Raw genomic sequence first — 72,089 nt, forward strand, 5'->3', positions numbered from 1 at the left:
CATATCACTTGTCATAGTACATTTCATAAAGTCCTGTTACATTCCATGGACAGTTCAGTTTGTTAGATCCCCTCAAGCTATCCCCCTAGAGTCCATTGATGCACCGGTAATCAAAGTTACATAAGGTATGTAAAAATACAATTACACCAACATGATGGTGTTCTCCATTTTATCAATATTTTATACTTCTTTTGATACCTAAAGGGGTCCTAAAATTCTAAATCAAATAGCAAAATGATCCATACGTAGCAGGATCATCTTAAAACAATCCCATATGCCAGCTTAGCACCTCACTCCCCAACATCTTAAAATCTTGCACATCATTATTACATTTGAGTCATTTAGCAGATGTTCTTATCCAGAGTGACTAACACGAGCAATTAGGGTTACGTGCCTTGCTCCAAGGGCACATCTGCAGACAATTCACCTAGTCGGCTCAGGGATTCAAACCACGAACCTTATGGTTACTGGCCCAATGCTCTTAACCACTAGGCTACCTGCCTCACTACAAATATTACATAACGCTATACATAATAGAAGAAGTGTTTTTCCTTTGTCATATATAATCAGATATGTGGATTAGGTCATTATGGGGTTAATTTACTTAAATATATTATACAATCAGAGTTTTATCTTTCCTGTTTGTTCAGGTCTTATGTAGTCCTAACCTTTTCTCCCTTTGGCACAACCTGGGGACACGATGCAGTTATATTAGGATGAACTCATAAAGGTGTTGTGACCTTGAATGTCAGGACATACCCTTTTGACTGGATCTGCTCCACTGCTCTGCTAGCTCTTTGCGGAACATCTCCAGCAGAAAGAGGTTCACAAGAGATGAAAAGTTGACAGAAGGGGTCTCCTTCTGAAAAGCCATGTAGATACTAGATATGCTAGGACAAAACCCTAGTTGACAGTATGGCCCCTGATTGGCAGTTGGCGTGAGTTCCTGAGAAGCAAAGTAAAGAAGCCAGCTTTTACCTCAGAAATATCTTTATTACAGGTTCTCTACTCCATTCCTTTGCTTAACGAGTACACATGTAGTGGCATTATGGGATATCACAGAGGCACCAACAGAGAAGAAAACAACACAGAAGACCTCCCACGAGGGAGATAAGGACTAGATGAGGATGAGGAAAAACACAGCAGAAAAAGGGGCGAAGAGGACTTCCAAAGTGGACATTGTACTGACACAGTACAATAGATACTTAAGGTTATTTTAAATATTATATGATCTACCCTTGAGCAGTGTAATCTAATCATGAATTTTATCTCAAATTACTGTGCGTAATAGACTTAATGCCGTATATATAACTGTCAGACAGCTGGCCTGGGACCAGGGAACCAACCAGAAATTCAAAGTACAATGTCGAGGAGGCATTAGGAACTTTCTGCACCTCTTTAATAATTCCGGGTGAGATATCATGCTGACCACATGGTCATCCTAAACACAGACAGTGGTCAACTGTTCAGAAGGAAGAAAACCCTCCAGAAGTCTATTCTGCCCCAGGAAAGCAATGACTTCAGTGTAATCTCTCATTCTTCTGTCAGTGTGCTTGGTAAAGAGAGAGGAAAACATTTGAATTTAACACATCTAAAAAGAAATTGATACCATTCAAATAAATGCACAGGAAAAGGTGAGCGCATCACTTCAGTCACCAACAGTTCTTTGGAGCAGCATGCTGGATGTATAAGCCATGCATAAAACAAGCATTTCCCTTTAATCTGTCAATGTACTCAGATTAGGTTCGAGATACACCATACAACAGCTCTTACAGTCTCCAAAAGAATGCCATTTACTTTCACAACCTGGGGAGGTCTTATCATAACTATTTCGAGTTATGAATGCAATGATAGCTCTGTGAAAATGCATTATGTGTAAATACACATTTGCCTGTATTATTAGACTCCGTGAGTGTTCTAGATTTACCTACCCTCTTAAAGATGATGGATTTAGCTGATGCAAAATGAAGCCAACAGCTAAATATCAGGGTGAGAGAACAAGTGAGCCTTGATAAATAACAGGGTCATATGTCACTCTTTTGACGTTGGAGTTCACATGTGAGGTACTCCAACCCCAAATTACTCCCCCTATAAAGGACACACTGTTCTCTCCACTGGGCCGCACTAATAACCCACTTTCAATCTTTATAATGACTGAGAATGGCTATGAGGATAACACTGCCTTTCTTGGGGAATGGGGACCGTTCCAACAGATGGTGTTCTTTCTCTTATGTTTGAGTATCATCCCTAACGGCTTTACAGGTATGTCTATTGTGTTCATCGGTGATACACCATCCCACCATTGCCTCATACCAGCAAATGCGAACATTACTGGCGAATGGAGAAATCACAGTATTCCTTTGGAGGAGGAAAGCGGGACTATTGTGCTCAGTAAATGCGCCAGATACAAACTCGATGTCATACAGAGTTTTTCAGAAAGAGGTTATGTCCCAGGGATCGATGTCAACGTTTCTGAAATACAACACGAGACCTGTTTGGATGGCTGGGAATACGATCGGGGGACGTACATCTCCACTATTGTGTCCGAGGTATGATGAGATGCGACGGTTAAAACGGGTGGGGTTTTTGTTTTATTTCGGTTGTCCGTCTGGATACGATGTTTTTTTAAAAATGGGAGTCAAACATTGTTGCAGTGAGTGAAACAGTGTTACATTGCTTCCACTCACTTTATAGCTATACTGTGACACATTTTTGTGCGAGTAAAATGTTGTTACAGCGAGTGAAACAGTGTTGCGTTGCTTTCGCTGTAGTTTTGTAGCTATTCCGTGGCAAATGAATGAAGTACTTGGCAAAGTATTAATTTATGCATCACTGCACAGTTGTTAGCATATTCCATCATCAACGTTTGGGAAAGTAGGCTATTCACCATACGGGTACCAACTGCATATTGCGTAGGCTATACGATGAGCTCACGTTCTGAAATGTTTGCCTTCACAAAAGGCTATTGATCTCAGATGAACAGGCATCCTCCATGTGGTCCACAGTAGGCTTAGATGAAGAACGTAATTGTACAACCTACCAATAACCCATAACGACAAATTACTTGTTTTTTAAACTAAATCTATTCACCTGATCTTCCCAAACTTCTCACCTATATGTAATTTTTTACGATTTAGCCTAATGATTGTTCATATTGCCCAACTACTATGTCCACTGTATGTATCATTCATTCATTATCCCTTAATGCGTTCTCTCTCTCTCTCTCTCTCTCTCTCTCTCTCTCTCTCTCTCTCTCTCTCTCTCTCTCTCTCTCTCTCTCTCTCTCTCTCTCTCTCTCTCTCTCTCTCTCTCTCTCTCTCTCTCTCTCTCTCTCTCTTTTGTGTGTGTGTGTGTGTGTGTGTGTGTGTGTGTGTGTGTGTGTGTGTGTGTGTGTGTGTGTGTGTGTGTGTGTGTGTGTGTGTGTGTGTGTGTGTGTGTGTGTGTGTGTGTGTGTGTGTGTGTGTGTGTGTGTGTGTGTGTGTGTGATTGTTTGTATGAGTGTAGTGGGACCTGGTGTGTGCTGATAAGTGGAAGAACCCATTGACTTCTTCTGTGTTCTTCTGTGGTGTCCTCACTGGCTCCTTCCTCTCTGGCCAGCTCTCTGACAGGTAATGGATGGCCTGGGTGAGTCCCAAGTGGCACACTTTTCCCTACATAGTGTGCACTATTTTGACCAGGTCCAATGGGTCTCTGTTCAATAAGAGTACACCATCTAGGGAAAAGGGTGCCATTTGGAACAAACCCTATGTCACATGTTTAGCTTTGCTGTCGTCTTCAGTTTGGACACTTCCTCCCCAATGCTTGGCTATGCGTTTTCTGTTTTTCGTCATTTCCTTAGAGATGAGTTTTAGCAGTAAGCACAGAAAACTGTTACACAGTGTCCCATAAAACATTTTATATCCTTGGAGGATCATTTAGAATTCTTCACCTGATTGAAGATGTTTAGGAATATCCTACTCATAATCTGCATGTGGATGATTTCAACCTAACTTTTATTTCTCTCAGGTTTGGGAGGAAAAATGTTCTCTTTGCCACCATGGGAGTTCAGACTGTGTTCACATTTATCCAGGTCTTCTCTCCAACCTGGGTTGTATTCTGTGCCTTATTCTTTGTTGTCGGGATGGGGCAAATCTCAAATTATGTGGCTGCATTTGTGCTAGGTATCTTTATTTATCTTGATCATTCATTCATGATTTTATCCAATGTCATTATTACACAGTTGTTACTGGTGTTGATGTGCACAATGTTTTCTTTATGCCCGATACACCATTTCACTTCTCATACATTTAGAAATTCTTCTCATCTACAGGAACTGAAATTTTATCTCCATCCAAACGGATAATCTACTCCACTCTTGGAGTTTGTATGTTCTACACCATTGGCTACACGCTCCTTCCAGCAGTGGCCTTCTTCATCAGAGACTGGAGGATGCTGATGCTAGCCCTCACCCTCCCAGGCTTCCTTTATGTCCCTTTTTGGTGGTAGGTGTGTGTAATATACTGTATGCAGGGTATTCAATTCTTCACTAAAGCCCATTCAATTACTTGACTTTGATATAGCATGAGTGCTAGTATGTCTGTGCTATCATCCTAACTCCATGTCACTCATTGTCATGAATATTTATTTTGGCTTGATAGTAACGGCAAGGGAGTTTGCAAGAGCAGAAACAGATCTGGGACCAGGCTAGCTTTGATGTGAACCTGGTTATTTTTTGTGATGTTGCAGGTTCATCCCAGAGTCTCCCAGATGGCTGCTCTCTCAGGGAAGAGTGGAGGAGGCTGAGGCCATACTGAGAGACGCTGCCAGGAGGAACAGAGTCACAGCACCAGAGGTCATCTTCCGGCCTGTACAGGTGATTTCTTCACTCCCAATCCCAGATCAACCTTTAGCTTTTACCGTTATGCACAAACTGCAGCTCTGACAATATTGTGAAGGTAATAACAATAAGGCTATAGCCATGCTCTCTTGATTATGTGGAATTCTTACCATATTGATCACATAGAATCCTCTCATTCACACAAAAGTCATTTTGGTTTTGGACAAGTTGTTTTTTGCATTACTCCAAAGATGTTTGTCTAGCTTCTGTTTCACTGGTATTCTTTTGTGGTTTTTCCCCTTTAGCTTTAATTCTTACAATCTTGAGTTTTTCAGCGTCCTGTGGAGGTAAAAACAAGTAATTAAATGATCAAACAGGACTTCAAACACTAAACTTTACAGGTCACTTCAGAACACTTAAATGTGAACTCACATAAACCGCCACAATGACAGCCTATGGACCTGGTCAAGTTTCAAAACACTCTTATGTCATTGGAATTGTTCCGCTACTTGTTCATTCATCTCTCCATTTGTGTGATTTATTAGCAGCCTATTGATAAGAACAAAAAAATGAAAGAACCCCATGGTGTTTGGAATGTCTGTCTGGCTGTTTACTAATCTCACTATGAACTCAACTAGTCCAGTCAAGGCTTCTCACTATGAACTCAACTAGTACAGTCAAGGCTTCTCATTGTGAACTCAACTAGTACAGTCAAGGCTTCTCATTGTGAACTCAACTAGTACAGTCAAGGCTTCTCATTGTGAACTCAACTAGTACAGTCAAGGCTTCTCATTGTGAACTCAAATAGTCCAGTCAAGGCTTCTCATTGTGAACTCAAATAGTCCAGTCAAGGCTTCTCATTGTGAACTCAAATAGTCCAGTCAAGGCTTCTCATTGTGAACTCAAATAGTCCAGTCAAGGCTTCTCATTGTGAACTCAAATAGTCCAGTCAAGGCTTCTCATTGTGAACTCAAATAGTCCAGTCAAGGCTTCTCATTGTGAACTCAAATAGTCCAGTCAAGGCTTCTCATTGTGAACTCAAATAGTCCAGTCAAGGCTTCTCATTGTGAACTCAAATAGTCCAGTCAAGGCTTCTCATTGTGAACTCAAATAGTCCAGTCAAGGCTTCTCATTGTGAACTCAAATAGTCCAGTCAAGGCTTCTCATTGTGAACTCAACTAGTACAGTCAAGGCTTCTCATTGTGAACTCAAATAGTCCAGTCAAGGCTTCTCATTGTGAACTCAAATAGTACAGTCAAGGCTTCTCATTGTGAACTCAAATAGTCCAGTCAAGGCTTCTCATTGTGAACTCAAATAGTCCAGTCAAGGCTTCTCATTGTGAACTCAAATAGTCCAGTCAAGGCTTCTCATTGTGAACTCAAATAGTCCAGTCAAGGCTTCTCATTGTGAACTCAAATAGTCCAGTCAAGGCTTCTCATTGTGAACTCAAATAGTCCAGTCAAGGCTTCTCATTGTGAACTCAAATAGTCCAGTCAAGGCTTCTCACTATGAACTCAACTAGTCCAGTCAAGGCTTCTCACTATGAACTCAACTAGTCCAGTCAAGGCTTCTCACTATGAACTCGACTAGTCCAGTCAAGGCTTCTCACTGTGAACTCAAATAGTCCAGTCAAAGCTTCTCACTGTGAACTCAAATAGTCCAGTCAAGGCTTCTCACTGTGAACTCAAATAGTCCAGTCAAGGCTTCTCACTGTGAACTTGAATAGTCCAGTCAAGGCTTCTCACTATGAACTCAAATAGTCCAGTCAAGGCTTCTCACTGGGAACTCAAATAGTCCAGTCAAGGCTTCTCACTGTGAACTTGAATAGTCCAGTCAAGGCTTCTCACTATGAACTCAAATAGTCCAGTCAAGGCTTCTCACTGGGAACTCAAATAGTCCAGTCAAGGCTTCTCACTGTGAACTTGAATAGTCCAGTCAAGGCTTCTCACTGTGAACTCAAATAGTCCAGTCAAGGCTTCTCACTGTGAACTCAAATAGTCCAGTCAAGGCTTCTCACTGTGAACTTGAATAGTCCAGTCAAGGCTTCTCAACCTTTTTTTTCTGAGTTTCTAACATTTTCTGGAGGTATCATGCATTGCATTGCAGGCCTCACAGATAGCTAGTACTTTCCTCCAGGGAGTTGTAAGACAAAGTTGTAAGACAAAGGAAAGGAAAGGGGGGATACCTAGTCAATTGCACAACTGAATGCATTCAACTGAAATGTGTCTTCCGCATTTAACCCAACCCCTCTGAATCGGAGAGGTGCAGGGGGCTGCCTTAATCGACATCAACGTCATCGGCGACCGGGGAACAGTGGGTTAACTGCCTTGCTCAGGGGCAGAACGACAGATTTGTACCTTGTCACCTTGGCCTTTATTCTTAGAGCATCTCAGAGTACAGGTACTGATCTAGGATATTTAATGGACACGGGGACCTGATCCTAGATCAGCACTCCTACTCTAAGATTATTAATGAATTACAATCCAGTGTGTTTGACCTGCTGTGGTGTACATGACCTGTAAAATTACCTCCAGGCTAACTTGTGTTATGTGTATTTGCCTAACTTATCTGGGGCGGCAGGGTAGCCAAGTGGTTAGAGCATTGGACTAGTAACTGGAAGGTTGCAAGTTCAAATCCCCGAGCTGACAAGGTACAAATCTGTCTTTCTGCCCCTGAACAGGCAGTTAACCCACTGTTCCTAGGCCATCATTGAAAATAAGAATTTGTTCTTAACTGACTTGCCAAGTTAAATAAAGGTAAATAAAATATCTCCTTCACTTCTCAATGTGCTGTCACATAAATTGTATAACTGTCATTTGAAACTCATGGCTGGGCCTGTAGGTCAACCCATTGCACAAGTTTAATCAAGCATGCCTGTTGTGACAAGTGTGCTTTACTGTACTGCAGTTAGAGCCCAAGGCTGGGAAGTTGGTGGCCCACAACATCTGCGATCTGGTGAGTTCCAGCAACATCCGTTGGGTGTCCATCACGCTGTGGCTGGTCTGGTGAGTCTTGTCCATTCCCCTGACACCCTGCATCGCCAATAACAAACAAACAAAACACATTACACAAAACTGACTTTTTTATCCTCATCTTGGTTTCCAACCTCATACAAGAATTACTCCCACACAGATAATGTTATCTAGGGGTTCCCACACAGATAATGTTATCTAGGGGTTCCCACACAGATTATGTTATCTAGGGGTTCCCACACAGATAATGTTATCTAGGGGTTCCCACACAGATAATGTTATCTAGGGGTTCCCACACAGATTATGTTATCTAGGGGTTCCCACACAGATTATGTTATCTAGGGGTTCCCACACAGATTATGTTATCTAGGGGTTCCCACACAGATAATGTTATCTAGGGGTTCCCACACAGATTATGTTATCTAGGGGTTCCCACACAGATTATGTTATCTAGGGGTTCCCACACAGATTATGTTATCTAGGGGTTCCCACACAGATTATGTTATCTAGGGGTTCCCACACAGATAATGTTATCTAGGGGTTCCCACACAGATTATGTTATCTAGGGGTTCCCACACAGATTATGTTATCTAGGGGTTCCCACACAGATTATGTTATCTAGGGGTTCCCACACAGATTATGTTATCTAGGGGTTCCCACACAGATTATGTTATCTAGGGGTTCCCACACAGATAATGTTATCTAGGGGTTCCCACACAGATAATGTTATCTAGGGGTTCCCACACAGATTATGTTATCTAGGGGTTCCCACACAAATTATGTTATCTAGGGGTTCCCACACAGATTATGTTATCTAGGGGTTCCCACACAGATTATGTTATCTAGGGGTTCCCACACAGATAATGTTATCTAGGGGTTCCCACACAGATAATGTTATCTAGGGGTTCCCACACAGATAATGTTATCTAGGGGTTCCCACACAGATAATGTTATCTGTTATCTAGGGGGGGTTCCCACACAGATTATGTTATCTAGGGGTTCCCACACAGATTATGTTATCTAGGGGTTCCCACACAGATTATGTTATCTAGGGGTTCCCACACAGATTATGTTATCTAGGGGTTCCCACACAGATTATGTTATCTAGGGGTTCCCACACAGATTATGTTATCTAGGGGTTCCCACACACCTAGGGGTCATTTATTTGGTTGATGTTTCGGTCGACTAAATGCCTTTTACAGTCTGACTTCTTGTATGAGGAGCTAAGTAATGGAGCTTGAATTGTTGCTTTCCTTCCCTGCACCGTTATGACAGAGTGTTTCATTCCCACATTTACATTTACATTTAAGTCATTTAGCAGACGCTCTTATTCCCTGCACCGTTATGACAGAGGGTTTCATTCCCTGAACGGTTATGACAGAGGGTTTCATTCCCTGCACCATTATGACAGAGGGTTTCATTCCCTGCACGGTTATGACAGAGGTTTCATTCCCTGCACCGTTATGACAGAGGGTTTCATTCCCTGCACGGTTATGACAGAGGTTTCATTCCCTGCACCGTTATGACAGAGGGTTTCATTCCCTGCACCGTTATGACAGAGGGTTTCATTCCCTGCACGGTTATGACAGAGGTTTCATTCCCTGCACCGTTATGACAGAGGGTTTCATTCCCTGCACCGTTATGACAGAGGGTTTCATTCCCTGCACGGTTATGACAGAGGTTTCATTCCCTGCACGGTTATGACAGAGGTTTCCCTGCACTGTTATGACAGAGGGTTTCATTCCCTGCACGGTTATGACAGTGGGTTTCATTCCCTACACGGTTATGACAGAGGTTTCATTCCCTGCACGGTTATGACAGAGGGTTCCATTCCCTGCACCGTTATGACAGAGGGTTTCATTCCCTGCACCGTTATGACAGAGGGTTCATTCCCTGCACCGTTATGACAGAGGTTTCCATTCCCTGCACGGTTATGACAGAGGTTTCATTCCCTGCACTGTTATGACAGAGGGTTTCATTCCCTGCACGGTTATGACAGAGGGTTTCATTCCCTGCACGGTTATGACAGAGGTTTCATTCCCTGCACGGTTATGACAGAGGGTTCCATTCCCTGCACCGTTATGACAGAGGGTTTCATTCCCTGCACCGTTATGACAGAGGGTTCATTCCCTGCACCGTTATGACAGAGGGTTCCATTCCCTTCACGGTTATGACAGAGGGTTTCATTCCCTGCACGGTTATGACAGAGGGTTTCATTCCCTGAACGATTATGACAGAGGGTTTCATTCCCTGCATGGTTATGACAGAGGGTTTCATTCCCTGCACCGTTATGACAGAGGGTTCCATTCCCTGCACCGTTATGACAGAGGGTTCCATTCCCTGAAAGGTTATGACAGAGGGTTTCATTCCCTCCGTTGAGACATTACTTTGCAGGCTATCTCTGCAGTAGACTGCAACTCCTCCTCCCTCCTCCCCCTAGCAGTTCTATCTTGACGGAAGATGTTATAGTTGGGTATGGAAATCTCTGAATTTTTGGTGGCCTTCCTGAGCCAGGATTCAGACACGGCAAGGACATCAGGGTTAGCAGAGTGTGCTAAAGCAGTGAGTAAAACAAACTTAGGGAGGAGGCTTCTGATGTTGACATGCATGAAACCAAGGCTTTTTCGATCACAGAAGTCAACAAATGAGGGTGCCTGGGGACATGCAGGGCCTGGGTTTACCTCAACATCACCCGCGGAACAGAGAAGGAGTAGTATGAGGGTGCGGCTAAAGGCTATCAAAACTGGTCGCCTAGAGCGTTGGGGACAGAGAATAAGAGGAGCAGGTTTCTGGGCATGGTTGAATATATTCAGGGCATAATGCGCAGACAGGGGTATGGTGGGGTGCGGGTACAGCGGAGGTAAGCCCAGGCACTGGGTGATGATGAGAGAGGTTTTATCTCTGGACATGCTGGTTGTAATGGGTGAGGTCCTCTGTCATTGTGAACTAAAACAATGATAACTAACCTGAGCAACAGTATACAAGGCATATTGACATTTGAGAGAGACATACAGCGAGGCATACAGTAATCACAGGTGTTGAATTGGGAAAGCTAGCTAAAACAGTAGGTGAGACAACAGCTAATCAGCTAGCACAACAACAGCAGGTAAAATGGTGTTGACTAGGCAACGGGGCCGACAGATAAAACAAACAAGCAGAATGGAGTACCGTGATTAATGGATAGTCTAGCGTGCATCAGCTATGTAGCCAAGTGATCAGTGTCCAGGAGGCAGCGGTGGATGGGGCAGGGAAGCTGGACTGGCGAGTGTTATCCAGGTTAAAAAACTAACAATGACGAAATAGCTTGTAGCTAGTTAGCTGGTTAGCTTCTGGAGGTTCTTGAGTGTGTTCTAAAAATTAAAAATAATAGCGATTCCGTATCACATTGGGTGAGGCAGGTTTCCGAAAGGTATAAACAAATTAAAAATCGGAAAGAGATAGAAAGTACATATGGGTCCAGTGAGTGTTTGGGACGCGGCGATGCAGACGGTTAGCAGGCCTGTGCTAACAAGCTAACAGTTAGCAGGCCGGGGTAAACAAGGTAGCAGTTAGCGGACCAGGGTTAAACAAGCTAGCAGTTAGCAGGCCGGAGCAAGGAGATAGCAAGGGCTAGAGAGTTAGCCTTTGGGGGACGTCGCGATGGGGTGAGTCTGTTTATTCCTCTTCATGCGGTGACGTCGATAGACCAGTCGTGGGCCCGGGTAATGTAGCCCAGGAGTATGCTACGGCGGTAAGCACAGGTGCTCTGGCCGGGCTAGCTTCAAGCTAAGTGGGTGGAAACGCTAGCCAGGAGTAATCATCCGGGGTTGCGGTTTAGCTAGATAGCTAGTTGTGAAGATCCAGCTGAAAAATGTTCTGTTTGCGGTGGGAATCCGGGGATAAAAAATAAATAGGTCCGTTATGCTCTGGTTAGCGTCGCGTTGTTCGAACTGGCGAGAGCTTTCTGAGCTAAAGGTTAGCTGATGACCGGTTAGCTGAAGACCGCTAGCATAGCTGGTGGTTAGCTGGCTAGCTTCAGTTGAGGGGTTCCGGTTCCGGAGTAAATATAAATACTTTAGGAAAAAGTAGCTACATTGGGTGAGGCGGGTTGCAGGAGAGTATTTGGAAGCTTAGGTTTAGCAAAATGTTTTTAACCTGTTAAGTCGACCCTCTACTTTTTCGAACATTCTGTTAAAAATCGCGCAACATTTCAGCGCCCTGCTACTCAGGCCAGGAATATAGTATATGCATATGATTAGTATGTGTGGATAGAAAACACTCAGACGTTTATAAAACTGGTTAAATCACGGCTGTGACTATAACAGAACGTGCGTTTCATCGAAAAGTGCAGGAATATCTGATCACTGATAAAGGAAATAAATATCCATCCGCGACTTCAAGGAATTGTTCAAAGTGAATCAAATTAAATGAGGCCGAGGTTGCAGTGCCTACAGCTTCCACACGTTGTCTAGAGTCTTGTCATTTGATTCGCAATTGATTCTTGGTCTAACCGAATCAAGGGAATCGATTCCCTCTGGTCTCCGGCCGGATGTTTTGGTCGAGCTCTCTCCAAGGCATTTTTTTAGAAACAGACACCTATAGAATTGACATCGCCTCCTGATGAATTTTATTGCTTATTAACGTGTACTAATACCTAAAGTTGCATTACAAAAGTATTTCGAAGTGTTTTGTGAAAGTTTATCGTCGACTTTTTGAATTTTAAAAAATGACGTTACGTTATGAAACGCTATTTTTTTCCCGTTTATCACCGTTTATCTTCATAGATCGATATCTAGGCTATATATGGACTGATTTAATCGAAAAAAAGACCCAATAGTGATTATGGGACATCTAGGAGTGCCAACAAAGAAGATGGTCAAAGATAATGAATGTTTTATATTTTATTTGTGCGGTTTGTGTAGCGACGACTATGCTAATTATTTTGTTTACGTCCCCTGCAGGTCTTTTGGGGTGTTACATGCTATCAGATAATAGCTTCTCATGCTTTCGCCGAAAAGCATTTTAAAAATCTGACTTGTTGCCTGGATTCACAACGAGTGTAGCTTTAATTCAATACCCTGCATGTGTATTTTAATGAACGTTTGAGTTTTAACAAATACTATTAGCATTTAGCGTAGCGCATTTGTATTTCCAGAGCTCTAGATGGGACGCCTGCGTGCCAGGTAGGACCAAGAGGTTAAAGATATGTGAAGAAAAGTATGTAAAAACGAAACGATACGAACGAAAAAGAAACGATATATACAAGGGACACGATACGACAGGACGACTTACTGCTACGCCATCTGGGAAAGACAGAGGGTTTCATTCCCTGCACTGTTATGACAGAGGGTTCCATTCCCTGCACCGTTATGACAGAGGGTTTCATTCCCTGCACCATTATGACAGAGGGTTTCATTCCCTGCACCAGCATGGTACAGTAATGTGTGTTGATTGTCACTTCAAAAGGCCATGTCTACAAGCTCTGGTCAAGGGTAGTGCACTGTATAGGGAATTAGGTGGGACGCAAACAATGATTGATGCAACCCTTGTTTGTCTCTTCAGGACCATTCTGTCCATCGGGTACTTTGCCTTGTCACTGAACACGTCCAACCTGGCAGGGAGCTCCTATCTGAACTGTTTCCTGTCCGCTGCCATTGAGGTCCCTGCCTATACCATGGCCTGGCTCATGTTCCGCTGCTGCCCCCGGCGCCTGTGTCTCTTCTCCACTCTGTTTCTGGGTGGGGTGGTGCTGCTCTGCATAAACCTCATACCACCAAGTAAGACTCAAACAAAGATAGAGGTATTCATAAAGGCATTCTGTTATCACATCACCCTTAATAACAGAGAGAAATAGACATGCAGATTAAAATCAGATTGAATCAACAATATTGAGTTTGAAACCGGACAATTAATGACATAGAATGGTGACAAGATTTCAGGTATAGAATAGTATATTACAATAACAAATGCACCCTTCTATAAGAATCTATGACATGACCTTCATTGGCCCTCCATTGCTGTGTCCATGGCAGATCTGAGCTCTGTGTCCACTGCACTAGAGATGCTGGGGAAGTTTGGTGTGACTGCAGCTTTTTCCATCGTGTACGCCTACACGGCTGAGCTCTACCCCACTGTCGTGAGGAACACAGCCATAGGGGCCTGTTCCATGGCCTCCAGAGTGGGGAGCATCTCTGCCCCATACTTCATCTATCTGGGTGGGTAGGACTCAAAGCGAAACTGAAGGAAAGACAGATGTGCACATGGAAGCACTGCAGAGCAGTAATATCACCCCTTTGTCTCTTTGTTATTGTTTAGCCTATCACTGTCATGCGGAAGTTTAGGATGTGAAGTTTAGTACTTTTTACTTTGTATTTTCTCAGAAACTACATGGAAAAATGTGTAATTACATACAGTAACTAGAAATGAACTATGGTGTTGAGTCTTGTGTAATGAACAACAGCGAGTTTAAGAGCAAGTGTACACAATCCCCACCACTTAAACAAATTGATTTTTCCGTACTGCTTGTTACCGTGTAGTTTCTCGATAAATAGGAAAATGAATTGTTACCATATAGTTTCTAAATAAATACAAAACATTTAGTAGTAAAACATATAGTGCTATCCTATCAAATCCTCTCCTCTCTGTCTGTTGGGTGGACACACATTCCCCTCCCTCTCTCCTCTGTCCTCTCTGTCTGTTGGGCAGACACACATTCTCCTCCCTCTCTCCTCTGTCCTCTCTGTCTGTTGGGTAGACACACATTCTCCTCCCTCTCTCCTCTGTCCTCTCTGTCTGTTGGGCAGACACACATTCTCCTCCCTCTCTCCTCTGTCCTCTCTCTCTGTTGGGCAGACACACATTCTCCTCCCTCTCTCCTCTGTCCTCTCTGTCTGTTGGGTAGACACACATTCCTCTCCCTCTCCCTCATTAGTCAGATGTGTGTGATGGCTCTGTCCCCTCTGCCACTTGCTATCCTGCCCAGTCTGTATGAGTTTGGAACCCTTCCGTCCCCCTCTCTCCCTGGCAACTGGGGCTTCCTCTTACCTTCTTACATTTACTCTTTACTGTATCCAGTCCTGGTCAAACTTGTTAAATACAGTCAAACCAGGTGATTTATGCATCCAGACATCAAAGGAGACTGGTGGGGGGAGCTATAGGAGGATGAGCTCATTGTAATGGCTGGAATGCAGTTAATGTAACGGAGTCAAACATGTTGTTTCCATATGTTTGATCTGTTTGATACCGTTATATTTATTCAATTTCAGCCATTACAATGAGCACACCCTCCTATAGCTCCTCCCACCAACCTCCTCTGCCAGACATACAGGCAGAAGCAGAGCATAAAACACTCTTGTCTCTTCACATTTTGTTCATAGCATTGTTTTGAGCTGATCTAATTGAAAACAATGTTTTCCACTCTCTCATGTATTGCTGCTGTCTTTGACACAGGAGGCTGTTCCAAGTCGCTGCCATACATTCTAATGGGGAGTCTTACAGCTCTGTCTGGGTTGCTTAGCCTCCTGCTGCCTGAGAGCCATCGTATGCCTCTTCCAGACACCATCACTCACATGCAGACCTTCCCAGGGTAAGGCCATATAATACCAAGGCTGCTGTATGTGTGATGCTCTCTGCTGGCAGGGTAGTGTAACAGTGCCACAGGGACAACAGGGTCATATTCCTTAGTGCACACCGCAGCAAACCCTTTTGCAATGGAAAACAAGAGTCTTAATTGACAAGTTCAGGATGTTTTGGTCCGTTTTCAGTTTGTTGGTTTTTAGGGACACAACCCAGCTGGTCAAAAAGGCACGGGGCACTGGAGTTATAATACATGAGCTCTACAATTGAACAGGTGGAAACATTTCATGTTTCATATTTAACAGTTTATATTCAAGAAGTTTGAACCCAAAACTTTTTATCAACTTAGCATTTTTATCAACTTAGTTTATCAATAACCAACCATTATTTGAAGCTTTCTTGAAACCAGAATCACACACTTGCAGAGATTATGTTTCTGAGATGATGATAAATGTCTGATATGTCAATGGCCTATTTTTTGCCTATCCCTTTAGATGGAAAAAGAGATCCGTGTATAAACTGAGCCAATCTACAGGAGAGGAAGATGTGTCCGATACTTTGTGACAGCTACTGGACACCTCAGTTGTTCTTTCAACATGTACTTTTTATTACCTACCACATTGTGTAACTAACCAAGATGCTTATAAATAACTTTTTCTATGCATTTTCTATGTATGAAGTATCAGTATTGTTTTGCATATTTTGTACTTAAAGTTGAAGTCGGAAGTTTACATACACCTTAGCCGAATACATTTAAACTCAGTTTTTCCACAATTTCTGACTTTTAATCCTTGTAAAACTTCACTGTTTTAGGTCAGTTAGGATCACCACTTTATTGTAAGAATGTGAAATGTCAGAATAATAGTAACGAGAATAATTTATTTAAGCTTTTACTTCTTTCATCACATTCCCAGTGGGACAGAAGTTTATATACACTCAGTTAGTATTTGGTAGCATTGCCTTTTAAATTGTTTAACTTGGCTCAAACGTTTTGGGTAGCCTTCCACAAGCTTCCCACGATAAGAATTGGATTTTGGCCCATTCCTACTGACAGAGCTGGTGTAACTGAGTCAGGTTTGTAGGCCATCTTGCTCGCACACACTTTTTCAGTTATGCCCACAAATTTTCTATAGGATTGAAGTCAGGGCGTTGTGATGGCTACTCCAATACCTTGACTTTGTTGTCCTTAAGCCATTTTTCCACAACTTTGGAAGTGTGCTTGATGCTGCCACCCCCGTGCTTGACGGTTGGGATGGTGTTCTTCAGCTTGCAAGCCTCCCCCTTTTTCCTCCAAACATAATGATGGTCATTATGGCCAAACAGTTCTATTTTTGTTTCATCAGACTAGAGGACATTTCTCCAAAAAGTACAATCTTTGTCCCCATGTGCATTTGCAAACCGTAGTCTGGCTTTTTTATGGCTGTTTTGGAGCAGTGGCTTCTTCCTTGCTGAGCGGCCTTTCAGGTTATGTTGATATAGGACTCATTTTACTGTGGATATAGATAATTTTGTTACTGTTTCCTCCAGCAACTTCACAAGGTCCTTTGCTCTTGTTCTGGGATTGATTTGCACTTTTTGCACCAAAGTATGTTCATTTCTAGGAGACAGAATGCATCTCCTTCCTGAGTGGTATGACAGCTGCGTGGTCCCATGGTGTTTATACTTGCATACTATTGTTTATACAGATGAGCGAGGTACCTTCAGGCATTTGGAAATTGCTCCCAAGGATGAACCAGACTTGTGGAGGTCTACAATTCTTTTTTGTTCTGAGGTCTTGTCTGATTTATTTTGATTTTTCCATGATGTCAAGCAAAGAGGCACTGAGTTTGAAGGTAGGCCTTGAAATACATCCACAGGTACACCTCCAATTGACTCAAAGTATGTCAATTAGACTATCAGAAGCTTCTAAAACCTTGACATAATTTTCTGGAATTTTCCAAGCTGTTTAAAGGCACAGTCAACTTAGCGTATGTAAACTTCTGACCCACTGGAATTGTGATAGAGTGCATTAATCTATCTGTAAACAATTGTTGTAAAAATGACTTGTGTCATGTATAAAGTAGATGTCCTAACCAACTTGCCAAAACTATAGTTTGTTTACATGAAATATGTGGAGTGGTTGAAAAACAAGTTTTAATGACTCCAACCTAAGTGTCTGTAAACTTCCAACTTCAACTGTACTTTATTTGTACTGGCTGATTTTATAACTGCACATGTTTTATTTTGATATAGACTCTTGCCAGGATTTTATACCTCACAGAGCTAGAGGACAACAACAAATGTCCTAACAAAATAATGAATTCATAGTCAAATGCAGAGAGCTTTCACAGCTTCTCATAAAAATGTTATCAACATAAACATTTATATATTAAGGTTGAACCAACAGATTACATGTAACAAAAATTATATACAAAATGATTATGTGAAATTGAATGAAACAATAATGTATGTTGATGCTAATATGATGTACAATATTCCATTATGTTTCTATATGATAACAATAGCATAATATATTTAATATGCCATATACAATTTTTTAACAGTTTCATTAATTTTAATTAACTTAACCATTATGACACACCCCTCACTATTGTCATTGGTTACACTAATTGCACTGTCTACATAACCTGGTTCAAGTATTCATGACATTACCCTGAGGAAGGCACAGTGATGCCGAAACGTTGGTAAATATCCATTAAATAAAGATTATACGAGGAGTGTGCAACTTATTTTATTTTGATAGTTTATAGTTTATTCACCGTTAGTCAGCACCTCCACACAAACTATTGTTCTGGGTGTGCGCCAGTTCATGTTTTTTTGTTTTTGTTTTTTTATCAACATAAAGACAGCAAATATATATTTGTAATATATAAGTACCAGTCAAAAGGTTGAACACATCTACTCATTCAAGGGTTTTTATTTATTTTCACTATTTTCTACATTGTAGAATAGTGAAAACATCAAAACTATGAAAGAACACATATGAAATCATGTAGTAACCAAAATATGTAGAAAATAGGAAAAATAAAGAATAACCGTTGAATGAGTAGGTGTGTCCAAACATTTGACTAGTACTGTATATATTAGAGTTTGAACAGAGTTTTTGTTCTTACATTGAGAATTGGTGTAAGTGTCTTAAAAAATGTTGTGGTATCCAATTGGTAGTTACAGTCTTGTCCCATCGCTGCAACTCCTGTACGTACTCGGGAGAGACGAAGGTCGAGGCGAAGGTCGAGAGCCGTGCTTCCTCTGAAACACAACCCAGCCAAGCCGCGCTGCTTCTTGATACAATGCCCGCTTAACCCGGAAGCCAGCCACACCAATGTGTCGGAGGAAATACCGTACACCTGGCAATCGTGTCAGCGTGCATTGCGCCCGGCCCGCCACAGGGGTCGCGAGTGCGCGATGGGACAAGAACAGCCCTGCCGGCCAAACCCTCATGAAGATGGGCCAATTGTGCACCACCCCATGGATCTCCCAGTTGTGGCCAGCTGCGACAGAGCCTGGACTTGAACCAGTATCTCTAGTGGCACAGCTAGCACTGTGATGCAGTGTCGGGAGGCCAGGAGTGTTTTCTTGGCTTTTTGATAACCAAATAACAAATTCAAAATTCCATTGGTATCAAAGCCTCTCCTCGAAAGATGTCCTACATTTAATTTAAAATGACTCTTTTTCCTTCATCTAGGTTAAGCAAAGTGTCAAATTGTTTCTATTAACACGCTATGAAGACATTCATATGAAAGCCAACAATAAACACTTGTCTTATACAATATATGGCATGATCAATGCAATACAAAATGTAAGAAAAATTATGTGTATTTACACTGGACAAAACACCAAATAAAAATACACTGTATGGCCAAAAGTATGTGGACACTTGCTCATTCCAAAATCATGGGCATTAATAGGGAGTTGGTCCCCCTTTGCTGGTATAACAGCCTCCACACTTCTGGGGAGGCTTTCCATTAGATGTTGGAACATTGCTGCAGGGCTTCCATTCAGCTACGAGCATTAATGAGGTCGGGCGCTGATGTTGGGCGATTAGGCCATGGTTGCAGTCGGCAGTCCAATTAATCTCAAAGGTGTTTGATGGGGTTGAAGTCAGGTCTCTGTGCAGGCCAGTGAACACCAATCTCAGCAAACCATTTCTGTATGGACCTCACGTTGTGCACAGGGACATTGTCATGCTGAAACAGGAAAGGACCTTCCACAAACTGTTGACACCAAGTTGGAAGCACAGAATTGTCTAGAATGTCATTTTAGCGTTAATATTTCCCTTCACTGGAACTAAGGGGCCTAGCCCAAACCATGAAAAACAGGTCCAGACCATTATTCCTCCTCCACCAAACTTTACAGTTGGCACTATGCATTGGGGTAGGTAGCGTTCTCCTGGCATCCGCCAAACCCAGATTCATCTGTCGGACTGCCAGATGGTGAAGCGTGATTCATCACTCCAGAGAAAGCGTTTCCACTGCGCCAGAGTCCACTGGCGGCGACCTTTACACCACTCCAGCGACGCTTGGCATTAAACATGGTGATCTCAGGCTTGTGTGCAGCTGCTTGGCCATGGAAACCCGTTTCATTAAGCTCCCGACGAACAGTTCTTGTGTGGCTTACCACTTCGCGGCTGAGCCGTTGTTGCTCCTAGACATTTCCACTTCACAATAACAGCACTTACAGTTGAGCAGGGCAGAAATTTGATGAACTGACTTGTTGGAAAGGTGGTATCCTATGACGGTGCCACGTTGAAAGTAATTGAGCACTTCAGTAAGGGCCATTCTACTGCCAATGTTTGTCTATGGAGAGTGCATGGATGTGTGCTCAGTTGTATACACGTGTCAGAAACCGGTGTGGCTGAAATAGCCATATCCACTCATTTGAAACGGTGTCCACATACTTTTAGTGTATTTTCAAAGCAGTTATAAAGTAATTACAATCTAGTGTCATTTGGCTTCATCATTGGGCTGTTCAGGTGGTCTCTCATCCTCTTCAGAGATGGGCACTTTAGCCTGAAGGAAAGATTAACACACTATTAAAGGATTGTTTTCACTCATAATCAACATCAGCGGAGTCATTCAGTGTTTTTAATTACAACTGTTTCATAAATAACCTGTAATAATGCTGAGAAACCAATCAACTAAACTACAGTATGAGGTGATGCGTATTGCTCACCACTTTTGTTTGTGCATCTGCTTAATGGTCTCTGGTAGAGGATGGCCAAAGCTCTCTGGTAAAAGAGGAATGGTCACAGCTGACAGCACAAGAAGACTCCCCAGTAAAATGTATGGCAAATACTTATAATAGGTACCTTCAGAGAGAAAGAAAGAGAGAGAGAACACAATTATTCATCTATTTCAAACATTGCAAGGGACTTGCCATAATATATAGCCAGAAAAGCAGAATATGAATGTGGCTCTTTTAAGCAGCACCGTGTGGTCAATTGTTGCATTGAAAATAAACACTCACTCAAGGTCATGATGTAGGGAGCGATGATACTGCCTACCCGAGAGATCATGGCACAGGAGCCTAGCGCAGTGTTCCTGATCACTGTGGGATACAGCTCTCCAGTGTAGGCATACATCAGTGCAGTACCAATGGCCATGCCAAATTTACCCAACATCTCCAGGGCTATGGATAGGCTAGGTAGACCTGGGCCAGAGAGATACATATGGTATTGTTAATCAAAGCCTAAATCTTTTTTTGAGTGCCTTTTGTTATTTGTGCACTATTGGTGATCTTTGTCATGGTTATGACACTGTATTGTGGGACCAAGAACTGCGAGTCAGGCTAGTTTCTGTATGCATCCCAAATGACACCCTATTCCCTTTATAGGGCACTCCTTTTGACCAGGGCCCTATGGGGAAATAGGGTGCCATTTGGTACACAGTCTTACTTGGCGGTACCAGCTGGATGAAGTAGAGAGCTCCCCCTCCTAGCAGCATGCTAGCGGAGGCAGATATCCTCCTGGGTAGGTAGCGCAAGAAGAGCCAGCTGATGACGTAAGCAGGCACCTCGATGGCAGCAGAGATGAAACAGTTCATGTAGGGGTCTCCATGGAGACGGGATGTGTTCAGGGATATGGCGAAGTAGCCCATACTCAGGGTGAACCTGGATGGCACATTGAAAGCATGGAACACGAAAACAATGCAAATATCAGCCGTCTGAAGTGAGACTTTTCACAATAGGTGAGGACAGCCAGGTAAAGCCACTGTAGGCCTACAGTACATAGTATTGTGGAGAGGCAGAGTGAAGTGGTATGGTCAAGGATGCTTCGTTAACCAGGTTTTGCATAACTTTTTGGATAACATTATTTTGTTTCTTAGTTGCCCCTTCAACCTGATCTTTCGAACTGTTGACACACATTAACATTGTTACTATCTGTTAACCTCGTCAAACATTGACCTGTGTAGTTAAGTGTCCCTCAACATATGCACTTCCACATGCAACCCCCCTTTTGTCAAACATCTGTCCTGGGATGAGCTAGTTGGGTAAAGTAAATACATAATGTTACAATCATGTTACTATCATGTATTCTTGTAAGTTGGTGTACAATTCAGTCTATGACTGCGAGAAACCAAGAACAGCTTCTACTGAAGCACAAGCATTTCGCTACACTCGCATTAACATCTGCTAACCATGTGTATGTGACAAATAAAATATGATTTGATTTGATTTGATTTACTGTTACATCATGCTACCGTGATGTAACCATGGCTACTATGGCTGTGGTCAAAGATATTCACAGACTGAAGATCATGGCAATAGGCCAGTCAGTTAGAAGTGGATCGCTGCAGGTATACCTTCCCTGTAAATAATGCTTTACATATGTCTGAATGGCATGCCATGATCACGAGATAGGGCTCAAAAGAGTAGACTTCGGGAGTGTCCCAGTGTGACCGTGTGAGTTTTAATGGATGCTCACCACACTAGAGCCAATATGAGGGTGATTTTACGAATGTTGCTAGTCTTCAGGAGGTCCAGAGGACTGTGATGTTCCTCTGGTTTAGGTTTCTCTTCACCCTGTAAATCAGTGTTAGTAGCACACATTCATCTGCGTTGCCGAGATGAATTCTATGTTAACTCAGTCAGACTGCATATGCCACAAAATGAATCATTTATTCCATCTCATAGAGATTATGATGTCCGTCAGGTGCACCTGCTTAGTATTTTAATAAGGAGATACCTCTGACTCCTCAAAGATGACCTCTGGTGCTGTGACTCTGTTCCTCCTGGCAGCGTCTCTCAGTATGGCCTCAGCCTCCTCCACTCTTCCCTGAGAGAGCAGCCATCTGGGAGACTCTGGGATGAACCTGTTGCACAATGAATTTAAAGTAAATGTTCAAAACAATACACTAGGTTTCATAAACATGATTAAAATAAGCCAAGAATGAGGAAAGATCATAGTTTAGCGTATTTCAGAAGTATTTTCTCATGTACAGTTTATTTCTCATGTAAAAATGTCTGCATTTTGTGACCGTTTATGAATGAAGACTGTTGCCTGTGACCTTTGGTTGATGTCGAAGGTGTGTTACCCATGACCTACCACCAGAGGGGGATGTATACCAGGCCAGGCACAGACATAACCAGAAGGAGCGACCTCCAGTCCCGGATGAAGAATGCCAGGAGAGGCAGCATCATGTAGCCGAAGGCAAAGAACAGACACACCCCCAGTGTAACGTATAGGACACGCACTGTGGCCGTCAAGATTTCTGTGCCTGAATAAAGCAATAAATAAACAAAGAAATCCAGACTTGAGGCTTTATTACAGTTTTACTATATTTCACCCAAGATTGTAAGAATGGCATCACTTAAACCTGTGATTTGCATGACTCACCCAATACGAACGCTGCCACATAGTTGGATATTTGCCCCAGTCCCACAATGAAGAAGAGGACTGAGAACATTTCCCAGGACTGAGAAAAGACTTGAACAAAGGTAAAGAGTGTCTGGACTGCCATGGTCACAAAAAGGACAGGCTTTCGCCCAAACCTATAAACACACAAGGGACTTAGAGATCAGAAGAGAGGGGACTTTCTTCAGTCAAAGAGTTAGTATTCCAAAGATGTTATTGTGGATTTTATGAAGCTGCAAATAGGTCTAGTCAGTCCATCCATACAGATCAACAAAGATTAGGCTGCACCCCATCCCACTTTATTCCTTTATAGTGCACTATGAACTAGTGCACTATGAACTATAGTGCACTATAAAGGTAAGTGTTCCATTTGGGATGCGTCCTTACTGTTTAGTGATCATCATGAGGTGGAGTACCGGTCAGAGAGCTGTCCAGAGATGAAGGAGCCACACAGCACCCCAAGGAAGTACACAGAGGAAGTGAATGGCTGCTTCCATTTGTCATTGCACACTAAGTCAAACTGAAACACAACAGCATTCAGGGAACAGTGAGAAAAAATCATTGATTGTTATACATATTGGGCGAACAGTCGATGGTGCAAACTTCAGTGCATCAACATACAACAGAAAATTCCCATCAGACAAATCAAGTTCAGAAATGCTGGTTCTACGAAAGGCTTCTATGGAGTGAGGGGGGGGGGGGCAATCCAACTTTATTTTTGTTGTCTGTCTAGGTTTTGTTACTCAGGCTTGCATTTCTCTTTGTCATGTGATGACCTAACTGACTTTGGTCTGTTGAGGAACCTCTTCACACCTCACGCTGATGTTATGGTCACATGGTTTTGAATATAGACAATCATTCTGTGAGTAGAATGAGATACTAGAGTAGTAAAGTCACTCATTTACCTGAGATCATCCTGATTTTTTAAAGCATAATATATTGTATATCAGTAACTTGAGCAGAGCTTTGATACATCCCAATAGAATCGTAGGGGACAATTCCCACTTAGGAATTCACCCCTTTCGGTAACACTTCATTTTAATGGGTCCTTATTACAGTCAAAATCTCTACTCAATGTTGTTGCTAGCACTTGCCTCCAAAAAGTGAACTATCTGGGTTAGCTTGGTTGAATTTACAAAAACAGATCAGATATACAGTAGGTCAATCTCACTGACTGGGGTCTACCATACCGCTGTCATCCCAGATTATAATTTAAATAATCATTTCTAATTCATGTGTACTTTACCCATTATGACAACCTGAACCTCGTTACCATCCAAGTGAGAGGATAAACCCTCAAGTACAACACAGAGTACATGTAATATCTGCATAATTACAATGTAATTACTACATGTTACACAGTATTTAGCAAGTTAAAATGAAGTGTATCTTGAGGGATACTTACTTGTAATTAATGTGTACTTATATAGTACATTACCCACCCTGACAACCTGGCCCTTATTTGAAGGATTCAGGAATCGCCATCCAAGTGGGAGAATAAACACACTAGTACACCACAGAGTACATGTAATACCTGCAAAGGTACAATGTAATTACGAGGTGTTACACAGGATTTTGCTAGTTAAAATGAAGTGTATCTTGAAGTGTACTTACTTGTAATTATTGTGTACCTACAAAGTATGTTACCCATTCTGACAATCTAAATCGCCAACTTCTGAAAGCAATATCCAAGAGAGAAAATATACACACTAATATACCACAGAGTACATAAGAGTACATATCTGTAATATCTGCATAAATACAAAGTTGTCGCTAGTTGTTACAAAGAACCTATATCAATTTCTATATAATTACTTATTACTCGTTACCAAGTGTAAATATCTACAAAGAAATTGTTCAAATCAAACTTTATTTGTCACATGCGCCGAATACAACAAGAGTAGACCTTACCGTGAAATTGTTACTTTCAAACCCTTAACCAACAGTGCAGTTCAAGAAGAGTTAAGAAAATGTTACCAAATAAACAAAAGTGACTAAAAGGTGAAGTGACTATGCACAGATAATAAACAGCGAGTAGCAGCAATGTGCAAAACAAATGTTTTATTTTATTTTACTAGGCAAGTCAGTTAAGAACAAATTCGTATTTTCAATGACGGCCTAGGAACAGTGGGTTAACTGCCTGTTCAGGGGCAGAACGACAGATTTGTACCTTGTCAGCTCGGGGATTCAAACTTACAACTTTTCGGTTACTAGTCCAACGCTCTAACCACTAGGCTACCCTGCCGCCCCACATGTTAATGTCCGGTGGCCACCTGTGTCATGTTTTGTCATTTATTATCATGTCTTGTCCCTGTGCTTCCCATTCTATTCGTTTCCCTCTGCTGGTCTTATTAGGTTCTTTCCCTCTTTCTAGCCCTCTCTCTCCCCCTCCCTCTCTCGCTCTCTCTTCTCTCTATCGTTCCGTTCCTGCTCCCAGCTGTTCCTATTCCCCTAATCATCATTTAGTCTTCCCACACCTGTTCCCGATCCTTTTCCCTGATTAGAGTCCCTATTTCTCTCCTTGTTTCCCGTACCTGCCCTGTCGGATCCTCATTTATAATTCACCGTGCTGTGTCTATGTTTTGCCCTGTCGTGTCGTGTTTCCCTCAGATGCTGCGTGGTGAGCAGGTGTCTGAGTCTGCTAGGTTCAAGTGCCTTCCCGAGGCAACCTGCAGTTCTCGATCAAGTCTCCAGTCTGTTCTCGTCTTTACGTGTAGTATTATGCTTTTTGTTTTGTAAAGTTTATTCTGGATTAAATACTCTGTTTTCGCCAAGTCGCTTTTGGGTCCTCATTCACCAGCATGACAGAAGGATCCGACCATGGAATGGACCCAGCGACTACAGACGCTCGTAACACTGCCGTCGAGATCCAAGGAGCCATGCTCGGCAGACACGAGCAGGAATTGTCTGCTGCTCGCCATGCCGTGGAGAACCTGGCCGCTCAGGTTTCCGACCTCTCTGGACAGTTCCAGAGTCTTCGTCTCGTGCCACCTGTTACTTCCTGGCCTGCCGAGCCTCCAGAACCTAGGGTTAATAACCCACCTTGCTACTCCGGGCAGCCCACTGAGTGCCGCTCCTTTCACCCAGTGTGAGATTGTGTTCTCTCTCCAACCCAACACATACTCTAGAGAGAGAGCTCGGGTTGCTTACGTCATTTCACTCCTTACTGGCCGGGCCCGAGAGTGGGGCACAGCTATCTGGGAGGCAAGGGCTGATTGTTCTAACAATTACCAGAACTTTAAAGAGGAGATGATTCGGGTTTTTGACCGTTCAGTTTTTGGTGGGGAGGCTTCTAGGGTCCTGGCTTCCCTATGCCAAGGTGATCGATCCATAATGGATTACTCTATAGAGTTTCGTACTCTTGCTGCCTCTAGTGACTGGAACGAGCCGGCGCTGCTCGCTCGTTTTCTGGAGGGACTCCACACAGTGGTCAAAGATGAGATTCTCTCTCGGGAGGTTCCTTCCAGTGTGGACTCTTTGATTGCTCTCGCCATCCGCATAGAACGACGGGTAGATCTTCGTCACCAGGCTCGTGGAAGAGAGCTCGCATCAACGGTGTTTCCCTGCTCCGCATCGCAACCATCTCCCTCCTCTGGCTCTGAGACTGAGCCCATGCAGCTGGGAGGGATTCGCATCTCGACTAAGGAGAGGGAACGGAGGATCACCAACCGCCTGTGCCTCTATTGCGGATTTGATGGACATTTTGTTAATTCATGTCCAGTAAGAGGCCAGAGCCCATCAGTAAGCGGAGGGCTACTGGTGAGCGCTACTACTCAGGTCTCTTCATCTAGATCTTGTACTACTATGTCGGTCCATCTACGCTGGACCGGTTCGGGTGCTACATGCAGTGCCTTGATTGACTCTGGGGCTGAGGGTTGTTTCATGGACGAAGCATGGGTTCGGAAACATAACATTCCTTTCAGACAGTTAGACAAGCCTACGCCCATGTTTGCCTTAGATGGTAGTCATCTTCCCAGTATCAAATTTGAGACACTACCTTTAACTCTCACAGTATCTGGTAACCACAGTGAGACTATTTCTTTTTGATTTTTCGTTCACCTTTCACACCTGTTGTTTTGGGTCATCCCTGGCTAGTATGTCATAATCCTTCTATTAATTGGTCTTGTAATTCTATCCTATCCTGGAACGTATCTTGTCATGTGAAGTGCTTAATGTCTGCCATCCCTCCCATTTCTTCTGTCCCCACTTCTCAGGAGGAACCTGGCGATTTGACAGGAGTGCCGGAGGAATATCATGATCTGCGCACGGTCTTCAGTCGGTCCCGAGCCAACTCCCTTCCTCCTCACCGGTCGTATGATTGTAGTATTGATCTCCTTCCGGGGACCACTCCTCCTCGGGGTAGACTATACTCTCTGTCGGCTCCCGAATGTAAGGCTCTCGAGGATTATTTATCTGTGTCTCTTGACGCCGGTACCATAGTGCCTTCTTCCTCTCCGGCCGGGGCGGGGTTCTTTTTGTTAAGAAGAAGGACGGTACTCTGCGCCCCTGCGTGGATTATCGAGGGCTGAATGACATAACGGTTAAGAATCGTTATCCGCTTCCCCTTATGTCATCAGCCTTCGAGATTCTGCAGGGAGCCAGGTGCTTTACTAAGTTGGACCTTCGTAACGCTTACCATCTCGTGCGCATCAGAGAGGGGGACGAGTGGAAAACGGCGTTTAACACTCCGTTAGGGCATTTTGAGTACCGGGTTCTGCCGTTTGGTCTCGCCAATGCGCCAGCTGTTTTTCAGGCATTAGTTAATGATGTTCTGAGAGACATGCTGAACATCTTTGTTTTTGTCTATCTTGACGATATCCTGATTTTTTCACCGTCACTCGAGATTCATGTTCAGCACGTTCGACGTGTTCTACAGCGCCTTTTAGAGAATTGTCTCTACGTAAAGGCTGAGAAGTGTTCTTTTCATGTCTCCTCCGTTACTTTTCTCGGTTCCGTTATTTCCGCTGAAGGCATTCAGATGGATTCCGCTAAGGTCCAAGCTGTCAGTGATTGGCCCGTTCCAAGGTCACGTGTCGAGTTGCAGCGCTTTTTAGGTTTCGCTAATTTCTATCGGCGTTTCATTCGTAATTTCGGTCAAGTTGCTGCCCCTCTCACAGCTCTTACTTCTGTCAAGACGTGTTTTAAGTGGTCCGGTTCCGCCCAGGGAGCTTTTGATCTTCTAAAAGAACGTTTTACGTCCGCTCCTATCCTCGTTACTCCTGACGTCACTAGACAATTCATTGTCGAGGTTGACGCTTCAGAGGTAGGCGTGGGAGCCATTCTATCCCAGCGCTTCCAGTCTGACGATAAGGTTCATCCTTGCGCTTATTTTTCTCATCGCCTGTCGCCATCTGAGCGCAACTATGATGTGGGTAACCGTGAACTGCTCGCCATCCGCTTAGCCCTAGGCGAATGGCGACAGTGGTTGGAGGGGGCGACCGTTCCTTTTGTCGTTTGGACAGACCATAAGAACCTTGAGTACATCCGTTCTGCCAAACGACTTAATGCCCGTCAAGCTCGTTGGGCGTTGTTTTTCGCTCGTTTCGAGTTTGTGATTTCTTACCGTCCGGGTAGCAAGAACACCAAGCCTGATGCCTTATCCCGTCTGTTTAGTTCTTCTGTGGCTTCTACTGATCCCGAGGGGATTCTTCCTTATGGGCGTGTTGTCGGGTTGACAGTCTGGGGAATTGAAAGACAGGTTAAGCAAGCACTCACGCACACTGCGTCGCCGCGTGCTTGTCCTAGTAACCTCCTTTTCGTTCCTGTTTCCACTCGTCTGGCTGTTCTTCAGTGGGCTCACTCTGCCAAGTTAGCTGGTCATCCCGGTGTTCGAGGCACTCTTGCGTCTATTCGCCAGCGATTTTGGTGGCCGACTCAGGAGCGTGACACGCGCCGTTTCGTGGCTGCTTGTTCGGACTGCGCGCAGACTAAGTCGGGTAACTCTCCTCCTGCCGGTCGTCTCAGACCGCTCCCCATTCCTTCTCGACCATGGTCTCACATCGCCCTAGACTTCATTACCGGTCTGCCTTTGTCTGCGGGGAAGACTGTGATTCTTACGGTTGTCGATAGGTTCTCTAAGGCGGCACATTTCATTCCCCTCGCTAAACTTCCTTCCGCTAAGGAGACGGCACAAATCATTATCGAGAATGTGTTCAGAATTCATGGCCTCCCGTTAGACGCCGTTTCAGACAGAGGCCCGCAATTCACGTCACAATTTTGGAGGGAGTTCTGTCGTTTGATTGGTGCGTCCGTCAGTCTCTCTTCCGGGTTTCATCCCCAGTCTAACGGTCAAGCAGAGAGGGCCAATCAGACGATTGGTCGCATACTACGCAGCCTTTCTTTCAGAAACCCTGCGTCTTGGGCAGAACAGCTCCCCTGGGCAGAATACGCTCACAACTCGCTTCCTTCGTCTGCTACCGGGTTATCTCCGTTTCAGAGTAGTCTGGGTTACCAGCCTCCTCTATTCTCTTCCCAGCTTGCCGAGTCCAGCGTTCCCTCCGCTCAAGCGTTTGTCCAACGTTGTGAGCGCACCTGGAGGAGGGTGAGGTCTGCACTTTGCCGCTACAGGGCACAGACTGTAGAGAGCCGCCAATAAACGCAGGATTAAGAGTCCTAGGTATTGTTGCGGCCAGAGAGTGTGGCTTTCCACTCGCAACCTTCCTCTTACGACAGCTTCTCGTAAGTTGACTCCGCAGTTCATTGGTCCGTTCCGTGTCTCCCAGGTCGTCAATCCTGTCGCTGTGCGACTGCTTCTTCCGCGACATCTTCGTCGCGTCCATCCTGTCTTCCATGTCTCCTGTGTTAAGCCCTTTCTTCGCACCCCCGTTCGTCTTCCCTCCCCCCCTCCCGTCCTTGTCGAGAGCGCACCTATTTACAAGGTACATAAGATCATGGACATGCGTTCTCGGGGACGGGGTCACCAATACTTAGTGGATTGGGAGGGTTACGGTCCTGAGGAGAGGAGTTGGGTTCCGTCTCGGGACGTGCTGGACCGTTCACTCATTGATGATTTCCTCCGTTGCCGCCAGGATTCCTCCTCGAGTGCGCCAGGAGGCGCTCGGTGAGTGGGGGGGTACTGTCATGTTTTGTCATTTATTATCATGTCTTGTCCCTGTGCTTCCCATTCTATTCGTTTCCCTCTGCTGGTCTTATTAGGTTCTTTCCCTCTTTCTAGCCCTCTCTCTCCCCCTCCCTCTCTCGCTCTCTCTTCTCTCTATCGTTCCGTTCCTGCTCCCAGCTGTTCCTATTCCCCTAATCATCATTTAGTCTTCCCACACCTGTTCCCGATCCTTTTCCCTGATTAGAGTCCCTATTTCTCTCCTTGTTTCCCGTACCTGCCCTGTCGGATCCTCATTTATAATTCACCGTGCTGTGTCTATGTTTTGCCCTGTCGTGTCGTGTTTCCCTCAGATGCTGCGTGGTGAGCAGGTGTCTGAGTCTGCTAGGTTCAAGTGCCTTCCCGAGGCAACCTGCAGTTCTCGATCAAGTCTCCAGTCTGTTCTCGTCTTTACGTGTAGTATTATGCTTTTTGTTTTGTAAAGTTTATTCTGGATTAAATACTCTGTTTTCGCCAAGTCGCTTTTGGGTCCTCATTCACCAGCATGACAACCTGATTAATTGTTCAGCAGTCTTATGGCTTGGGGGTAAAAGGTGTTGTCGTGCCCTCTTCATGACTGCCATTGTGTTTTTTGATCATGAAAGATCATTGATGATGTGGACACCAAGGAACTTGAAACTCTAGACCTGCTCCACTACAGCCCTGTTGATGTTAATGGGGGCCTGTTTGGCCCGCTTTTTTCCTCCAGTCTACTATCAGCTCATTTGTCTTGCTCACATTAAGGGAGAGGTTGTTGTCCTGGCACTGTCTCATCGTTGCCGGTGATCAGGCCTACCACTGTTGCTTCGTCAGCAAACTTAATGATGGTTTTGGAGTCATGTTTGGCCAAGCAGTCGTCGGTTAACAGGGAGTACAGGAGTGGACTAAGTACACACCCCTGAGAGGCCCCAGTGTTGAGGATCAGCGTGGCAGATGTGTTGTTGCCTACCCTTACCACCTGGGGGCGGCCCGTCAGGATGTCCAGGATCCAGTTACAGAGGGAGGTGTTTAGTCCCAGGGTCCTTAGCCTAATGATGAGCTTTGTGGGCAATATGGTGTTGAATGCTGAGCTGTAGTCAATTAACAGCATTCTCACATGGGTGTTCCTTTTGTCCAGGTGGGAAAGGACAGTGTGGGGTGCGATTGAGATTACACAGGGAATATGGTGGTCTGCTTCAAACATGTGGCTATTACAGACTCAGTCAGGGAGAGGTTGAAAATGTCAGTGAAGACACTTGTCAGTTGGTCCGAGCATGCTTTGAGTACACGTCCTGGTAATCCATCTGGCCCCGCAACTTTGTGAATGTTGACCTGTTTAAAGGTCTTGCTCACATCGGCTACCACACAGTCATCCAGAACAGCTGGTGCTGTCGTGCATGCTTTAGTGTTGCTTGCCTCGAAGCGAGCATAAAAGGCATTGAGCTCGTCTGGTAAGCTCTCGTCACCAGGCAGCTCTCGTCTGGGTTTCCCTTTGTAGTCCGTAATCGTTTTCAAGTCGTGCCACATCCGAGTGTCAGAGCCGATGCAGTAGGATTAAATCTTAATCCTGTATTGATGATTTGCTTGTTTGATGGTTCGTCTAAGGATTTCTTATAGGCGTCCGGATTAGTGTCCGGCTCCTTGAAAGCGGCAGCTCTAGCCTTTAGCTCGATGCGGATGTTGCCTGTAATCCATGGCTTCTGGTTGGGATATGTACGTACGGTCACTGTGGGGACGACGTCGTCGATGTACTTATTGATGAAGCCGATGACTGAGGTGGTGTATTCCTCAATGCTATTGGATGAATCCCGGAACATATTCCAGTCTGTGCTAGCAAAACTGTCCTGTAGCATAGCATCCACGCCTTCTGACCACTACCGTATTGAGCGAGTAGCTGGTGCTTCCTGCTTTAGTTTTTGCTTGTAAGCAGGAATCAGGAGGAAAGAATAATGGTCAGATTTTCCAAATGGAGGGCGGGGGAGAGCTTTGCATGCATCTCTGTGTGTGGAGTGAAGGTGGTCTCGAGTTTTTTTCCCTCTGGTTGCACATGTGACATGCTGGTAAAAATGTGGTAAAACTGACTTAAGTTTGCCTGCATTAACGTCCACGACCACTAGGAGCGCCGCTTCTGGATGAGCATTTTCTTGTTTGCTTATGGCCTTATAGAGTTGGTTGAGTGCGTTCTTAGTGCCAGCATCGGTCTGTGTTGGTAAATAGACATTAGCTAGGCCTAGCTAGCTAATGTTACCTAGCTAGTTGTTGGATTATCCAGCTAGCAATAATAGTGTTTGCTAACACTAATTAGTTAGCTACATTGAAAAGGAACTAACGTTACTCATAGTGTGTTGACACAAGTAGCTGGCTAGCTAACGTTAACATGCTGGGTGTGTCTCAAGTAATACCCTTGGGTAACGGATAACGTTACCAAGAGAACAGGGTTCTGGGAAGATGCGAGTTTGTTGCGAGCGTCTGAAGCGAGCTTCTGCGAGCTTGTTGCGCAGATCTAGACACGGTGACTTAATTCCTTGGATAAATAAATAATTTCACCATTGCATCCCATCCAAAAGTGGGAATGTTTGTGAAACCCTTGCAATGTTGCATGATGGAAAGAGTTTGTCTTATGACCATTTTAAGTGGATTTATAAATCATTATTCAACCAAGCTTAATAGTCATTTGTGCATGTCCAAGTGTAAGCCTATCTCACAATTTGAACGTGTCTAAAATAAAATGTTTTTGCCATTTGGCCAGGGCATCAGACTCCAGAGACCTTGGCTGTGTTTCAAACACTTATCTCCTCAGCCCTCAAATTAAATGGATACTTCTAATAACGTATTATGATGTCTGACGAGTATACACTTGCAGGGTAAGGGGCAAGCGACAAAGGAATGATTTTGAAATGGACCACCCTTGCCCGGAAATCCGTCACTCGTTCATCCAGCGATGATTGTTTTTCAGCCACCTGTAGCTTGTGGGTGCTTTATATGCGCTACAGTCAATTATGATTGCATGTCTATATTAACTATATAATTATTAATATACACCTACTGTATGATAGCTAGCAAATTAATTAGTTAACTAACATTAGCCTGCCTAGCTACTTCTGAAAAAGGAAAATGTTTTATTTCTACAATTTCCAAAAGCTAATCAAACAAAAACATCATTACTTTTACAAGACGTTTTTGTGCATTAGTAGCACAATTACGAACGTATTTACATTCGTTTTACTTACACTTGTATGTTGACTCCATATTTACATTGAGGTTTTAAGTTTTGTCTGACTTTTCCTAGTACCAAAACCTTTCTGCAGCATTGAAGGTCCCAAAGAACACAGTGGCCTCCATCATTCTTAAATCAAAGACGTTTGGATCCACCAAAACTCTTCCATGAGCTAGCTGGCTGCCCAGCCAAATTGAGCACATTACACAGGGCTCTGTGTAAGGTCAGTCATGTACTTCCACACTGATCTTCGACGCCCTTTCTGTATGGACCTCTATTTGTGCAAGGGGCCATTGTCATGCTGAAACAGGAAAGGTCCTTCCCCAAACTGTTGTGCACACAGTTTGTCTAGAATGTCATTGTATGTTGTGGCGGTAAGATTCCGTTCACTGGAATTAAGGGGCCTAGCCCGAACCATGAAAAACAGCCCCAGACCATTATTCCTCCTCCAACAAACTTTTAGTTGGCACTTTGCATTGGGGCAGGTAGCGTTCTTCTGGCATCCTCCAAACCCAGATTCGTCCATTGGACTGCCTGATGGTGAAGCGTGATTCATCACTTCGGTGAGCGCGTTTCCACTGCTCCAGAGCTTTATACCACTCCAGGCGACGCTTGGCATTGCACATGGTGATCTCAGGCTTGTGTGCGGCTATTCGGCTACGGAAACCAATTTCATGAGGTTCCCGACGAACAGTTCTTGTGCTGACTTTGCTTCCAGAGGCAGTTTGGAACTCAGTAGTGAGGACAGACGATTTTTACGTACTACACGCTTCAGCATTCGGCGGTCCCGTTCTGTGAGCTTGTGTGGCCTACCACTTTGTGGCTGAGCCGTTGATGCTCCTAGCTGTTTCCACTTCGCAATAACAGCACTTACAGTTGACCAGGGCAGCTGTAACAGGGCAGAAATTTGATGAACTGAGTTGTTGGAAAGGTGGCATCCTATGACGTTACCACATTGATAGTCACTGAGCTCTTCAGTAAGGCCATTCTACTGCCAATGTTTGTCTATGGAGATTGCATGGCTGTGTGCTCGATTTTATACACTTGTCAGCAACGGGTGTGGCTGAAATAGCCGAATACACTCATTTGAAGTGGTGTCCACATACTTTTGTATATATAGTGTATTTAGCAAAGATGGGATAGGTCTACATTTTGTTATTTTGTTTCTGTAAGCCATTTAACAAACTAAAATGGACTAACGTTGGAATTGTACTTGATTCCAATGCAATACATAAGACTGTAAATACACAACCTGAAGCAACTACATATTTCTCCATAGAGCATGTTCTGATTGGCCATTGAGGGGCCAAGCCTCAACACACCCACAAGTTGTTTATTCATCAAATCCCATCCCTTTTGCACGAATGCCAGCAAGTGTGCCGATAATTGTGATAATGAAAATAGCACAAATTTTCCTGACGCACTCCTGAACCTATATTCTGCACTTAGATTTACCATTGTGTTAGGTTTGTTAAAATATAACCGTTTTTAAGCAAGAGTATGGCAACCAGGGACAGGGTTGTGAGAAAAAAATGTGGTTTCTGACTCTGAGAAAGTAGATAAAGGGCTTGATTGCCAAAATCCCAAAGTATACCTTTATGTTCATGGTCAGAATAGCATGGAGAGAAACGTGCATAAAATGGGATTTACCTTCCATCTAAGCACGCATCACTCGGGTCAGAATCGTCCCCCAACTGCCCTGGGCATTTTCAGGAGCAGCTTATAGAGAGAGAATGTCTGTATACTCACCTCAGTGACTATGGTGGACTGGTATATATCTTTGCTGTAGCTCCATCCATCCACACAGTACTCCTGCTCCACCTCAGTGAGGTTGACGTCCAGGCCGGGGATGTAGCCCAGAGCAGACAGGTTTCTGACCACATCCAGCCTGTATCTGCTGCACTTGCTCTCCTCCTCCTGTCCATTCACCACCTCTATGGGAATGATGGCCTTCCTCCATGCCTCGCTCAGGTTGCCCGAGTCTGGTACAAAACAGTGGTGCGGGGGGCTGTCCCCTAGAAAGATGACGGAGAAGGCGCTGAATCCATTGGGAATGGTGCTGGCACAGAGCAGAAAGAAGACAGTCTGTTGAAAGGGTCCCCACTCCCCCAGGAAGGCTGTGTTATCCTCATAGCCTCTCATGCTGAGCCAAGGCCTCCTCTTATGGCTGGGTGTTGTAGCGGAGTAAAGCTGCAGCTGTAACCTGTAAACTTGTAAGCTCCTCCCCTCAACACTGTTGATCTCTAGGATAAATATGAGTCCATGGATGCCAGGAATCTAAGTCAGCCTCTTTTCATTCTCTGCTCTGACCTTTGTCTACATAACCCATAACACTAATGATTTACAGCCTCTAGCATCGACTAACTGTCCACATCTGTGTGACTGACTGACTGGCACTCCCTCAGACACTACCAGACTGGGACCAAAACACCCAACCTTAAACCAACCTGGCCTGAATCTAAAAACTTCCTCAACTAGAATGACCCATTTTTAGAAGTGTAAGCTGCGCCAAGATATAAAATAGGTTGTTTAATATAGCCGAATCAGAGTCTTATTACTGTACCTAGCTGGCCTAGACCTTCCCACAGTGAGACTACAGTCAAGTGAGCCGACACTGTTCTTCGGTTTGCAGTGAATGTTTGTGCGTGAATACACAACACTTTACGGTACAGAGTGTTTTCTGTTTTGGAAACTGAGTCAGATGCACTCTCATGCACGATAGCTGCTAATCATTCCAAGCAAACAGTTTGAAGCACACTTATTCAATGTTCCTTCATCAAAATGATACCAAATTCATTTTCACGCTTAATTAAAAATGACTTTGATATCACTGGTAGAGTGAGGCAGTAGCCTAACGGGGTAATGTTTTGCAAACACACATGCTCACAACTTCACAGCAAGATCTAAGAGAGATTGATATGATAAAAACATTTTTTTAGGGGGGGGGGTATTTCATTAAGGAAACATTACACATTTTAAAAAGTGTTAAATAACTACATTTTCTTGCTCCATCCCAATATTCGTTATTTTAAGTATTTATATTAGTGAACTTTGACGACCCCATGTGAGAAAAATATCACTGTAAAAATGACGAGTATAGTTATTTTTATATGTGTGCCACTAGCAGATTAATAATCCATTGTCATTAACATTGCAAAACATAACATTCCCATATTATGCCAGCTGCAACATTGGAAAATAAATGTGTACTGTATATTAAAATGAAATGTTAGGGAACCTTATTCAATTTTAACACCGTAAAAATGTATGGTAAACATTGTCATGTTTTCTACTGGTGGATCACTAATCCATTTCATTAACATTGCAAAGCACAATATTGGAAAAACTCTAGTTTATTGTATATTACACAGAAATGTTATGGAACCTAATTCAATTTTAACACAGTAAAAATGAATGGTAAACATTTTGTCACTTGTGACACTAGTAGATATAGTACAGTGTGATTAACATGGCACACAATTGCTTCCTTGTGAAAGTGGGGGAGAAGTTGAAAAAGAGGAAAGGAGAGGGGATGTACAAAACTGAAGCCAACGAATAGAAAAGAAGAGACTCCAACCAGACTGCTGGAAGAAAAAAACAATTCGTGGGGACAGGACACACACACATTCTTTGTAGCCTCTTGCATGGTGTTCATTTCAATAATTGCCCCTTAGAATTGTCCCTAAGATTTGAACCTCTCATGTCTCTCTATTTCCCTCTCTCTTAAAAGTTTTCAAGCAGATGATAGGATAAAAGAAAGGGAGGGGATAGAGGGGAGGACTAACAGACAATAGGTGTTTCCCATATCCTTCTATCCCTCTGATTCCTGCTTACAAGCAAAAACTAAAGCAGGTAGTACCAGTGACTCGCTCATCACGGAAGTGGTCAGATGACGCGGATGCTACGCTACAGGGCTGTTTTGCAAGCACAGACTGGAATATGTTTTTGGGATTCATCCAATGGCATTGAGGAGAATACCACCTCAGTCACCGGTTTCATCAATAAGTGGACCGACGATGTTGTCCCCACAGTGACGGTAATAACATATTCCAACCAGAAGCCATGGATTACAGGCAACATCCGCAACGAGCTAAATGCTAGAACTGCTGCTTTCAAGGAATGGGACTCTAACCTGGACGCTTATAAGAAATCCCGCTATGCCCTCAGACGAACCCTCAAACAGGCAAAGCATCAATACAGGACTATGATTGAATCCTCCCACACCGGCTCTGACTCTCTTCGGATGTGACAGGGCTTGCAAACTATTACAGACTAGAAAGGGAGACCCAGCCGCGAGCTGCCCAGTGACGCGAGCCTACCAGACGAGCTAAATTAATTTTATGCTCGCCTCAAGTCAAGTAACACTGAAACATGCATTTTTTATTTATTTTTTATTTCACCTTTATTTAACCAGGTAGGCTAGTTGAGAACAGGTTCTCATTTGCAACTGCGACCTGGCCAAGATAAAGCATAGCAGTGTGAACAGACAACACAGAGTTACACATGGAGTAAACAATTAACAAGTCAATAACACAGAGAAAAAAAGGGGTCTATATACAATGTGTGCAAAAGGCATGAGGAGGTAGACGAATAATTACAATATTGCAGATTAACACTGAAGTGATAAATGATCATGTACAGGTAGAGATATTGGTGTGCAAAAGAGCAGAAAAGTAAATAAATAAAAACTGTGGGGATGAGAGCACCAGCTGTTCCAGATGACTGTGTGATCACGCTCTCCGTAGAAGATGTGAGCAAGACCATTAAACACGTCAACATTCACAAAGCCGCAGGGGCAGACGGATTACCAGGACATGTACTAAAAGCATGCACGAACCAACTGACAAGTGTCTTTACTGACATTTTCAGCCTCTCCCTGACCGAGTCTGTAATACCTACATGTTTCAAACAGACCACCATAGTCTCTGTGCGAAGGTAACCTGTCTAAATGATTACCGCCCCCGTAGCACTCACATCGGTAGCCATGAAGTGCTACCGATGAAGTGCTTTGAAAGGCTGGTCATGGCTCACATCAACACCATCATGCCGGATACCCTAGACCAACTCCAATTCGCAAACTGCCGCAACAGATCCACAGATGATGCAATCACACTGCCCTTTCCCACCTGGACAAAAGGAACACCTATGTGAGAATGCTGTTCATTGACTACAACTCAGCATTCAACACCATAGTACCCACAAAGCTCATCACCAAGCAAAATACCCTGGGACTCAATACCTCCCTCTGCAACTGAATCCTGGACATCCTGACTGGCCGCCCCTACTGTCACGTTCTGACCTTAGTTATTTTGTTATGTCTTTGTTTTAAAACCTGTTGAGGCTAGGGAGGCACACTTTCACACAATAACAAGTACAATACAGCAAATTAAAGATAAACATCTTGTTAATCAACCCATCGTGTCCGATTTTTAAAATGTTTTAAAGCAAAAACACAACATATATTTATGTTATATGACCACCAAATTCAAAAACACACACAGCGATATTTCACAGTCACAAAAGCATAAATATAGATAAAATGAATCACGAACCTTTGATTATCTCCATCAGATGACACTCATAGGACATCATGTTATACATGTATTGTGTGATTTTTTCAACAATGTTCATATATATATATAATTTTTTTTAAATCTCAGTTTACATTGGCGCGTTACTTGAAGTAATGTTTTGATTCCAAAACATCCGGTAATTTTGCAGAAATACTCACAACAAACATTCACAGAATTAAAGATAAATGTATCCTCTATGCAACCGCTGGGTCAGATTATTTTTTTATTACGGAAAAAGAATAATCTGAGAACGGCGCTCAGAACCCAAAGAAATAGCCGCCATTTTGGCGTCAACAGAAGCTACAAAAAAACACTATAAATATTCACTAAGCTTTGAATATCTTCATCAGAAAGCAGTTCCAGGACTCCCAGTTCGACAATAAATTACTGATTTGTTCCATAAAGTTCCAAAAAGCCCATAATTTAGCCACTTGTTGTTAGCTTGTTCAGCCCAGCATTCAATCCTCAAAAAGCACAAGCAATTCCTCCAGACAAAAACTCAAAAAGTTCCATTACAGGTCATAGAAACAAGTCAAATGATGTTTGCAATCCATATTTCAGCAATAAGGTTCCAACCGGAAAATTTCATTGTCTGAAGAAACGCATTGGAACGCAAGTACACTCTCTCGTGACCGTGCGCAACGAGACCGATGCTTTCTACCAGACCACCCACCCAAAGAGCTATTATAAGCCCCTCCTTCATAGTAGAATCATACAACCAGAATCTAAAGACGGTGACATCTTGTCGAAGCCCTAGGAAGTGCATGCTCAATCATATCTAACATGGACATCCAATGGCATTGTTTTCTAAATTAAGTTCTCACTTCCTGTTTGGATTTCTTCTCAGGTTTTTGTCTGCCATATGAGTTTTGTTATACTCACAAACATAATTCAAAAAGTTTTAGAATCTTCAGAGTGTCTTCTATAATCCTATAATACTATGCATATATTCCCATCTGGGAAAGAGTAGGAGGCCGTTTACTCTGGGCACGCCTTTCATCCAAAAGTGAAAATACTGCCCCCTAGCCCCAACAGGTTTTAATATGGTCAGGGAGTGAGTTGGGTGGGTTGTCTATGTTCGTTTTTCTATGTTGTGTTTTGAGTTTGGCCTTGTATGGTTCTCAATCAGAGGCAGGTGTCGTTAGTTGTCTCTGATTGAGAATCATACTTAGGTAGCCTTTTCCCACCTGTGTTTCGTGGGTGATTGTTTCCTGTTTTGTTGTTTGTGTCACCATTCAGGACTGTTTCGGTTTTCGTTTCAATTCACTTTGTTATTTTTGTATTGAGTCATGTTCACTTATTATTAAAGTATCATGGACACTTAGCACGCTGCGTATTGGTCCGATCCTTGCTACTCCTCCTTAGTGTGCTTTCAGGACAACTACATTTTCCTCAATGTGAGCAAGACAAAGGAGTTGATGGTATACTATAGGAAAAGGAGGGATGGGTACGCCCCCATTAACATTGACGGGCCTGAAGTGGAGCGGGTCGAGAGTTTCACGTTCCTTGGTGTCCACATCACCAACGAACTAGCATGGTCCAAACACACCAAGACAGTTGTGAAGAGGGCACGACAACACCTTTTCCCCCTCAGGAGACAGGAAAGATTTGTGTCCCCAGATCCTCAAAACGTTCTGCAGCTGCAGCATCGAGAGCACCGGTTTTATCACTGCCTGGTATGGTAACTGCTCGGTATCTGACTGTAAAGTGCTACAGAGGGTAGTGCGTATGGCCCAGTGCATCACTGGGACCAAGCTTCCTGACATCCAGGACCTATATACTAGGTGGTGTCAGAGGAAGGCCCAAAAAATGGTCAAAGACTTCAGTCACCCAAGTCATAGACTGTTCTCTCTGCCATCTCACTGCAAGCGGTGCCAGAGTGCCAAGTCTAGGACCAAAAGGCTCCTTAACAGCTTCTACCCACGAGCCATAAGACTGAACAATTAATCAAATGGCCACCCGGACTCTTTACACTCCTGCTACTCGCTGTTTATCTATGCATAGTCACTTTACAAATTACCTGAACTAACCTGTACCCCCACACATTGACTCCGGTGCCATACCCCTCTACATACCCCTCTACATAGCCCTCTACATAGCCTCTTATTGTTATGTAATTTTATGTAACTTTCCCGTGTTACTTATTGATTTTATTTTTCTACTTTAGGTTATTTAGTAAATACTTTCTTCTATTTCTTGAACTACACTGTTGGTTAAGGGCGTGTAAGTAAGCATTTCACAGTAAAGTCTTCGCTTGTTGTATTCGGCCCATGTGACAAATAACATTTGATTTGATTTGATCTGCACTCCTGATCTGAGGACGGACACACACGTTACTGATTTCTTCATGTTTTAGTTTGTATGGTGTAATAGAGTTCTTCAGCTATCTAGAACGGTATCATGTTGTGGGTTAAGACAATGGGATAATACTGTAAGCTGTTCCAGAAAGCACATTTTCAGAAAGTGTCCCACTTTGCAAATATTCACCCTACTTATGGATGTAAATTCTCATATTATACGTAGACTAAAAGGTGATCATTATGTTAATCATACTGCTAATACTACTAATATTATTGACCCCTATGAAAAGGAACAAAGTATTTATACCTGTATATTTTATTATTCATTTGTTTTTCTAGCCATTTACCAACGCTGTGTTGATAATTTAGTTGTCGTAGTGACGATTTTAATATTTGTGAGGGATTGAGGCTGGACTTTGTCAAGATGTTAGAAACAGCATTGTCCATTTAGGTTTTAACTAACGGGTTGCCTCCCACGATGTAAACAATGGCTGTTCAAATCAAATCAAATCAAATTTATTTATATAGCCCTTCGTACATCAGCTGATATCTCAAAGTGCTGTACAGAAACCCAGCCTAAAACCCCAAACAGCAAACAATGCAGGTGTAAAAGCACGGTGGCTAGGAAAAACTCCCTAGAAAGGCCAAAACCTAGGAAGAAACCTAGAGAGGAACCGGGCTATGTGGGGTGGCCAGTCCTCTTCTGGCTGTGCCGGGTAGAGATTATAACAGAACATGACCAAGATGTTCAAATGTTCATAAATGACCAGCATGGTCAAATAATAATAAGGCAGAACAGTTGAAACTGGAGCAGCAGCACAGTCAGGTGGACTGGGGACAGCAAGGAGCCATCATGTCAGGTAGTCCTGGGGCACGGTCCTAGGGCTCAGGTCCTCCGAGAGAGAGAAAGAAAGAGAGAATTAGAGAGAGCATATGTGGGGTGGCCAGTCCTCTTCTGGCTGTGCCGGGTAGAGATTATAACAGAACGTGGCCAAGATGTTCAAATGTTCATAAATGACCAGCATGGTTGAATAATAGTAAGGCAGAACAGTTGAAACTGGAGCAGGAGCATGGCCAGGTGGACTGGGGACAGCAAGGAGTCCTCATGTCAGGTAGTCCTGGGACATGGTCCTAGGGCCCAGGCCAGTTGAAACTGGAGCAGCAGCATGGCCAGGTGGACTGGGGACAGCAAGGAGTCATCATGTCAGGTAGTCCTGGGGCATGGTCCTAGGGCTCAGGTCCTCCGAGAGAGAGAAAGAAAGAGAGAAGGAGAGAATTAGAGAACGCACACTTAGATTCACACAGGACACCTGAATAGGACAGGAGAAGTACTCCAGATAAACAAACTGACCCCAGCCCCCCGACACATAAACTACTGCAGCATAAATACTGGAGGCTGAGACAGGAGGGGTCAGGAGACACTGTGGCCCCATCCGAGGACACACCCCGGACAGGGCCAAACAGGAAGGATATAACCCCACCCACTTTGCCAAAGCACAGCCCCCACACCACTAGAGGGAAATCTTCAACCACCAACTTACCATCCTGAGACAAGGCCGAGTATAGCCCACAAAGATCTCCGACACGGTACAACCCAAGGGGGGAACCCAGACAGGCCGACCACAACAGTGAATCAACCCACCCAGGTGACGCACCCCCCCAGGGACGGCACGAGAGAGCCCCAGCAAGCCAGTGACTCAGCCCCCGTAACAGGGTTAGAGGCAAAGAATCCCAGTGAAAAGAGGAGAACCGGCCAGGCAGAGACAGCAAGGGCGGTTCGTTGCTCCAGAGCCTTTCTGTTCACCTTCCCACTCCTGGGCCAGACTACACTCAATCATATGACCCACTGAAGAGATGAGTCTTCAGCAAAGACTTAAAGGTTGAGACCGAGTTTGCGTCTCTGACATGGGTAGGCAGACCGTTCCATAAAAATGGAGCTCTATAGGAGAAAGCCCTGCCTCCAGCTGTTTGCTTAGAAATTCTAGGGACAATTAGGAGGCCTGCGTCTTGTGACCGTAGCGTACGTGTAGGTATGTACGGCAGGACCAAATCAGAGAGGTAGGTAGGAGCAAGCCCATGTAATGCTTTGTAGGTTAGCAGTAAAACCTTGAAATCAGCCCTTGCTTTGACAGGAAGCCAGTGTAGAGAGGCTAGCACTGGAGTAATATGATCAAATTTTTGGGTTCTAGTCAGGATTCTAGCAGCCGTATTTAGCACTAACTGAAGTTTATTTAGTGCTTTATCCGGGTAGCCGGAAAATAGAGCATTGCAGTAGTCTAACCTAGAAGTGACAAAAGCATGGATTAATTTTTCTGCATCATTTTTGGACAGAAAGTTTCTGATTTTTGCAATGTTACGTAGATGGAAAAAAGCTGTCCTCGAAATGGTCTTGATATGTTCTTCAAAAGAGAGATCAGGGTCCAGAGTAACGCCGAGGTCCTTCACAGTTTTATTTGAGACGACTGTACAACCATTAAGATTAATTGTCAGATTCAACAGAAGATCTCTTTGTTTCTTGGGACCTAGAACAAGCATCTCTGTTTTGTCCGAGTTTAATAGTAGAAAGTTTGCAGCCATCCACTTCCTTATGTCTGAAACACATGCTTCTAGCGAGGGCAATTTTGGGGCTTCACCATGTTTCATTGAAATGTACAGCTGTGTGTCATCCGCATAGCAGTGAAAGTTTACATTATGTTTTCGAATAACATCCCGAAGAGGTAAAATATATAGTGAAAACAATAGTGGTCCTAAAACAGAACCTTGAGGAACACCGAAATGTACAGTTGATTTGTCAGAGGACAAACCATTCACAGAGACAAACTGATATCTTTCCGACAGATAAGACCTAAACCAGGCCAGAACATGTCCGTGTAGACCAATTTGGGTTTCCAATCTCTCCAAAAGAATGTGGTGATCGATGGTATCAAAAGCAGCACTAAGGTCTAGGAGCACGAGGACAGATGCAGAGCCTCGGTCCGATGCCATCAAAATGTCATTTACCACCTTCACAAGTGCCGTCTCAGTGCTATGATGGGGTCTAAAACCAGACTGAAGCATTTCGTATACATTGTTTGTCTTCAGGAAGGCAGTGAGTTGCTGCGCAACAGCCTTCTCTAAAATCTTTGAGAGGAATGGAAGATTCGATATAGGCCGATAGTTTTTTATATTTTCTGGGTCAAGGTTTGACTTTTTCAAGAGAGGCTTTATTACTGCCACTTTTAGTGAGTTTGGTACACATCCAGTGGATAGAGAGCCGTTTATTATGTTCAACATAGGAGGGCCAAGCACAGGAAGCAGCTCTTTCAGTAGTTTAGTTGGAATAGGGTCCAGTATACAGCTTGAAGGTTTAGAGGCCATGATTATTTTCATCATTGTGTCAAGAGATATAGTACTAAAACACTTGAGCGTCTCTCTTGATCCTAGGTCCTGGCAGAGTTGTGCAGACTCAGGACAACTGAGGTTTGGAGGAATACGCAGGTTTAAAGAGGAGTCCGTAATTTGCTTTCTAATAATCATAATCTTTTCCTCAAAGAAGTTCATGAATTTATCACTGCTAAAGTGCAAGTCATCCTCTCTTGGGGAATGCTGCTTTTTAGTTAGCTTTGCCACAGTATCAAAAAGGAATTTCGGATTGTTCTTATTTTCCTCAATTAAGTTAGAAAAATAGGACGATCGAGCAGCAGTAAGGGCTCTTCTGTACTGCACGGTACCGTCCTTCCAAGCTAGTCGGAAGACTTCCAGTTTGGTGTGGCGCCATTTCCGTTCCAATTTTCTGGAAGCTTGCTTCAGAGCTCGGGTATTTTCTGTGTACCAGGGAGCTAGTTTCTTATGAGACATTATTTTAGTTTTTAGGGGTGCAACTGCATCTAGGGTATTGCGCAAGGTTAAATTGAGATCCTCAGTTAGGTGGTTAATGGATTGTTGTCCTCTGGCGTCCTTGGGTAGGCAGAGGGAGTCTGGAAGGGCATCAAGGAATCTTTGTGTTGTCTGTGAATTTATAGCACGACTTTTGATGTTCCTTGGTTGGGGTCTGAGCAGATTATTTGTTGCAATTGCAAACGTAATAAAATGGTGGTCCGATAGTCCAGGATTATGAGGAAAAACATTAAGATCCACAACATTTATTCCATGGGACAAAACTACGTCCAGTGTATGACTGTGAGAGTGAGTGGGTCCAGAGACATGTTGGACAAAACCCACTGAGTCGATGATGGCTCCAAAAGCCTTTTGGAGTGGGTCTGTGGACTTTTCCATGTGAATATTAAAGTCACCAAAGATTAGAATATTATCTGCAATGACTACAAGGTCTGATAGGAATTCAGGGAACTCTGTGAGAAACGCTGTATATGGCCCAGGAGGCCTGTAAACAGTAGCTATAAAAAGTGATTGAGTAGGCTGCATAGATTTCATGACTAGAAGCTCAAAAGACGAAAACGTCATTTTTTTTTTGTAAATTGAAATTTGCTATAGTAAATGTTAGCAACACCTCCACCTTTGCGGGATGCACGGGGGATATGGTCACTAGTGTAGCCAGGAGGTGAGGCCTCATTTAACACAGTAAATTCATCAGGCTTAAGCCATGTTTCAGTCAGGCCAATCACATCAAGATTATGATCAGTGATTAGTTCACTGTTCCTATTCCTGTGGGGGAATAGGCTTTGTTGGGCCCTCTTCACTACTGTTTTAGTGTGTTTGGACCATTCTAGTTTGTTGTTGATGTGGACACCAAGGAACTTGAAGCTCTTAACCTGCTCCACTACAGCCCCGTTGATGAGAATGGGGATGTGCTTGGTCCACCTTTTCCTGTAGTCCACAATCATCTCCTTTGTCTTGCTCACATTGAGGGAGAGGTTGTTGTCCTTGCCCAACACAACCAAGTCTCTGACCTCCTCCCTATAGGCTGTCTCATCATTGTTGATGATCGGGCCTACCACTGTTGTGTCATCGGCAAACTTGATGATGGTGTTGGAGTCGTGCCTGGCCATGCAGTCATGAGTGAACAGGGAGTACAGCAGGGGACTGAGCATGCACCCCTGAAATAAAATAGTAAATGTTAGCAACACCTCCACCTTTGCGGGATGCACGGGGGATATGGTCACTAGTGTAGCCAGGAGGTGAGGCCTCATTTAACACAGTAAATTCATCAGGCTTAAGCCATGTTTCAGTCAGGCCAATCACATCAAGATTATGATCAGTGATTAGTTCATTGACTATAATTGCCTTTGAAGTAAGGGATCTAACATTAAGTAGCCCTATTTTGAGATGTGAGATATCATGATCTCTTTCAGTAATGACAGGAATGGAGGTGGTCATTATCCTAGTGAGATTGCTAAGGCGAACACCGCCATGTTTAGTTTTGCCCAACCTAGGTCGAGGCACAGACACGGTCTCAATGGTGATAGCTGAGCTGACTACACTAACTATGCTAGTGGCAGACTCCACTATGCTGGCAGGCTGGCTAATAGCCTGCTGCCTGGCCTGCACCCTATTTCATTGTGGAGCTAGAGGAGTTAGAGCCCTGTCTATGTTGGCAGATAAGATGAGAGCACCCCTCCAGCTAGGATGGAGTCCGTCACTCCTCAGCAGGTCAGGCTTGGTCCTGTTTGTGGGTGAGTCCCAGAAAGAGGGCCAATTATCTACAAATTCTATCTTTTGGGAGGGGCAGAAAACAGTTTTCAACCAGCGATTGAGTTGTGAGACTCTGCTGTAGAGCTCATCACTCCCCCTAACTGGGAGGGGGCCAGAGACAATTACTCGATGCCGACACATCTTTCTAGCTGATATGCATGCAGAAGCTATGTTGCGCTTGGTGATCTCTGACTGTTTCATCCTAACATCGTTGGTGCCGACGTGGATAACAATATCTCTATACTCTCTACACTCGCCAGTTTTAGCTTTAGCCAGCACCATCTTCAGATTAGCCTTAACGTCGGTAGCCCTGCCCCGGGTAAACAGTGTATGATCGCTGGATGATTCGCTTTAAGTCTAATACTGCGGGTAATGGAGTCGCCAATGACTAGAGTTTTCAATTTGTCAGAGCTAATGGTGGGAAGCTTTGGCGTCTCAGACCCCGTAACGGGAGGAGTAGAGACCAGAGAAGACTCGGCCTCTGACACCGACCCGCTGCTTAATGGGGAAAACCGGTTGAAAGTTTCTGTCTGCTGAATGAGCGACACCGGTTGAGCGTTCCTACAGCATTTCCTTCCAGAAACCGTGAGAAAGTTGTCCGGCTGCGGGGACTGTGCCAGGGGATTTATACTACTATCTGTACTTACTGGTGGCACAGACGCTGTTTCATCCTTTCCTACACTGAAATTACCCTTGCCTAACGATTGCGTCTGAAGCTGGGCTTGCAGTACAGCTATCCTCCCCGTAAGGCGAGCACAGCGGCTGCAATTAGAAGGCATCATGTTAATGTTACTACTTAGCTTCGGCTGTTGGAGGTCCTGACGAATCGTGTCCAGATAAAGCGTCCGGAGTGAAAAAGTCGAGGAAAGAAAAGTCGAGGAAAAAATAAATATATGAACGGTAATTAAAAAGTGAAACCCGTAAAGTTGTCAGGTAGCAAAATAGGTTGGCAACAAAACGCACAGCAATTCGAAAACAAGCCTGCAAGTTGTGACCGGAAATGACGTTGAAACAATTACATGATGGCTGTTGCCATTGAACAGTATGATTAAAGATCAAATCATACTAAATGTTATTTGTCACATGCACCGAATACAACAGGTGTAGACCTTACAGTGAAATGCTTACTTACAAGCCCTTAACCAACAATGCTTTAAGAAGATTTAAGAAAAAGAAGTGTTAAGTAAAAATGTTTAAATAAAAGTAACAAATAATTAAACAGCAGCAGTAAAATAACAATAGCGCGGCTATATACAGGGGGTACCGGTACAGAGTCAATGTGGAGGCTATATACAGGGGGTACTGGAACAGAGTCAATGTGGAGGCTATATACAGGGGGTACTGGAACAGAGTCAATGTGGAGGCTATATACAGGGGGTACTGGAACAGAGTCAATGTGGAGGCTATATACAGGGGGTACCGGTACAGAGTCAATGTGGAGGCTATATACAGGGGGTACCGGTACAGAGTCAATGTGGAGGCTATATACAGGGGGTACCGGTACAGAGTCAATGTAGAGGCTATATACAGGGGGTACCGGTACAGAGTCAATGTGGAGGCTATATACAGGGGGTACCGGTACAGAGTCAATGTGGGGGGGCACCTGTTAGTCGAGGAAATTGAGATAATATGTACATATAGGTGGAGTTAAAGTGGCTATGTATAGATAATAAACAGAGTAGCAGCAGCGTAAAAGAGAAGGTGGCCATTTGATTAGCTCTACAGCAGCCTTTTTGCTTGGGGGTAGAAGCTGTTAAGAAGCCTTTTGGACCTAGACTTGGTGCTCCGGTACCGCTTGCCATGTGGTAGCAGAGAGAACAGTCTATGACTAGGGTGGCTGGAGTCTTTGACCATTTTTAGGGCCTTCCTCTGACACCGCCTGGTATAGAGGTCCTGGATGGCAGGAAGCTTGGCCCCAATGATATACTGGGCCGTATGCACTACCCTCTGTAGTGCCTTGCGGTGGGAGGTCGAGCAATTGCCATACCAGGCAGTGATGCAACCAGTCAGGATGCTCTCAATGGTGCAGCTGTAGAACCTTTGAGGATCTGAGGACCCATGCCAAATCCTTACAGTCTCCTGTGGGGGAATAGGCTTTGTTGGGCCCTCTTCACTACTGTTTTAGTGTGTTTGGACCATTCTAGTTTGTTGTTGATGTGGACACCAAGGAACTTGAAGCTCTTAACCTGCTCCACTACAGCCCCGTTGATGAGAATGGGGATGTGCTTGGTCCACCTTTTCCTGTAGTCCACAATCATCTCCTTTGTCTTGCTCACATTGAGGGAGAGGTTGTTGTCCTTGCCCAACACAACCAAGTCTCTGACCTCCTCCCTATAGGCTGTCTCATCATTGTTGATGATCGGGCCTACCACTGTTGTGTCATCGGCAAACTTGATGATGGTGTTGGAGTCGTGCCTGGCCATGCAGTCATGAGTGAACAGGGAGTACAGCAGGGGACTGAGCATGCACCCCTGAAATGTTTGTAATTATAATTTCGTATTCCATAGTAACATCTGACAAAAATATCTAAAGACACTGAGGCAGCAGACTTTGTGGAAATTAATATTTGTGTCATTCTCAAAACTTTTGGCCACGACCGTCTATATATTTGTTTTAACATAGGGGTCATAAAAGTTCACTGTAATATAACTACTTTTAAAAATATATATAAAGAATTTTGGGATAGACCAAGAGTATTTATTTAACACGTTTTAACATTTTAAATATGTCTTTAATGAAATACAAACCAAAAAACACTTAGATGTTGTTGTGTGTGTTTGTGTACTGTTTGTATGTCATGACTGCACACACATCTTGCTTTAAAAATTTAACATTTGTTAAACAGCCTCACCCTAACCGTGATATCAAAGTATTTTTTGATAAGGCTCGAAAATGAAATAAACGATTATGGAAGATGAAATAAGTGTGCTTCAAACTGTTTGCTTGCAATGATTTGTCGCTATCGTCTATCTGGGCATAACAGTACTTCAGACTGTTTCACAAACATAAAACACGCGATACAGTAAAGTGTTGAGCATTCACGCACACCAATTCAGGAGGAAATTGAAGAGTGTATGGGTGTGTCGGGCATAGAAGAGGTAACCAATTCTGCTGAAAATCTGTCTCCCCCCAGCAAGTGGTGTTTTTTTCGTTGTTTCGCCCACCAAGCAGTTTGTTTTTGTATGGTGTGTCGGTTTATTTGATCAAATAGAAGTTTCGTAATGCGTAAATTTTTACGAGTGTACGGATATAAGTAGAACACGTAACATCCCGACAACTTTGAGAAAGAAAAAAAAATCTCGGAGTTGTCTCGAGGCCTTTGCATATTCATTACATGAGGCCAGTTAACGTAGCATTCCTCTCAATTGAATATACGAGGTTTACGTAATCATTCCTCACAGAATATTTAAAAAATACTAAAATAATGGAGGTATCCACCAATCCAAATGGTACACGGGAGCTAGACAGCCCTTCGTGCCGATTTGTGGGCGAGTGTTAGGGCGGAGACATGGATCCTGTCAGTATATCCATAATCTTTGGTGTTGGCTCACTTGACTCTCCAAAAGCAGTTTTTGTTTTGTAAGAAAATAGGGGGTGGGCGGACGCTGAGGTGATCGAACTACGTCGAGGGAGGTGCAGATGCTTTTTGTATATCACAATGAAACATTCTTATGATTACTGTAAATTGTTTTGTTTTAGCTTCAATTATTCCATATTTTCCCAGAAAAAGTATATTTCAAAACTGTCTGCTCAGGCAAATTTACGAAATGCTAAACTTGGAACCAATCGGAAATCCCGTACGTGTTCTGATTGGTTCCAGGTATGTACTATGGCTGCTTCTATCTACCATGTAAACACAGCCTCTGATCTCCTGGCAGTGTGTTAATAGGAACTAACGTCAGCTCCCAACGACAGAAATAAGATACATATATTATTTTCCAGTGTACTTGAAATATGCAGGATACAATAGGAATGGTCTTGATCACGTAGCCTACCTGGTTAAATAAAGGTGGAAAAAAACATGTAGAGGTAACTCCGTTGACCATTTAGCCAATTTATTGAAAGCTAGCGAAAGTTACAGTTGACGAGCTAATACTGCAAATTAAACGTAATGTGCCTGCTCAGGAAACTAGTGTTTCATTTAGTTATCTCGGTCATTGAATTCAATGTTGAATCGTGTTTTGATATTTCAAGTAACTAGCTGTAGGCTTAAAGTAACATTCAATCGTATAATTTGCATAAAACCCCAAAATAAAAGCATGTAGATATAAAGGTGTGTGTCGTATTCTAGAATGGAGATGCATATGCACATTCGCCAACATATTGCATACCTTGAAATACGATCTTCTCTAAAAAATAATATGCTCTGCAATGAGAACCAGATGAGTTTTCAGAAAGCAGCTGCCCAATACCAGGGTGGGCATGCATAATGTTGCAGTCATTGGAATAGAAGGTATGGATAATGATAAAGAGCCTGTGGCATTCTAGAAATAGCAGTTGGGAAATTATTGTTTGAGTTTCAAATACTAAATGTTCAGTGAATGAGTATATGTAGGTTGTTTAAAGGATTAACTTTCCTACTAACCTAAAATTGGACAGTGCTAAAATCTTGCCAATTTATTTTGCTCGTATCCAGAGCAACTTACAGTAGTGAGTGCATACATTACATTATTTTTTAAATATGAACTGGCCCCACAACCCTGGCGTTGCAAGCTCCATACTCTACCAACTGAGCGACACAACCTACTAACTACGGGATTTCTACTAAGTATGACTAAGTGTGAGACATGTTTTCAATAATGTACAGTCCATACACATACATTCAAACAAAGAACACCATCACAAATAGTGTTTCACCATTTGAGTACAGAGACAAATAGCAAAGGTGTCTCTCAGGCAGTATTTTTATTATCTAAATATAGTGTAACCTAACAGTCAATGTATATCAAGTGCAGTGGAGGAGGGCACAATGCTGCAGTCCAGAAATGAGAGCTTTACCATCTATGCCAAAAGCCTGGGCCTCTGATGGAGACTGTAAAACTGTCATAACATATGCTTCAGTATTCCTCCTCTTCTAGGGGTGTGTGTACCCCGGCCCCATAGTCGTATTGAAAGGATCCTTAGCAGAATGCTTGTGTGGTCCAGAGAAAATAACTCTACCATCTATGACAAAATCCAGTGCTCCTGATGGGGACAATGTGTTTGTTATATGTTTGTTACCTGTTAAACTGATTCTACATTGAATATAGTCTTTGAGATGCTCAAACAAGGATGTGTATCTGTAGTTGGTGTTCTTCAACTCTGAAATGCACTAGACTTAGACAATCCACACAAAAAAGGACAACAGGAAAATGCACTTGGCAGGGTAGCCTAGTGGTTAGAGCGTTGGACTAGTAACCGAAAGATTACAAGTTCAAATCCCTGAGCTGAGTACAAATCTGTGGTTTTGCCCCTGAACAGGAAGTTAACCCACTGTTCCTAGGCCATCATTGAAAATAAGAATTTGTTCTTTAACTGACTTGCCTAGTTAAATAAAGGTTAAAAATATATATATATATATATTTGGTCTCAATTTCTAAACAGTGACGGCAGGTCTAGTTCAAACTGCTGTAGGATGGTTCTCCTCACAGGTGAATGAATCAGCTCATGCTTGGTGGGGAGCTGGACACAGGAGAGCTGAAAAGACCATGTGAGACAAAAGTAAGAGACAATAATTAATCAAATAAATCACAGCAAAGCATGTAACTTAGTTTGAGCTATAAAATTAACATCCTGACTAGAGGTCGACCGATTATGATTTTTCAATGCCGATACCGATTATTGGAGGACCAAAAATTACAACAATACTGAATGAACACTTATTTTAACTTAATATAATACATCAATAAAATCAATTTAGCCTCAGATAAATAATGAAACATGTTCAATTTGGTTTAAATAATGCAAAAAGAAAGTGTTGGAGAAGAAAGTAAAAGTGCAATATGTGCTATGTAAGAAAGCTAACGTTTAAGTTCCTTGCTCAGAACATGAGAACATATGAAAGCTGGTGGTTACTTTTAACATGAGTCTTCAATATTCCCAGGTAAGAAGTTTTAGGTTCTAGTTATTATAGGAATTATAGGACTATTTCTCTCTATACCATTTGTATTTCATTAACCTTTGACTATTGGATGTTCTTATAGGCACTTTAGTATTGCCGGTGTAACAGTATAGCTTCCGTCCCTCTCCTCGCTCCTACCTGGGCTCAAACCAGGAACACAACGACAACAGCCACCCTCGAAGCAGCGTTACCCATCGCTCCACAAAGCGAGCAAGGGGAACAACCACTCCAAGTCTCAGAGCGAGTGATGTTTGAAACGCTATTAGCGCGCACCCCGCTAACTAGCTAGCCATATCACATTGGTTACACTAGCCTAATCTCGGGAGTTGATAGGCTTGAAGTCATAAACAGCTGCTGGCAAACGCACTAAATTGCTGTTTGAATGAATACTTATGAGCCTGCTGCTGCCTACCACCGCTCAGTCAGACTGCTCTATCAAATCATAGACTTAGTTATAACATGATAACACACAGAAATACGAGCCTTAGGTCATTCATATGGTCGAATCCGGAAACTATCATCTCGAAAACAAGACGTTTATTCTTTCAGTGAAATACGGAACCGTTCCGTATTTTATCTAACGGGTGGCATCCATAAGTCTAAATATTCCTGTTACATTGCACAACCTTCAATGTTATGTCATAATTATGTAAAATTCTGGCAAATTAGGTGGCCCAAACTGTTGTATATACACTGACTCTGCGTGCAATGAACGCAAGAGAAGTGACACAATTTCACCTGGTTAATATTGCCTGCTAACCTGGGTTTCTTTTAGCTAAATATGCAGGTTTGGTGTTTATAGTTAGGTCCACATTGGAGCAACGATACGCACCGCATCGATTATATGCAACGCAGGACAAGCTAGATAAACTAGTAATATCATCAACCATGTGTAGTTAACTAGTGATTATGATTGATTGATTGATTGTTTTTTATAAGATAAGTTTAATGCTAGCTAGAAACTTACCTTGGCTTACTGCATTCGCTTAACAGGCAGTCTCCTCGTGGAGTGCAATGTAATCAGGTGGTTAGAGCGTTGGACTAGTTAACTGTAAGGTTGCAAGATTGAATCCCCCGAGCTGACAAGGTAAAAATCTGTCGAGGCTGCCATTTAAAATAAGAATGTGTTCTTAACTGACTTGCCTAGTTAAATAAACATCAAATAAAGGTGTAAAAATATATTTTACAAAATTGCCCAAATCGGTGTCCAAAAATACCGATTTCCGATTGTTACAAAAACTTGAAATTGGCTCTAATTAATCGGCCATTCCTATGAATCGGTCGACCTCTAATCCTGACAGTCTGAGGCAGGGTGCTCTGCAATCATCCTACCCCAACTATTGACAAGAAATATGTCATTTCTTATTTGTCAGTATGAAGGAAATTACTGGTTCCTGCCTTGATGACTGTATTAGCTTTACACTACTTGTCCTATAGATTTTTGTCTTAAATTATTACTTGGAATAAACTGATAGCTAAAACGCTCCTTGTCCCTGGAATGACGACATGTTAGCTAGTGATTAAATCCAGAGAGGAAGACAGGCCCAACTCGGCGGAAAATCAGTCTCCCTCCAGCAGGTGCCATTTTTTGGGTTGTTTCGCCCAATGAGCAAGGACTTTTGTATAGAGGTCAATGAGTGTTGAATTTGGTCAACAAAAAAACAACTGGTTTACTTTCTACTTGAGGTTCGAATATATATTTTGTCATGCATAAGTCGTTACATGTGTAATTATATAAGTAGAACACGTGACATCCCGGTGTATTCATGGTATGAGGCTAGTAGATGGGTTGGCTGACAACGTCACGAAAACGATGTATGTACTTCCATGGGATAGCCTGTTGTGATTCCGGGTGGTCAGATTTCTGGCAAGAAGGACAAGAAACTGCAATGTGGCTCGTTTCATCTTGTTATTGATACCATGTCTTGTTTTGACCAATTTCATGTCAATGCTAATTGTAACTAACTACTACTAGCTAGCTACATTACTATTGGTATTTTAATACTAAGGTTGCTGCGTTGGGATTCATGTTACAGGTTGCATTGATGGTATCACGTTTCTATAACTAAGTAGTTAGATTACAAATACTATAAATACTTTACCTGATAACGTTAGCAGTTTGTAGGATGGAGAACCCTCTCCAGCTTTCAAAAGCGGTGTGTGTTTAATACCTTGGAGAAGGAGAACGTGATTGGCTGACTTGATCTGCAGAGATGGGTCGTCGCCACAGCCACAAAGTCAAAGAAAGGCTAAAACTGCTCCAATAGATATCACCATTCAAGCTTGTAGGCGATGTCATGGCGACCTTGGCTAGCTAAACTCATGCGTGGAAATACTGCCTCCCTCTGGATGCAATAATACATTCATAAGATAAACAACAAGATCTCTCCTAGAGGGAAATTCTTCTGGAATGCATATATTACTGAGAACACCCCCCCCCCCTCCGGCAGTCTTACAACTCTATCATAGGTTTGTACAACTGTCACACATGGCCTTTATTTTATTTGAGGTACTTTAACTTTTGAAAGTCAATTCTTGTGCTTTTAATTTTTTTTTTTACTTTGAATGTTATTTTATGTTTATTCAGAGAATATATAACGTTACGTGTCGTAACGTCCTATATCTTTTTTTGTTATTGTATTGTAATTAGACATTTTATATGAATAAAAATAAGAAAAAATATTGTGGTAATGGGATGTCTTTTTCGAACTTAGCTTGTAATCTTCTCATGATGTTGGCCCTTACTCATAGTTACTTGTCTTAACCCAAAATAGGTTTACTCCAATAGCTGCATTGTTTTTAAAATGTAATGTAGACAAACACATTGACACATCTTGAGATACATTTTTATTCCAAAGTCCACAAGTAAAACATATACAGTTTCACAAAAATGTTCACAGAAATTTTACATTTTGAAATTGGCTGGACTTAAAATACACTATATATACAAAAGTATGTGGACACCCCTTCAAATTAGTGGATTCGGTTATTTCAGCCACACTCGTTGCTGACAGGTGTATAAAATTGAGCACACAACCATGCAAACTCCATAGACAAACATTGGTAGTAGACTGGCCTTACTGAGGAGCTCAGTGACTTTCAACGTGGCATTGTCATAGAATGCCACCTATCCAACAAGTAAGTCTGTCAAATTTCTGACGTGCTAAAGCTGCCCGTCAACTGTAAGTGCTGTTATTGTGAAATGGAAACGGCTATTAGCACAATAACTGTCCGTCGGGAGCTTCATGAAATGGGTTTCCATGGCCGAGCAGCCGCAAGCCTAGTATCACCATGTGCAATGCCATGCGTTGGCTGGAGTGGTGCAAAGCTCGTCGCCAGTGGACTCTGGAGCAGTGGAAACGCGTACCCTGGAGTGAACTGGCAGTCTGACGGACGAATCTGGGTTTGGCGGATGCCAGGAGAACGCTACCTGCCCCAATCCATAGTGCCAACTGTAAAGCTTGGTGGAGGGGGAATAATTGTCTGGGGCTGTTTTTCATGGTTCAGGCCCCTTAGTTCCAGTCAAGGGAAATTTTAACACTATGGCATACAATGACATTCTAGACACTTCTGTGCTTCCAACTTTGTGGCAACAGTTTGGGGAAGGCCCTTTCTTGTTTCAGCATGACAATGCCCTCGTGCAAAGCAAGGTCCATACAGAAATGGTTTGTTGAGATCGGTGTGGAAGAACTTGACTAGCCTGCACAGAGCCCTGACCTCAACCCCATCGAACACCTTTGGGATGAATTGGAATCATCCAACATCAGTGCCTGACCTCACTAATGCTCTTCTGGCTGAATGGAAGCAAGTCCCCGCAGCAATGTTCCAACATCTAGTGGAAAGCCTTACAAGAATAGTGGAGGCAGTTATAGCAACAAACTCCATATTAATGCCCATCATTATGGAATGAGATGTTTGACGAGCATGTGTCCACATACCTTTGATAATGTAGTGTAACTTCAACCTTGTTTCTTTATTTGGAACTTACTATAGTAACTTATTTATTTAACATCTTGAGGAGTTTTTAAAAACTATTCATGACAGAATGTTCAATTTAAGTGAAATAAATGTTACACGACTCAGTTGGTGGAATGACCTTCACTCATTCCTCTTCCCTTCTGCCCTGGCTGCCTGCCATCTCAAGCCACACTCAGTTTGGCAGACATACAGGGCCTTCAGAAAGTATTCATACCCCTTATACTTATTCCACATTTTGTTGTGTTACAGCCTGAATTCAACATTTAAAAAAAATGTCTCACCCATCTATTCACAATAGCCCATAATTACAAAGTGAAAACATGTTTTTAGAAATGTTTGCACATTTATTAAACATGAAATACAGAAATATCTCATTTTTTTTTTTTTTTTTTTTCACCTTTATTTAACCAGGGAGGCTAGTTGAGAATAAGTTCTCATTTACAACTGCGACCGGGCCAAGATAAAGCAAAGCAGTGCGACACAAACAACAACACAGTTACACATGGAATTAACAAACATACAATCAAATCTAATTTTATCGGTCACATACACATGGTTAGCAGATGTTAATGCGAGGTAGCGAAATGCTTGTGCTTCTAGTTCCGACCATGCAGTAATATATAACAAGTAATCTAACAATTTCACAACAACAAAGGAATTAATAAGAATATGTACATATAAATATATGGATGAGCGATGGCCGAACAGCATAGGCAAGATGCAGTAGATGGTATAGAGTACAGTATATACATATGAGATGAGTAATGTAGGGTATGTAAACATTATATAAAGTGGCATTGTTTAAAGTGACTAGTGATACATTATTAAAGTGGTTAGAGATTTGAGTCAGTATGTTGGTAGCAGCCACTCAATGTTAGTGATGGCTGTTTAAAAGTCTGATGGCCTTGAGATAGAAACTGTTTTCAGTATTTCGGTCCCAGCTTTGATGCACCTGTATTGACCTCGCCTTATGGATGATAGCGGGGTGAACAGGCAGTGGCTTGGGTGGTTGTTGTCCTTGATGATCTTTTTGGCCTTCCTGTGACATCGGGTGGGTTAGGTGTCCTTGAGGGCAGGTAGTTTTCCCCCGGTGATGCGTTGTGCAGACCTCACTACCCTCTGGAGAGCCTTACGGTTGTGGGCGGAGCAGTTGCCGTATCAGGCGGTGATACAGCCCGACAGGATGCTCTCGATTGTGCATCTGTAAAAGTTTGAGTGTTATTGTTGACAAGCCAAATTTCTTCAGCCTCCTGAGGTTGAAGAGGCTCTGTTGCGCCGCTTCAACATGGTGTCTGTGTGGGTGGACCATTTCAGTTTGTCCGTGATGTGTACGGCGAGGAACTTAAAACTTTCCACCTTCTCCACTACTGTCCCGTCGATGTGGATAAGGGGGTGCTCCCTCTGCTGTTTCCTGAAGTCCACGATCATCACCTTTGTTTTGTTGACATTGAGTGTGTGGTTATTTTCCTGACACCACACTCCGAGGGCCCTCACCTCCTCCCTGAAGGCCGTCTCGTCGTTGTTGGTAATCAAGCCTACCACTTTAGTGTCGTCTCCAACTCAATCATCAAGTTTGCAGGACTGCATGGCCACGCAGTCATGGGTGAACAGGGAGTACAGGAGAGGGCTGAGAACGCACCAGTGTTGAGGATCAGCGGGTGGAGATGTTGTTTCCTACCCTCACCACCTGGGGGCGTCCCGTCAGAAAGTCCAGGACCCAGTTGCACAGGGCGGGGTCTCGAGCTTAATGACGAGTTTGGAGGGTACTATGGTTTTAAATGCTGAGCTGTAGTCGATGAACAGCATTGTTACGTAAGTATTTCTCATGTCCAGATGGGTTAGGGCAGTGTGCAGTTTGATTGCGATTGCGTCATCTGTAGACCTATTGGGGCGGTAAGAAAATTAGAGTGGGTCAAGGGTGTCAGGTAGGGTGGAGGTGATATGAAGTGAGTGCTACAGGGTGCTACAGGGCGATAGTCGTTTAGCTCAGTTACCTTAGCTTTCTTGGGAACAGGAACAATGGTGGCCTTCTTGAAGCATGGTGGGAACAGCAGACTGGGATAGGGATTGATTGAATATGTCCGTAAACACACCAGCCAGCTGGTCTGCGCATGCTCTGAGGACACGGCTAGGGATGCCGTCTGGGCTGGCAGCCTTGCGAGGGTTAATACGTTTAACTCACGTTGGCTGCGGTGAAGGAGAGCCTGCAGGTTTTGGTAGCGGGTTGTGTCGGTGGCACTGTATTGTCCTCAAAGTGAGCAAAGAAGTTGTTTAGTTTGTCTGGGAGCAAGACATCGGGGTCCGCGACGGGGCTGGTTTTCTTTTTGTAGTCCGTGATTGACTGTCGACCCTGCCACATACTTCTCGTGTCTGAGCCGTTGAATTGCAACTCTACTTTGTCTCTATCCTGACACTTAGCTTGTTTGATTGCCTTGCGGAGGGAATCGCTACGCTGTTTGTATTTGGTCATGTTTCCGGTCACCTTGCCCTGATTAAAAGCAGTGGTTCGAGCTTTCAGTTTTGCACGAATGCTGCCATCAATCCACAGTTTCTGGTTGGGGAAGGTTTAAATATTCACCTTGGGTACAACTTCACCGATGCACATGTTAAATAAACTCACTCACCGAATCAGCGTATACATCAATGTTGTTGTTTGACGCTATCTGGAACATATCCCAGTCCACGTGATCGAAGCAATCTTGAAGCGTGGAATCAGATTGGTCGGACCAGCGATGAACAGACCTGAGCATGGGCATTTCCTGTTTTAGTTTCTGTCTGTAGGCTGGGAGCAACAAAATTGAGTCGTGGTCAGATTTGCCGATAGGAGGGCGAGGGAGGGCTTTGTACGCATTGCGGAAGTTAGAGTAACAATGATCCAGAATTTTGCCAGCCCGGGTCGCGCATTTGATACACTGATAAAATTTAGGGAGCCTTGTTTTCAGATTAGCCTTGTTAAAATCCCCAGCTACATTAACTCCTTCGAGATAGGGGGCGCTCTTTTAATTTTTGGATAAAAAACGTTCCCGTTTTAAACAAGATATTTTGTCATGAAAAGATGCTCGACTATGCATGCAATTGACAGCTTTGGAAAGAAAAAACTCTGACGTTTCCAAAACTGCAAAGATATTATCTGTGAGTGCCCCAGAACTAATGCTACAGGCGAAACCAAGATGAAGTTTCATACAGGAAATGCCCCAGATTCTGAAGGCGCTGTGTTCCAATGTCTCCTTATATGGCTGTGAATGCGCCAGGAATGAGCCTGCCCTTTCTGTCGTTTCTCCAAGGTGTCTGCAGCATTGTGACGTATTTGTAGGCATATCATTGGAAGATTGACCATAAGAGACTCCATTTACCAGGTGTCCGCCCGGTGTCCTGTGTCGAAATTATTGCGTAATCTCTAGGTCCATGCGCGTTCCATTTCTTCAGAAGAGAAAGGCAACTGCCACAAAGGATTTATAATCGATAGATATGTGAAAAACACCTTGAGGATTGATTCTAAACATCGTTTGCCATGTTTCTGTCGATATTATGGAGTTAATTTGGAAAAAAGTTTGCGTTTTAATGACTTAATTTTCTTTTTTTTTCTTACCCAAACGTGATGAAGAAAACGGAGCGATTTGTCAACACAAATAATCTTTTTGTAAAAACTGAACATTTGCTATCTAACTGAGAGTCTCCTCATTGAAAACATCTGAAGTTCTTCAAAGGTAAATTATTTTATTTGAATGCTTTTCTGTTTTTTGTGAAAATGTTGCATGCTGATTGCCAGGCATAATCCTATGCTAGGCTATCAATACTGTTACACAAATGCTTGTTTTGCTATGGTTGAGAAGCATATTTTGAAAATCTGAGATGACAGTGTTGTTAACAAAAGGCTAAGCTTGAGAGCTAGCATATTGATTTCATTTCATTTGCGATTTTCATTAATAGTTAACGTTGCGCTATGGTAATGGGCTTGAGGCTGTAGTCACGATCCCAGATCCTGCCTCGACGCAAGAAGTTAAATGCAGCCGAATATGATGAGTATGAAGCCAACGACAGCGTACAGGTCGCAGTGGTGGGTTGTATATCGGGCTTTGGTGAAAAAATGGGTGGCACTGTGATAGACTGCATCCAATTTGTTGAGTAGAGTGTTGGAGGCTATTTTGTAAATTACATCGCCGAAATCGAGGATCGGTGGGATGGTCAGTTTTACAAGGGTATGTTTGGCAGCATGAGTAAAGGATGGTTTTTTGCGAAATAGGATGCCAATTCTAGATTTAATTTTGGATTAGAGATGCTTAATGTGAGTCTGGAAGGAGAGTTTACAGTCTAACCAGACACCTAGGTATTTGTAGTTGTCCACATATTCTAAGTCAGAACCGTCCAGAGTAGTGATGCTGGATGGGTGGGCAGGTGTGGGCAGCGATCGATTGAAGCGCATGCATTTAGTTTTACTTGGATTTAAGAGCAGTTGGAGGCCACGGAAGGAGAGTCGTATGGCATTGAAGCTCGTCTGGAGGTTAGTTAACATAGTGTCCAAAGAAGGGCCAGAAGTATACAGAATGGTGTTGTCTGCGTAGAGGTGGATCAGAGAATCACCAGCAGCAAGAGCAACATCATTGATGTATACAGAGAAGAGAGTCGGCCCAAGAATTTAACCCTGTTGTACCCCCATAGACGGCCAGAGGTCCGGACAACAGGCCCTCCGATTTGACACACTGAACTCTATCAGAGAAGTAGTTGGTGAACCAGGCGAGGCAGTCATTTGAGAAACCAAGGCTGTTGAGTCTGCCGATAAGAATGTGGTGATTGACAGAGTCGAAAGCATTTGCCAGGTCGATGAATACGGCTGCACAGTATTGTCTCATATCGATGGCGGTTATGATATCGTTTAGGACCTTGAGCGTGTCTGAAGTGCACCCATGACCAGCTCTGAAACCAGATTGGATAGCAGAGAAGGTACCGTGGGAATCGAAATGGTCGGTAATCTGTTTGTTAATTTAGCTTTCAAAGACCTTAGAAAGGCAGGGTAGGATAGATATACAGTAGTTCTGTAGAAGCTAGGATGACCACGGCAGCTTTCCAATCTTTGGGAATCTCAGACGATATGAAAGAGAGGTTGAACAGGCTATTAATAGGGGTTGCAACAATTTCGGTAGATCATTTTAGACAGAGAGGGTCCAGATTGTCTAGCTCAGATGATTTGTAGGGGTCCAGATTTTGCAGCTCTTTCAGAACATCAGCTATCTGGATTTGGGTGAAGGATAAATGGGGGAGGCTTGGGCATGTTGCTGTGGGGTGTGCAGGGCTGTTGACTGGGGTAGGGGTAGCTAGGTAGAAAGCATGGCCAGCCGTAGAAAAATGCTTCTTGGAATTCTCAATTATAGTGGATTTATCGGTGGTGACATTGTTTCCTAGTCTCAGTGCAATGGGCAGCTGGGAGGACGTGCTCTTATTCCCCATGGACTCCCATGGAGTTTGTGCTACAGGATGCACATTTCTGTTTGAAAAAGCTAGACCTAGGTTTCCTAACTGCCTGTGTATATTGTTTCCTAACTTCCCTGAAAAGTTGCATATCACGAGGGCTATTCGATGATAATGCACTACGCCACAGGATGTTTTTGTGCTGGTCAGGGGCAGTCAGGTCTGAAGTGAACCAAGGGCTATATCTGTTCCATAATCTACACACAATACCCCATAATGACAAAGCAAAAACGTTTTTATAGACATTTTAGCAAATGCATTAAAAACAGAAATACCTTAACTTCCATGCCGTCCCTAGGAGGGGTGCGTCACTTGAGTGGGTTGAGTCACTGACGTGGTCTTCTTGCGGGTTGGCACCCCCCTTGTGTTGTGCCGTGGCGGAGATCTTTGTGGGCTATACTCGGCCTTGTCTCAGGATGGTAAGTTGGTGGTTGAAGATATCTTTGGCAAAGTGGTTTGCTTTGGCAAAGTGGGTGGGGGTTATATCCTGCCTGTTTGGCCCTGTCCGGGGGTATCATTGGATGGCACCACAGTGTCTCCTGACCCCTCCTCTCTCAGCCTCCAGTATTTATGCTGCAGTATTTTATGTGTCGGGGGGCTAGGGTCAGTCTGTTATATTTGGAGTTTTTCTCCTGTCTTATCCAGTGTCCTGTGTGAATTTAAGTATGCTCTCTCTAAATCTCTCTTTCTCTCTCTCGGAGGACCTGAGCCCTAGGACCATGCCTCAGGACTACCTGGCATGATGACTCCTTGCTGTCCCCAGTCCACCTGACCGTGCTGTGGCTCCAGTTTCAACTGTTCTGCCTACGGCTATGGAACCCTGACATGTTCACCGGACGTGCTACCTGTCCCAGACCTGCTGTTTTCAACTCTTTAGAGACAGCAGGAGCGGTAGAGATACTCTCAATGATCGGCTATGAAAAGCCAACTGACATCAACTCCTGAGGTGCTGACCTGTTGCACCCTCGATAACTACTGTGATTATTATTATTTGACCATGCTGGTCATTTATGAAAATTTGGGCCATATTCTGTTATAATCTCCATCAGCCAGAAGAGGACTGGCCACCCCTCACAGCCTGGTTCCTCTCTAGGTTTCTTCCTAGGTTTTGGCCTTTCTCTGGAGTTTTTCCTAGCCACTGTGCTTCTACACCTTTATTGCTTGCTGTTTGGGGTTTTAGGCTGGGTTTCTGTACAGCACTTTAAGATATCAGCGGATCTAAGGAGGGCTATATAAATACATTTGATTTGATTTGATATTTACCGAAGTATTTGCTATGACTCAAAATTGAATCCTGTTTCCATTGATCATCCTTGAGATGTTTCTTCAACTTGATTGGAGTCCACCTGTGGTAAATTAAATTGATTGGACATGATTTGGAAGGGCACACCTGTCTATATAAGGTCCCACAGTTGATAATGCATGTCTGTAGCATTGAAGGCCCCCAGAACACAGTGGCATCCATCATTCTTAAATGGAAGACGGTTGGATCCACCAAGGCTCTTCCGAGAGCTGTCCGTCTAGCCAAACTGAGCAATCGAGGGAGAAGGGTTCTTGGTCAGGGAGGTGACCAAGAACCCGATGGTCACTCTGACAGAGCTCTAGAGTTCCTCTGTGGAGATGGTTGTCCTTCTGGAAGTTTCTCTGCAGCACTCCACCAATCAGGCCTTTATGGTAGTGGTCAGTAAAAGGCACATGACAGCCCTCTTGGAGTTTGCCAAAACGCACCATAAAAACTCTCTGATCTGATGAAACCAAGATTGAACTTTTTGGCCTGAATGCCAAGCGTCACGTCTGGAGGAAACCTGGTACCATCCCTACGGTGAAGCATGGTGGTGGCAGCATCATGCTGTGGGGATGTTTTTCAGCGGCAGAGACTGGGAGACTGGTCAGGATCGAGGGAAAGATTAACAGAGCAAAGTACAGAGAGATCCTTGATGTTAACCTGCTCCAGAGTCCACAGGACCTCAGACTGGTGTGCAGGTTCACCCTCCAACAGGACAACGACCCTAAGCACACAGCCAAGACAACACAGGAGTGGCTTCGGGACAAGTATCTGAATGTCCTTGAGAGGCCCAGTCAGAGCCCAGACTTGAACCCAATCAAACATCTCAGGAGAGACCTGAAAATAGCTTTCCTGCAACGCAAACCATCTCAATTGGGTTGAGGTTCGGTGATTGTGGAGGCCAGGACATCTGATGCAGCACTGAATCACTCTCCTCCTTGGTCAAATAGCCCTTACACAGCTTGGATGTGTGTTCAGTCATTGTCCTATTGAAATACAAATGATAGTCCCACTAAGTGCAAGCCAGATGGGATGGCGTATTGCTGCAGAATTCTGTGGTAGCCATGCTGGTTAAGTGTACCTTGAATTCTAAATAGATCGCCGACAGTGTCCTCAGCAAAGCATCCCCACACCTTCACACCTCCTCCTTCCCTTCTTCACGGTGGGAACCACACATGTGGAGATCATCCGTTCACTTACTCTGCGTCTCACAAAGACACAGTGGTTGGAACCAAAAATCTCAAACTTCGTCTCATCAGACCAAACGACAGATTTCCACCGGTCTAATGTCCATTGCTCGTGTTTCTTGGCCCAAGCAAGTCTCTTCTTCTTATTGGTGTCCTTTAGTAGGGGTTTCTTTGCAGTAATTTGACCATGAAGGCCTGATTCTCACAGTCTCCTCTGAGCAGTTGATGTTGAGATGTGTCTGTTACTTGAACTCTGTCAAGCATTTATTTGAGGCTGGTAACTTATCCTGCAGAAGAAGTGACTCTGGGTCTTCCTTTCCTGTAGCGGTCCTCATGAGAGCCAGTTTCATGGCTGCCGTTTTATTGGCTATTAACCAACCGTGATATTTTGTTAGTTTTTTCGCATTGTTCGTAACTTATTTTGCACATAATGTTGCTACTACCGTCTCTTATGACCGAAAAGAGATTCTGGACATCAGAACAGCGATTACTCACCTTGAATTGGACAAATATTTTTTCTTTAATGAGTTGGACGAGAGGGATTTACTCGAGACAGCTAAACAGGCCCTGATTCCCGTCATTTGCAGGAGAAAGAGATGGTGATTTCGCGGAAGGAAATCGGGGTGCCTTGTGAGGATCAGGCGACGAGTGGGTAATCAGCCTTTGCCATCCGTACTGTTAGCCAACGTAAAATCGCTGAAAAATAAATGGGATTAAAAAAATATATTTTTTAAAGCACAAATATCCTACCAACGGGACATTCAAAACTGTAGTATCTTATGTTTCACGGAGTTGTGGCTGAACGACGACATTAATAACATACAGCTGGCGGGTTATACACTCTATCGGCAGGATAGAACAGCAGCCTCTGGTAAGACAAGGGGTGACGGTCTATGTATATTTGTAAACAACAGCTGGTGCACAATATCTAAGGAAGTCTCAAGGTTTTGCTCGCCTGAGTTAGAGTATCTCATGCTAAGCTGTTGACCACACTATCCACCTAAAGAGTTTTCAACTGTATTTTTTGTAGCTGTCTACATAACACCACAGACTGATGCTGGCATGAAGACCGCACTCAATGAGCTGTATACCGCCATAAGCAAACAGGAAAACGCTAATCCAGACGTGGCGCTCCTAGTGGCCGGGGACTTTAATGCAGGGAAACTTAAATCAGTTTTACCTCATTTCTATCAGCATGATAAATGTGCAACCAGAGAAAAAAATTCTAAACCACCTTTACTCCACACACAGAGACGCGTACAAAGCTCTCCCTCGCCCTCCATTTGGAAACTCTGACCATAATTCTATCCTCCTGATTCCTGATTACAAGCAAAAATTAAAGAAGGGATCACCAGTGACCTCAGTCAATAAAAAAGTGGTCAGATGAAGTGGATACTAAACTACAGGACTCTTTGGCTAGCACAGACAGGAAAATGTTTGGGATTCTCCCGATTGCATTGAGGAGTACACCACATCAGTCACTGGCTTCATCAGTAAGTGCATCGATGACATCATCCCCATAGTGACTGTATGTACATACCCCAACCAGAAGCCATGGATTACAAGCAACATCTGCGCTACGCTAAAGGGTAGAGCTAATGCTTTTAAGGAGCGGGACTCTAACCCGGAAGTTTCTAAGAAATCCCACTATGCCCTTTGATGAACCATCAAACAGGTAACGTGTCAATACAGGACTAAGATCAAATCGTACTACACCAGCTGCGAAGCTCATTGAATGTGGCAGGGCTTGCAAACTATTTCAGACTACAAAGGGAAGCACAGCTGAAAGCTGCCCAGTGACACAAGCCTACCAGACGAGCTAAAAAACACTGAAATATGCATGAGAGCATCAGCTGCTCCAGACGACTGTGTGATCATGCTCTCCGCAGCCGATGTAAGACCTTTAAACATGTCAACATTCACAACGCCACAGGGCCAGACGGATTACCAGGATGTGTATTCCGAGCATGTGCTGACCAACTGGCAAGTTATTCACTGACATTTTCAACGCCTGTCTGAATCAGTAATACCAGCATGTTTCAAGCAGACCACCATAGTCCCTGTGCCCAAGAACACGAAGGCAACCTGCCTAAATGACTACCGACCTGTAGCACTCATGTTTGTAGCCACGAAGTGCTTTGAAAGGTTGGTCATGGCTCACATCAACACCATTATCCCAGAAACCCTAGACCCACACCAATCATCCACAGATGATGCAATCTCTATTGCACTCCACACTGCTCTTTCACACCTGAACAAAAGGAACTGTGTGAGAAAGTTATTCATTGACTACACCGACTCACCGACAACAACGAGACAGACTATAAGGTGGTGCCGTGTGGTGCAAGGACAACAACCCTCTCGCCAGGTGCACTGTGTTTCCTCAGACACATTGGTGCAGCTGGCTTCCGGGTTGGATGCGCGCTGTGTTAAGAACCAGTGCGGCTTGGTTGGGTTGTGTTTCGGAGGACACATGGCTTTCGACCTTCGTCTCTCCTGAGCCCGTACGGGAGTTGTAGCGATGAGACAAGATAGTAACTACTAACAATTGGACACCATGAAATTGGGGACAAAAGGGGGTAAAAATTTAAAAAATAAAGTGTGCTTTTAGTTCTTGTTGTCATAGGCTACATAGCTAAAATGCTTGTTTGTCTAACTTCCTTGCATGGGCAACAATGAACCAGCTAAGTTAGCTATCTAGTTAAAGTGAGCCTATAGGCTACATCTAGGCTACATTTTGAACTTCTAACCATAAATGAATATGTTGTGCCACTGGCCTGAGACGATTGATCAGAATTGCCATCATAAACATTGGCCTGTACAGAGAATTAGGTCAAAACCACAAGTCCAAATCCCCAAATTTGTCCACCAGGACAAACCACAGTTGAGCTCAGCCCATCACTGAGTGGCTAATTATTTTATAATTGTTTTTATCAAGAAAGGCCACATGCTTCCTGGTATCAATCAATCAAATGCTACCGCCCAATATATCCTAACCTGCCTTTCTAAGGTTTTCGAAAGCCAAGTTAACAAACAGATCACCAACTACTTTGAATCTCATGGTACCTTCTCGGCTATGCATTCTGGTTTCAGAGCTGGTCATGGGTGCACCACAGCCACGCAAGGTCCTAAACGACATCATAACCGCCATCGATAAGAGACAATACTGTGCAGCCATATTCATCGACCTGGCAAAGGCATGCGACTCTGTCAATCACCACATTCTTATCGGCAGACTTAACAGACTTGATTTCTCAAATGACTCCCTCGACTAGTTCACCAACTACTTCTCAGACAGAGTTCAGTGTGTCAAATCGGATGGCCTGTTGTCCGGACCTCTGGCAGTCTCTATGGTGGTGCCACAGGGTTCAATCCTCGGGCCGACTCTTTTCTCTGTATACATCAATGATGTCGCTCTTGCTGCTGGTGATTCTCTGATCCACCTCTACGCAGACTACACCATTCTGTATACTTCCGGCCCTTCTTTGGACACTGTGTTAACTAACCTCCAGACAAGCTTCAATGCCATACGACTCTCTTTCCGTGGCTCCAACTGCTCTTAAATCCAAGTAAAACTAAATGCATGCTCTTCAACCGATCGCTGCCCACACCTGCCCACCCATCCATTCCAGACTCACATTAAGCATCTCCAATCCAAAATTAAATCTAGAATCGGCTTCCTATTTCACAACAAAGCATCCTTCACTCATGCTGCCAAACATACCCTAGTAAAACTGACTATCTTACCGACCCTTGACTTCGGCGACGTCATTTACAAAATAGCCTCCACACTCTACTCCACAAATTGGATGCAGTCTATCACAGTGCCATACATTTTGTCACCAAACCCCCATATACTACCCACCTCTTGTTGGCTGGCCCTCGCTTCATATTCGTCGCCAAACCCACTGGCTCCAGGTCAACTACAAGTCTTTGCTAGTTAACCACTTGCTCCTACCCGACACGCTGGCGTCCCATCTAGACATCTGGAAAAGCAAATGCGCTACGCTAAATGCTAATAGCACTCGTTAAAACTCAAACGTTCATTAAAATACACATGCAGGGTACTGAATTAAAGCTACACTCGTTGTGAATCCAGGCAACAAGTCAGATTTTTTAAATGCTTTTCGGCGAAAGCATGAGAAGCTATTATCTGATCACATGTAACACCCCAAAAGACCCGCAGGGGACGTAAACAAAATAATTAGCATAGTCGGCGCTACACAAAACGCACAAATAAAATATAAAACATTCATTACCTTCGACCATCTTCTTTGTTGGCACTCCTAGATGTCCCATAAACATCACTATTGGGTCTTTTTTTCCGATTAAATCGGTCCATATATAGCCTAGATATCGATCTATGAAGACTGTGATCAAGGAAAAAAATAGCATTTTATAACGTAGCGTCATTTTTTTAAATTAAAAAAGTCGACGATAAACTTTCACAAAACACTTCGAAATACTTTTGTAATGCAACTTTAGGTATTAGTAAACGTTAATAAGCGATCAAATTGATCACGAGGCGATGTATATTCTATAGCTGTACGTCTGGAAATAATGTCTGGGTAAATCTCAACCAAAATATCCAGTCGGAGACCGGAAGAAAGGCGCTACCTTGTGCCCGTTTGACCAAGAAATAAATCGTAGGCAAATGACAAGACTGTTGACATCGTGTGGAAGTTGTAGGTATTGCAACCTCGGCCCCATTTAATGTGGTTCACATTCAACAATCGGTTCAAGTGGCGCATGGATATATTTTCGCATTTTCAGTGATCAGATTTTCCTGCGCTTTTCGATGAAACGCACATTCTGTCATAGTCACAGCCGTGATTTAACCAGTTTTATAAACGTCTGAGTGTTTTCCATCCACACATACTAATCATATGCATATACTATATTCCTGGCATGAGTAGCAGGGCGCTGAAAAGTTGCGTGATTTTTAACAGAATGTTCGAAAAAGTAGGAGGTAGGAGTAACAGGTTAAAGCCCCGCGCCTTATCTCAGCTCACTGGTCACCATAGCAGCACCCACCCGTAGCATGCGCTCCAGCAGGTATATTTCATTGTTCACCCCCGAAACCAAATCCTCCTTCTGCCGCCTTTCCTTCCAGTTCTCTGCTGCCAATGACTGGAACGAACTGCAAAAATCACTGAAGCTAGAGACTCATATCTCCCTGACTAGCTTTAAGCACCAGCTATCAGAGCAGCTCACAGATCACTGCACCTGTACATAGCTCATCTGTAAATTGCCCATCCAACTACCTCATCCCCATACTGTTATTTATTTTATTGATCACGAGGCATATCTCCTTATCTCCATATCGCCTTATCTCAGCTCACTGGTCACCATAGCATATCTCCTTATCTCCATATCGCCTTATCTCAGCTCACTGGTCACCATAGATCACTGCACCTGTACATAGCTCATCTGTAAATTGCCCATCCAACTACCTCATCCCCATACTGTTATTTATTTTATTGATTTAGCTCATTTGCACCCCAGTATCTTTAATTGCACACTCATCTTCTGCACATCTATCACTCCAGTGTTTAATTGCTATATTGTAATTACTTCGCCACTATGGCCTATTTATTGCCTTATCCTTATCCTTTGCACACGTTGTATATATACTTTTTCTATTGTATTATTGACTGTATGTTTGTTGATTCCATGTGTAACTCTGTTGTTGTTGTTTGTGTCGCGCTGCTTTGCTTTATCTTGGCCAGGTCGCAGTTGTAAATGAGAATTTGTACTCAGCTAGCCTACCTGGTTAAATAAAAGTGAAATAAATAAATAAAAATGTGTGAAAGAGAACAGTTAAAAATATGCACTTGTTTTCCCCAACATATCATAAACACATCTATGGCCAGGGTGAATCCATGGACAAGACAACACTTACTGCCATGGTGACCTACTTTCCTTGTTAGGATATTTGCTGTTGAACCATGTCCATTGATAACAAGACAATCGGCTTCTTAGCGAGACCGATGAGTTAGGTGACATGTGTAACAACACACATTATCCACTAGAGGGTAGTCCTGATCCAGAAGTGATTAGAGAGGGGACTAGTAGCCTATGGCTCCAGAACATGAGACAATGAGAACAAACATACTGTAAGAATGGATTCAAATCCGTTCCAACACCTGCACATCTCCTACACCAAGTACTAGTTAAACATTTAGAATGAACCAGGATGGATTATATACTGACTTATCCAATGCCATCTATGCTCAGACATTTGAGAGTGTGTTTCTGGCATGGTTAAATGGGAAGATACTATGTTTTTGTGGTGGCAGGACTCCTAGGGAAGAAGGAAGGAGGGAGGTGGGATGAAGAAGGAGAGTGAAAAGGAAAAGGGAAGCATAGACAGAGATATGATGACATGTGTGTGTAGTTCTCTGTAATGTCTACTCTGCTTCACATCATTAATTGCCTCGTCCCTGTACACTAACCACATCCCCCTGGTCCCTCCCCTGACCAACATCTCTCGCTCTCTCCCTTCCTTTGTCTCTCTGCCTTTCTCACTCACCCTCTTTCTTTCTCTCCCTCACTCTCTCTCCCTTTCTCTCTATCTCTCTCTCTCCCTTTCACTCTCCCCCCGCTCTCTCTTTGTCTCATGGGAGGGACCTTGCAGAGCTTCTTGATGAAAGCTAGTCAGACGATTTTCATTCCAGCTGGAGAAGCCGATGTCATTGCTCAGCTCTTAAGAGAATTCCCGTTGCGTCTATTCTCAAACTTTAGTAATAACCCCCGTTTATGGCTTCCCTCATTCATGGTCCCTACATTTGGGGGTAACACGAGACATGAGTCATATGGAATAACACTTACAGGACCTTTTTTCTTCTTCTTTTATTAAAGACGACCGCTGCGGAGACCAGAAGGGCTTTCCCCCGGAGACGCCTCTGTTCTGAAAACATGTGGCCTGGGAATAATTGGGTTCCAGCTCTAAATAATTAAATCAATTGGGCTCCGTAAAGGCAATGACTTCATTTAGCTGCTCTCTCTTTCTCCTGCTGCTGCTTTTTCCCCATCCATGTAGGTCTCAGCTTCACAATAAGGCTCTGAAAGACATCCAGATGAGAA

At 43.5% G+C, this 72,089-nt stretch overlaps 2 protein-coding genes across 2 annotated transcripts; one reads left to right on the forward strand and one right to left on the reverse strand.

The window, feature by feature from the left end:
- Window positions 1-2,107: 2,107 nt before the first annotated feature.
- On the forward strand, window positions 2,108-16,256 carry slc22a21 (solute carrier family 22 member 21). Its single transcript, XM_046328403.1, has 10 exons — window positions 2,108-2,549; window positions 3,505-3,608; window positions 4,006-4,160; window positions 4,310-4,481; window positions 4,726-4,852; window positions 7,724-7,821; window positions 13,330-13,544; window positions 13,800-13,982; window positions 15,217-15,352; window positions 15,837-16,256. The coding sequence occupies exons 1-10, from the start codon at window positions 2,151-2,153 to the stop codon at window positions 15,904-15,906; spliced, it is 1,659 nt and encodes a 552-aa protein (XP_046184359.1). The 5' UTR covers window positions 2,108-2,150; the 3' UTR covers window positions 15,907-16,256.
- A 3,765-nt stretch (window positions 16,257-20,021) lies between these two features.
- Window positions 20,022-36,053, reverse strand: LOC124013849 (solute carrier family 22 member 5-like). Its single transcript, XM_046328408.1, has 10 exons — window positions 35,236-36,053; window positions 23,611-23,714; window positions 23,177-23,331; window positions 22,886-23,057; window positions 22,526-22,652; window positions 22,265-22,362; window positions 21,236-21,450; window positions 20,809-20,991; window positions 20,515-20,650; window positions 20,022-20,351 (listed from the first exon to the last, which is right to left on the reverse strand). The coding sequence occupies exons 1-10, from the start codon at window positions 35,626-35,628 to the stop codon at window positions 20,273-20,275; spliced, it is 1,662 nt and encodes a 553-aa protein (XP_046184364.1). The 5' UTR covers window positions 35,629-36,053; the 3' UTR covers window positions 20,022-20,272.
- Between the last annotated feature and the right edge of the window lie 36,036 nt (window positions 36,054-72,089).

Source organism: Oncorhynchus gorbuscha, linkage group LG02 (genome assembly GCF_021184085.1).
Source record: "Oncorhynchus gorbuscha isolate QuinsamMale2020 ecotype Even-year linkage group LG02, OgorEven_v1.0, whole genome shotgun sequence".
Lineage (NCBI taxonomy): Eukaryota > Metazoa > Chordata > Actinopteri > Salmoniformes > Salmonidae > Oncorhynchus > Oncorhynchus gorbuscha.

Bases quoted from the DNA above. Each gene is read 5' to 3' on its own strand.
- slc22a21 (XM_046328403.1), top strand. From the start codon at position 2,151: ATGACTGAGAATGGCTATGAGGATAACACTGCCTTTCTTGGGGAATGG. The intron at 3,609-4,005 runs GTAATGGATGGC...TATTTCTCTCAG, and splicing joins TCTGGCCAGCTCTCTGACAG to GTTTGGGAGGAAAAATGTTC. The intron at 4,853-7,723 runs GTGATTTCTTCA...ACTGTACTGCAG, and splicing joins TCATCTTCCGGCCTGTACAG to TTAGAGCCCAAGGCTGGGAA.
- LOC124013849 (XM_046328408.1), bottom strand. From the start codon at position 35,628: ATGAGAGGCTATGAGGATAACACAGCCTTCCTGGGGGAGTGGGGACCC. The intron at 22,363-22,525 runs GTATCTCCTTAT...ACTGATTTACAG, and splicing joins TCATCTTTGAGGAGTCAGAG to GGTGAAGAGAAACCTAAACC. The intron at 20,651-20,808 runs GTGAGTGTTTAT...TTCTCTCTGAAG, and splicing joins TCCCTACATCATGACCTTGA to GTACCTATTATAAGTATTTG.